The following is a 72,089-nucleotide window of genomic DNA, read 5'->3' as shown; positions in this document are numbered from 1 at the left end:
CTCCCAACACCCCCTTCCCCAACACACAAACATGACAGATTTTTAAAACGGGATTGAAAAACATTATAACAAGAAAACTTTAATATATTCTTGTTATACATGTTCACAGATTTTTCTGTTAGGAGAGTCTCATCTCCTTAGGAATTTTTGTCACTTTAAATAAAAATATCTCCAGGATCTTTTATGACAAGATTTTTCTACATGAATGCATCCAGCCAAATGCTTCATTAATTTGTTTACCAAGACACATTGTATAACTTTCAGGTTTCCAGTTTCACAATCCAATTATTTTATGGTATTGATTCACCTAATTAAGCAACTCAAATATTTTTCTTTTCCTGAAAATACAGTGCAGTCCCTATATCCTGCAGCACATATGAAGGAAAAGAGAGATACTTTTTCTTATCAGTTCCTTTTTTAAAAAAAATGAGGAAGATTGAAGAAAAAGAAGAAAGCTATAATCTCAGAAATATACGGCTTTAAAATACAAAGAAAAATTTAAAATATCAGGACCCCCAGAAGCCATGGCTCTCCTACCATTTAAAAGACTCAGTGCTATACCTCTATGTAGCAATAACTTCCCTTAATATCACATAGAGGTCAAAGACTTTCAATATTCTTTTCTTTTCCTTTGGTCTGCATAAGATCCCGTTGCAATTTTGTATAATAGTAATTGAAGTCATTTCTTACCAGGTGCAATGAAGCCATGTATCAGTTAAGGGAAATTGTAAAGTGATATTGTAATGCAGACCTCCTAAAACATATTAATGCAGACCTCCTAAAAGATAAAAATAAAATTTTTGATAATTAAAATAATAAAATTCTGTAAATTAGGGTTCTCCAAACAAGGCTAAGTATCAAAACATCCAAAGAATATCCTTCACAAATTGGGATGTTTACTGAGTGCCTTATTTTTTCAAGTGTAAAGTTATTGTGTTTCAACAAGGCACTCAATGCTTAGCGGCTTCCAAGAGAGGAGTTTGCTGTATCAGAAAAGGGCAAGAAGAGACCAGTGATTTATGTGCATGAAATTCACTCCAGGTTGGGCTACATATTCCCTTTATGTGCCTACAATATCGTATATTGAGCTTTATCACTGATATAACCACAATGCTTGCTAATGCTTATTATTTGTTCATCTTCTGAGTAGACTATGAATTCCTTGTTAATCATATAATGGGCATCTTTGTATCCTAATGCCCAGTAAAATATTCAGTACTCAATGAAAGTTTTCTCAATTACTTAACTATGGAGCTTAACTACCATCACCATCTCTACTAAAACAAAAGAAGCGGCACACTTTTTCTCTTTTCTTTTATCTTCTAGGACTTATCCTGATTGTTCATTACAATCTGATTTAAGATCATGGAGTTTAACAGGATTTTGATAGAAGGAATATTTATTGAGAAGTGGTCATTTCTTTTTATGTGTTATCCCCTTGAATCCTTCCACAATGTAATTAAACAACGTAAAGATCATTTTATAGATGATGAAAGAAGTCCAAGACAAGTTTGAGTAAGTAACTCTAGCAGAGTAGGGATTTGAACCAAATCTGTTGAACTCTAAAGGCTGGGTTTTCCCCAGTATTCTGTGCTGTATCTTTTAAGGAAAAAAATCTCTCATTTTACAGACAAAAGAATTGAATATTAAAAATACTTATGAATTGTCTAACTCCAGATGACTGAATAATGTTTTTCGTTACTAAAATTTTAATTTCTGTACTAAAAATTCAATGGAATTTCTACTGAAAATAACGTAAGAATAATGTTTCCCATAGTCTCAACATGCTCTGTCTCACATCCTATCATGGGCCTAGACTAGATTTTTCAGAGTGATAGTCTGGTATTTGTTTGTGGCAGAGGAGGTGGTGATGGTCATAGTGATGATGCTGGTAATGTGAGGGTAGATAGTGGAAAATACTCATTCTTCCTGGTTCATTTCAATGTACCCTTCTTTCCTAGGATTTAAGGTTTGCTCTGAAGGCAAAAGAATGACACAATGAACCTTGGGGACTTGGGGACAGGGTGGGGTGGGGGGTGGTGAGGGATAAAAGACTACAAATTGGGAATGGTGTATACTGCTCAGGTGATGGGTGCATCAAAATCTCTGAAATCACCACTAAAGAACTTACCATCAGACCTTTGACAAACCTGACAAAAACAAGCAATGGGAAAGGATTCCCTATTTAATAAATGGTGTTGGGAAAACTGGCTAGCCGTATGCTGAAATTGGATCCCTTCCTTATACCTTATACGAAAATTAACTCCAGACGGATTAAAGATTTAAACATAAAACCTAACACCATAAATATCCTAGGAGAAAACCTAGGAAATACCACTGAGGACATAGGCATAGGCAAGGACTTAATGACTAAAACACTAAAAGCAATGGCAACAAAAGCCAAAATAGACAAATGGGAACAAATTAAACTTAAGAGCTTCTGCACAGCAAAAGAAAATATCATTAGATCTAACCAGCAAGCAACAGAATGGGGAAAAAAATTTGCAATCTACCCATCTGACAAAGGGCCAATAACCAGAATCTACGGAGAACTCAAATAAATTTACAAGAAAAAAGCAATGCCATCAAAAAGTGGGCAAAGAATAGCAACAAACACTTCTCTAAAGAAGACATCTACGCAGCCAACAAACAGCTGAAAAACAGCTCATCATCACTGGTCATTAGAAAAATGCAAATCAAAATGACATTGAGATACTATCTCATGCCACTTTGAATGGTGATCATTAAAAAGTCAGGAGACAACAGATGCTGGAGAGGATGTGGAGAAATAGAAACGCTTTTACACTGTTGGTGGGAGTGTAAATTGGTTCAACCATTGTGGAAGACAGTGTAGTGATTCCTCAAGGATCTAGAAATAGAAATACCATTTGACCCAGCAATCCCATTACTTGGTATATACCCAAAGAATTATAAATCATTCTATTATAAAGACACATGCACATGTATGTTTATCGCAGCACTGTTTACAATAGCAAAGATTTGGAACCAATCCAAATGCCCATCAAGGATAGACTGGATAAAGAAAGTGTGGCATATACACACCATGGAATACTATGCAGCCATAAAAAAAGATGAGTTCACGTCCTTTGCAGGGACATGGATGAAGCTGGAAACCATCATTCTCAGCAAACTGACACAAGAACAGAAAACCAAATACCACATGTTCTCACTCATAAGTGGGTGTAGGACAGTGAGAACGTATGGACACAGGGAGGGGAACATTACACAACAGGGCCTGTTGGGGAGTGGGGGGACTATGGAAGGGATAGCAGGGGATGGGGGGATTGAGGAGGGATAACATTAGGAAAAATACCTAATGTAGATGATGGGGGCATGGATGCAGCAAACCACCATGGCACGTGTATACCTATGTAACAAACCTACACATTCTGCACATGTGTCCCAGAACTTAAACTATAATAATAATACAAAATGAAATTAGTCATGTAACCAAACACCACCTGTTCCCCCAAAACCTATGGAAATTAAAAAATAAAAGTGAAAAAATAAGATTTGCTCTGATCCTCATCTTAGTCAACAGAGTTCCAAATAGAACTTTGATATCGGTGGTCATTTTCAAGATGCATTGCTTGAGTCTTTTATCTGTTTGTGAATGTATATGTGTTCTATGAATGTAAGTAAAAATAAGGAAAATCCTGAAAATAAGAAAGAGTTTTGGGGCAAAGAGAGGGAGATAATAAAAAGGGGAAAAAGCATAAGCATGGGAATCACTATTCTAAGTTACATTGTTCTACAACAAAATTCTTTCTGGTAAGTCAAGGTGTATAAAGTTAAATTCAGCTAAATCCTGTCATGTAAAGTTTCATGCTTTGCAGTGTTTCATTAAACAAAAATCACCAGATGAAAAGACTTTTGTTAAATCTATTATCTGAAATGCTAATGATTTTGATTTTCTCCATTCAAAGGGACATCCTTAATCAACAGAGAAAATTAGTTCTGTTTCTATAGATAGGAGAAGACTTATTTTTAGTCCCTTTTATCATACAAAGATAAATTGAATTTATTCTTTTAAAATGGAGAGGACTGCTCTTTCTCTAGAGCCTCAGTTTTCTAACAGTAAAATAAAGGAGTGAAGTTAGTAATTTCACCCCTATGGTTCATTTTTGCTTTAAAAATTTCACAGCTATTAGTACAATATTTAAAATATGTGAGGAGTATAGCAATAGAGGTTAACATTGTAGCTCTGGCATCAGACAAACTTGGATTCAAGTTCCAGGTTCACTGTCTCCTAGCTGAGGGAATTTGACAAGTTATAAAATCTATGTAAGTCTCCTGTTAGGGGTTCCATAACTGCAATAGCATTTAGGCAATTGCTCAAAGTAGGAAACCGGTTCTTAACATATCTTTCTTAAACCCACCTCTCTTCAACACCCAATCCAATCCAAAACCCAAGCAGTTCTACATTTCAAATACGTCTTGAATCTACCGTGTGTTAGTTTTTTAAGGGTGTCATAACAAACTGCCTGAGTGAATGACTTAAGAAACAGAAAGGTATCCTCACAGTTTTGGAGGCTAGAAGTCTGAAGTCAAGGTGTTGGCAGGCTTGGTTTCATTCTGCTGTCTCTCTGTATGGCTCGCAGATAGACACATTTTCCCCTTTGTCTTCATGTGGTCTTTCTGCTGTGCCTCTGCTTCCTAAACTCCTCTTAAAAGTAGACCAGTTATATTGAATTAAGGCCCACTCATGTGACTTCATTTTACCTTAATTACCTCTTGAAAGACTTTATCCCAATTATAACCACATTCTAAGAAGCTGGGGGTTAGAACTTCAATGTACGAATTTTGGCCAAGTTTTTCACATCACTGTTTAATTGACTGACTCCTTGCTTCTTATCTCGGTTTAAATTTTACAAAAATACTGGGCCAGGTGTTGTGGCTTATGCCTATAATTCCAATACTTTGGGAGACTAAGGTGGTTGGATTGCTTGAGCACAGGAGTTTGAGAGCAGCCTGGGCAACATAGTGAACCCATCTCTACACACACACACACACACACACACACACAGAGACACACACACACACACACACACACACTGCCAGGTGTCATGATGCACACCTGCAGACCCACCTACCTGTAAGGATGAGGCAGCAGGATAAAGCAGAAGGATTGCTTGAGCCTAGGAGGTCAAGTGTGCAATGAGCTTTGATTGTGTCACTGCATTCCAGCCTGGGCAACAGAGCAAGACCCTGCCTCAAAAGAAAATTAATGCTAACCATCATCATGTTTTCAGACTCAGGTACACCCAAGATCCTGATTCTGATTGTTCACCTGGGTCATGACTGGAAATTGTCCTCCCACTTGGACCTTGTGTTTGGCTGGTCCCGCCGTTAAGTTCCGCTCCTAGGTTCCCACATTCCTTCCACCCCCAGCCCAGCTACCAACTTAGACAAAGTGGTGACATCTCCAGTCTGCTTGTGACTTCAACATGAGTACTACTATGCTGTTTTTAATGATATAGCCACTGTAAAACTGACTCGCCAGTTTTCTTCACTTCCAAAAGGTAAGAAAATCAATCAAACAAATAATAAAACAAATCTCATGATCAAATGATTTCAGTTTTGCCTCAGTTCTAAATTAACCCTTCAAGGCATCAGAGACTTTTAAATTTAGTAATTTTTATCTGTAATAAAAATATTTGGGGATGTAAATAGCAATTCTTTTATTTATAATACCTTATAATATTTGATAAAAATACCCCAATATTTATTCTAAAATAATTTGAGATACAAAAAGTATCTTTTTAGTTTGTATAACTTTAAGAGGTACAAGTGCAATTTTGTTACATGGGTATATCACATAGTCGTGAAGTCATGGCTTTTAGTGTGTATATCACCCCAGTAATAATGTAATTTGTACCCATTAAGTAATTTCTCATTACCTCCTTTCCCTACTTTAATGAAGAATTAGGGCTTTAAAGAAATGAGCACATTCATTTTTAGTGTCAGTGAACATTTATACAATGCACTTCGCTATGAAAGCAGTTAATAATCTAATTCCAAGAAAAACTAAAGAAAATTATGCGCTATTACCTCACTCATCTTCTTTTTTTCCTGTTTTTATCTATTCTCTTTCTGCTTTTATTGATAAGTGGCTTCCAAATCTCCCTTGCTGTTCTCCTATATTTCCAGAGCTCCAACTTAAAGCTTATAGTTTATTTATAGCTTCTCTCACATTACTGTCTTTCTTCTTCTTCTTACCATAGTCCTCCTACTTCAAGTGTTTTTAGTCTTATTCATGGTTAAAGCAATCCTCATCCAATCTTGTTCTATCCCAATTTTTTCAGGTTGACACCTATGCCACAGTCATATATAGCCCTTTTTTTTTTTGCAGGGAGGGGGTGTCTTAAATCCTTTGACAAAATAAAATCATAGTAAAAGAAATAAATAAATAATGGAAAAATACAGGGCAGAACCACACACACTTGACTGCTGTAAGGGGTGTTAGTTCTTGAGCAGTTTCAAAGTTTACTTAGGTTTTCCTTAAGAATGGGGCCAAATCATACAACTGATTGTTCTCTTTAGGTTAGGTTTTTTTCAATATGTAGGCAGTGTTTTGCACATAATAGTTGTGTTGAGGGGAAGATATTAATCTGTTAGCATCCATAGGCTTTTGCTGCTATGCACTCCCGAAAGAGGATCTGTGTTGGCTACTAGGTTTTAATGAAAGTTTTAAGTAAGAGAAATGAAGAGCCTACTGAGGCTATTGGCATTCATCTGGCAAGAGGTGAATGTTACCATTTCTTTAGTACTCATTAAACAAAGAGACAAAAATGAGTTGAGGAAGATAAAGAACATTTGTGAACTGTGATTGAGACAATTTTCAGAAACTTGAAGTAGAGAAAGAATCTTTAGCTTTCGATGAAATGCCTATGAGACATTGGGGATGGAATGCAAGGAGGGGTGAAAAAGAGAAATTCAAGAACTTTAGTTATATGTCATGAATATAACCACTGTGACTTTTTAAGAGGAAGCAATACAGATATGAAATTGATTTCAATTATTTTTTGATGCTGGATTGATATTTCTTTGAATGTGATGTGAGGACAAGCTTGGACATCAAATAGTCCTGGCATCATTTAGGTTTCACAATGATGACAATGTTCAAAAGCAGTTTGATTGCTATAGCAATAGTTAACACTCAGAAGTATGATTCCCAGCCTTTCCACGACTTTTATGAAATTTAAATGCACTCTCTTTTCAGTTTTATTTCCTAAAACACTATCATAGTCTCAAATATATAATAATAAGAATAATATATGATTTGCTTTTTGTAGGTAACAAAAACAGTGTGCATTCATAAGTTTATTCATCCTTAAAATAATCAGGTAAAATACTTAGGGTAGATGTCATCTTCACTTTACAAATTAGAAAACACAAACTCATAAAGGTGAATTACTTTGCTCAAGTTTATGAAAATATATAGGTAGAAATTGACAAAGTGAAAACTAAAATTATGTCTTCAGATTCTTATTTAAGAGTTCCTTAATAAATGATAGACTGTAATTCTTGTGCAAATAGAGAGAAGTACAGAGTTTCTGTGGGTGTGTGTGTGTGTGTGTGTGTGTGTGTGTGTGTGTGTGTGTGTAGCTTATGCTTTTTCTTTTTCTCTCATTTCTTAAAGTTTTCTAATTTGATAGAGGACTTGGTAGGCTGTAGGCACTAACAAGCCACAAGACTTGAAAGATAATTCCTATTGGCAACCTCCTGTTGCCCACATTCTGAAATGAAGCTGCTTTTTAAAAAAAAATTTTTTTTGCTTAGCTGAATCACAGCTTTGTCACTTGTAAGTTGTGTGGTCTTGGGCAAGTCATGTTTGGTACTACTAAAAGTACTCTCTTGCTGGATATTTGTAAGGATATAATGTAATAGTATAGGGTGTTAACTATCAATATCACCTTCACTTTCTTTCTTTTCTTTCTCCAGTCATCCCATCCCAACCTGTCAATACCTGTCCGTCCACCCTATTCTTTCATTTCAATTCCCAAAGGGCAAGCTACATTAAAACATCAGCTTTTCCCTTCTTTTTACTTTCTTCTAGTTAAACCAGCAAAATGTGGCTCATTTTAAATAACAGTCCAAATTTCATACATACAGAGCATTTATAAAAAACATCCCCTAAATATAGGAATTTCACTGACTTACCTGATTTTGTCAATAGTAACTCCTGTTCACCCAGAATAGGTAATTTGGAGTAAATCTTTGTATCTTCTCCTTTACTTGTAAAATACTGTAAATTCCTATATTTAGGGGCAAATATGGTTTTGACTTTAGACACACGAGTTTGAGGTATTTATGAAACATCTAAGTGGATATCTCTAGTAGGCCTCAGATTTCAGTAGGAGGATGATGGTCAGAACTGTGGAATTATTTGGAATTACAGAAGGGAAGACTACAGACACAAGAATGTGACCAAGAACAGAATCTTAATATATGCCTCCAGCTAGTGGTTGGAGGGTAATATTACCAATCTATATTTCAAACTGTCTATTAGAAATTTTAATTGGAAGCATCATTACCTCATACTAGATGCATTTAAAACAGAACTCATTATTCTGTATCCCCTGCTGCTCCCACTGTACTTCTCATTTCTGGTAGTATGAGCCGTGATTCTTCCAGCCACTCAGATGCCAAACTTGGGAGCCAACAGTGACTCCTCTTTCATTTTCACCCCTTTAGTTTGTCACAAAGGTCTGTAAGTTGTTCCACTCATTTCTTACTTTTATTCTCATTGTCATTCCTTTAATTTTTTTTAATGATCTCTAAAATGGGTATTTCAAATTCTGGGCTCTTCTCCACTTCAATCCTCTTGTTGCAAAACATTTATTTGCTTTTAGCTTCTGTTTACTGAACCAGGCACTGTACAAAGTGGTTACACAAATATGTCTTTTAATTCTCACAACATCTTATTAGGAAGTTGTGACTTAGGAGTTTAACTTTCTGATGGTCACATAGAGTTAGGATTCCAACCTAGATATATGAGAGTCTGAAGTCATCTAACTACTGTGTTTTCTTTCTTCACACGATCACCACATCTACAGTTCTAAAACTCTTTGACAATGTTACCTTTTCTACACCCCCTTTTCTCATGCAATAAAGTATGAAAGGCCTCTGGCTTATATGGAAAGCCCTCTATAACATGATTTCCATCCATTTCTTCAGACTGTTATCAGTCGTCTGGAAAAGCTGGTATGTCATTCTCTCCTTAATATAATGCACACCCTAGAGTCTCCATGCCTTATCACCATATCCTGGGTTGTTACTCCAACTCATCCCTTGTAGCTTAAAATGACTGTAGCATATCTCTGTAAACTGTGGTTACCTGAAACATTTGTGTTTGTGTGTGTGTGCGCACGCATGCACATGCATGTGTGCCTTTTGAAAAACTGCCATACAAATTTTATTTTCTTCCTAAAGAATGAAATTATTTTCATGGGACATCCCTTTAGTATTCTTTGCACACACAATATTATAAATTCTCAAATTCCCTTTTATACATCTTCGTTCTGTAGTTACGATTAAGACATGCTAACTTCTCAGTGATACCAATTCTCATTTTCACAATTGTGTCGTTAATGAAGACTGTAAAGGCCTTTGTCCCAGCCTAGCTGCTTTTCTAAGTTAGATATATGTACCATTTTTGGATATAAGAATTTTCCAACTGACTTCAAGTCACTCGACAGTAATTTTATTCACAAGAAAACTTCAATTCTAACTTTGTTTAAAAAATGTTAAATATACTAATGCCTTATATCTAGGGTCTCTCTTTAGTCACTTACTTTCCAACTCATTGAATACATTTGTCAAAATATATCTGGCTCTACATTTTCTTGGTAAAATTTTGTTGTTTATTGTTCATGATTTAATAATCTAAATATCTATGGGCCTGGTCTCCTAATAGTTGTTTCTTTATTTAAATTACATTACAAAATTTGACACACATTGTTAGAAAAGTACATTTTTATTACCTTATTTTTCTTTTCTACTTAATCATTAAGCCTCCTAGAGCCTGTAAGATTTTTTTTTAATCTGGTATTATTTCTTTAGAATTGTATTTATTTTTTCCACTGTCATAAAATCATAGAGTGGAAGGTCCTTTAGCAATCATCTGTTCCAATATTTCAGTTCATAAAAGAGAAATGAAGACCTAGAGTAGTGCTATGCTTAAAGTCAAATAACTTATTAGTGCAAGCACTGAGGGTTTCTAAATTTCTGTCTAATCCTTCTCCATTAAACACACTACTATCTTGTTTTTGTATTTATGTTTAATATGTTTCCTTAGAAATATACAGCCTAAAACAGTCAACAACCGTTTTAATACTGAGCCTTGATCATTCTCAGCTTAGAAGCAACTGATTTAACTACACAAACTCTTTCTCCTGCTGTTTATATCTCTAGCTCCAAACAAATATATTACTTTTTCATATTTTTCAATTCAGCTGCATTTCTGTAGAATGTTTCCTCACACTACATGCTCATTCCTCAAGTCCTTATCCTCCCAATATTTTTACATTGCAAATTTTGGTAATAATAATTTCCTGTCAAAATATAATGACTATATTTTGAAAGCTGGAATTTATAATTGCCTCATTTTTATTTGCTTAGTTTAGTACATATCTATTACTATTTCTTCCCTAAGAAGAATTTTTTGGTAGTCAAACAAATCAGGTCCATTCCCATTAAGGCCCATGTGCAATTCTAGGGTACATAATTTTCAAATAAAGTTTTTAGAATAGTTTTAATTTATAAAATAATTATGAAAATAGCATAGAGTTCCCATATACCCATACTCATTTTTTCCTATTTATAGTATGATACATTTGTCACAATTAATGAATCAATATTGATTCATTTGTTATTAAGCCCATACTTCATTCAGATTTCCTTTTTATATAATATTATTTTTATTTTCCAGAATCCCATCCAGAATACAATATTGCATTTAGTTTTTGTAACTCCTTAAACTACTTTTGGGTGTGACAATTTCATAGACATTTCTTGGTTCTGGTGAACTTAATAATTTTGAGAAATGTTGGGGAAATAATTTTAGAATGCCCCTGCTATGATCTGATGCTTGTCCCCTGCAATTCATATGTGGAGATCTGATCCTTAGTGGAATAATATTAAGAAGTGGAGTCTTCAGGAGGTAATTAGGTCATGAGGGCTCCACCTGATAAATGGGATCGGTGCCCTTGTAAAAGAGGCCTGAGGAAGCATGTTTGTCCCTTTGCCATGTAAAGGTTAAGCAAGAAGGCTCCATCTGTGAAGCTGAGCAAGCCCCAACCACAGATCAGATCTACTGCTGCCTTGATCTTGGACTTCTTAGCTTCCAAAATTGTCAGAAATAAATTTCTGTTACATATAAACCATCAAATCTAAGGTATTTTGTGATAGCAGCCTGAATGGACTAAAACAGTCCTTCATATGGGATTTGATATTTTTCTCATGATTAGATTGGAGTTATGGATTTTGGGGAGGACAACCACAGAAGTAAAATTCTCATTACAGCATAACAAGAATACCTATCGGCCGGGTGCGGTGGCTCAAGCCTGTAATCCTAGCACTTTGGGAGGCTGAGGTGGGTGGATCACCTGAGGTCAGGAGTTTAAGACCAGCCTGGCCATCATGGTGAAACCCCATCTTAAAAAAAAAAAAAAAAAAAGAATACCTATCATCAACATGATGAATCACTGTTGGTGATTACCTTGATCACTTAGCTGAGCTAGTGTTTGTCAGGTTTCTCCACTCTAAGTTTATTCTAGCTTCCCCCCACCTCCTTTTTTTTTGAAAAAGGAGCTAATATTGTTCAGCCCACAGTTAAGAGATTGAGAGTTATCATTCACTTCCTTGAGTGTAGATACCTACATAAATTGTTTGGAATTCTTCTGGACATGAGATTTATCTATTCTTCTCCATGTATGTATATATTCAGTCATTTATGTCATTATAGACTCATGGATATTTACATTACACTTATGTTTGTACTTTAATATTACTTTATTTTGTTGTTCCAATGATTCTAGCTTTGGTCACTGGGAACTCTTTCTGTTGGCTCCTATGACTCTGACACAGAGGCACAATGTCCATCACTGTAAGATTTTTTTCTTTTACTATTTTCTTACTTTCTGACACTAGTAGATGCTCCAAGGACAGTTTGTATATTTTTCATCCTAGTCTTAAGATCAGCCATTTCTCTAATGAGTCTTTGTTTCCTCATTGGAGAATGGCATTAGAAATCAAGATCTGGGCATTGGGCATGACTGTAGCTTCTGCAGCATCATTGCTTCCAGGCTATCTCAGCTTGAAAGGAAATTTGTTCATACTAATCTATTTATGCAAGTTACATTTTATATGTCACATGTGTTTACATTAAGCTAAGCATGAATTCATATTGATATCTTCAATATATTTCCAAGTCGAATTCTTTATGACATGTATTATTCTAGCTTCCTTTCTTTGCTTATTTGCAACCTTCCATACCAAGAGTGAGAAACATTGCTCCCAATTAAGTAAATACATCCCCTGTGTATTTACTTAATTTCTGAATTCCAGTATACATATTTATTGGTTTCAGAATTGTTAACCTATAACTCTGTGAGAAATAACCTTATCTACTAGAGTATAATGCTTATGTTTTGTCTTTAGTCCTACAGACCATATTCATTTTCAAATTCAGAACTATTTACCCCCACTGTAGTGATACAGTTAGAGTCCTTTGTTGCATTATACAGTTCCATTCTAAGATTTCTTGGCCACCTAAATGACTTTTAAACATTTTCATACAATAGGGTTGACTCTTTGTACTGTAAAACCTATGGGTTTTGACAAATGTATAGTGTTAGGTAGTCACCATTACAGTATCATGCAGAATCGTTTTCAACACCCTCAAAACAATCCCTATGTTTCACTATTCAACTATCCTTCTTCCAAACCCTTGGCAATGACTGATTGGTTTTTCAAGTCCAAATTTTGCCTGTTTTAAAATGTAACATAATTAGCAACATATAGCACATAGCCTTTTCAGACTGGCTTTTTTCCATTTGGCAGCAGGCATTTAAGATGCATTTGTATCCGTTTATACTTTGATAGCTCAATCCTTTTTTATTGCTGAATAGCATTATATTATATGAACGTCCTTGAATTTGTCTACCTATGAAAAGACATCTTGGTTGTTTTCAGTTTGAGGCCATTATGAATAAAGCTGCTACAAACATTTGTATCTAGGTTTTATATGAACATAAGTTTTCAAAGCACTTGGGTAAATATCTAGGAGTGCAGTTGCTGTATTACATGGCAAGACTATGTTTAGCTTTGCAAGAAACCACCAGTCTTCCAAAATAGCTCCACCATTTTTTATTCCCATCAGCAATTAATGAGAGTTTGAGTTTCTCTGTATACTTGCCATCATTTGGTATTGTCAGATTTCTTTGTATGCGAAACAGTCTAATAGGTATATAGTGGTATCTCACTGTTTTAATTTGCACTGTCCTACTGACACTGGATGTTGAATATCTATTTGCATGCTTACATCCTGTCTGCATATCATCTTTGATGACATGTTTGTTCGGAACTTTTGCTCAGTTTTTAATTGGGGTTTTTTTCTTGTTGCTGAGTTTTAAAAGATTTTTTTCTGGTATACTTTGGATATAAGTCCTTTATCATATATGTGTGTTGTATATATTTTTCTCCTAGTATATGAATTGTGTTATTGTTTTAACAGTGCCTTTTGCAGAGTAGAAATTTTTAATTTTAATACAGTTTATTAGTTTTTTATTTCATGGATCATGAAATAAAAAGCTAATAAACTGTATTAAAATTATCTAAAAATCTCATCACAAACCCAAGGTCAATTAGATTTTCTCCCATGTTTCATCACCCAGAAAATTTATTTTGGCATTTTAAATTTAGGTCTCTGTCTTAGTCCATTTGCACTGCTATAGCAAAATACTTGAGACAGGGTAGTTTCTAAAGAAGACAAATTTATTTTTCATAGTTCTGGAGGTGAAGTTCAAGGCAATCAAGGCACCAGCAGGATTGATGTCTAGTAAAGGCTCCATCTTGGCTTCCAAAAAGGTGTCTTTTTGCTGCATCCTGTGGAGGGGTGAAATGCTGTGTCCTCAATGGGTGGCGTGAATGGCAGGGCATGAAAGGAGCAAACTCTCTGTCAGGCCCTTTTTTAAGGGCACATTATGCCATTTATGAGGGCAGAGACTTCATGACTCAATTACCTCTTTCAAGGCCACACTTCTTTCTACCCTTGCATTGGGAATTAAGTTTCAACATAAATTTTGACAAAAGCATTCAAACTGTAGCAGACTCTGATCCATTTTACATTAGTTTTTGTGAAAGGCCTGTAGATATCTGTTGCAGGAGTGTTTGCTTGTGTGGTTGGCGCATGTGACAACATTGAGTCCTTCTCAATCTCTTTAAGCAGTGAAAAAGTTCAGATGTAGAGTTCTACTCTCTGTAATTTAAAATTTAGTTAGCACAAAACATTTTCTTGAGTATAACTCGCTGATGATACTTTCTGTGCACATGTCTGTGCTAAAATTTGGAGGTGCTGGACACTTAAAAAGTTTCTCTCTAACTTTACAGAAAATTTCTGGTTTTCCCAAACTAAGAATAGGTGTCTTGCAGAAAATGAAACAGAAATTTGAAATATTCTCTATCTTATTTAGAAACATTTTCCTGAGCCATGCAAAATTACAAACGAATGTCTATAATTATTTGAAGTTTAATAAAAAGTTTTATTGATCACAATTATTTTATAGTTAGTATTCTTAATGATAAAATTTAATCATTCTGGAGTTATTTAAGATTCTATTTTCATTTTTTTTAAAAAAAGCGTTTCGAATTCCAGTTAACTTACACAATTTTTTATGTAGAAGAAAAGTTTTACTGAATACAGTGAAGGTAGTTGGAAGCCAGAGTCATAATTTCCTCCCCAACTTAGAAAATAAAAAGAGAGATATTGAGGATATATTTAAGAGAGAGCCAGGGAAAAAAGTCTCTCACTTCTACCATAGCTTTTTCAAGTAAGAAATCATACAGAAAATTGCTATAATATTGGCAACATGGAATGAGATTATCAGTGAGGGAGGAAAACAGTATGTTTTTTCATCAACCAAGAGGAAGTCCCAAATGTTCCCAAGTAACGCTTTTCATCATTCTCCTTTTATTAGCCAGAGGATATATGTTTTAGTGCTGTGGTACCATCTCAGCCCTTTAGTAACTGTGGAACCTATGAATGTCACATAAGGAGGGCTGTCAGAATGGAATTAGAATCCTTTGAAAATACTCACCTTTGCAGTGGTGTCATTCTAACGCTGCGGAATGCTTTTAACATTTTAGCATGTCTCTAAATATTAAGCATGCCAAGCTCTGAATTCTATGATACAAAATCTCGATTGATTCATATCTTATTGGATTAGACCTTGACCTGGATATAATGCTTTCCCGTTTACTAAAACTGAATTTAAACATAAAAGTTTTTTTTTCCTCTTTCACTATGGAATAGGAAACTTGGCTTAGTGTCTAATATCAGCTACAACTTTAAGAAACATTTTCTTGCCAGGATTTTGACAGCCTTTATTAGTGTCTGCCCACTGGTAGAGAATATATATGAGGGAGAAATGCTCAGAAGATTCTAGCTTGTGGCAAATCTGATAGGAAACAAGTCAAATATAAATCATAGCATTGACTAGGAAGACAACTAATTAGCATTTCTATTTATGCTTAATTTTTCAGCATGTTAAGACAGGGAACATGAAGATGAAACTGTAACTGCTTCGTGGCAAAAAAAAAATCTGTTTTTCTGGCAATTTTTGAAAGCATCAACTAAAATAAGAAATTATTAAATGTAGACATAAGTTATTTTATATCATACTTATATAAGTACCAAATGTTGATTAAACTCCTGAATATTTCTTTTAGCTCCGCTGCTACATGGCTATTTGATTTTAGGCAAAGTGGTCACTTCATCTCTTGGATTCAATTTCTCCATCTGTTACATGGGGGTCACAGCATCTGAGATCTTTTCCATCTTTCAGTTTCTCTGAATACATAAGAAGAAATAACATAGGTGAAAACATTTTGAAAAATATAAAACTTTACACAAGAGCAAGGTGTTACTGTGATTGGTGAAGTTTCTTACCTAAAGACAGCAGGGGCATATTTCACAGCTGTTACTGGCAAGTGGGGAGATTCTGCAAGTGGAGCATGCAGGCATGCTGCTTCAGGCTGAGCCTTGCAGGGGTGAGGAACTTCACACTCAAATAACTGCTAAGAGGAACAGTGCCAGTGATGGCCTTGCTGCCTGGGAGTCTTTATAGCAATGTACACAGGACTAGGAGACCAATGTTGTAAAACCTCATAATCTTGTAGCCCCTTCTTAAAGCAGAAATATAATAGGACAATTTCCATAGCAGAATTTTACTTCTTTTAGCCTCCAAAAAGATCAAAGAACTCCTAGGCATCCCTACAGCTTGGCCTTTTTCAACTGGCCTTTCCAGCCCTTTAAGTATCAGCATTCTTGGCCAGGAGTGGTGGCTCACACCTGTAATCCCAGCACTTTGGGAGGCCAAGGCAGGCAGATCACCTGAGGTTGAGAGTTCGAGACCAGCCTGACCAACATGGAGAAATTCTATCTCTACTAATTTTGTAAAATTATAAAATTAGCTGGGCATGGTAGTGCATGCTTGTAATCCCAGCTACTCAGGACGCTGAGACAGGAGAATCGCTTGAACCCGGGAAGCACAGGTTGCAGTGAGCTGAGATCACACCATTGCACTCCATCCTGGGCAACAAGAGCAAAACGCCCTCTCAAAAATAAATAAATAAATAAAAATAAAAGAAGAATCAGCATTCTCATGAACTTAGGTTTCTTTATTCCTTAAGAAAAAAGATGAACAAAATGTGATTAGTTATTATTTACTAATGTTTACATATATACACTTCATCTGAGAATTCTCAGCTCCAAATGCAGTTGATGAAGGCTGGAAAAGTGACAAAATGAACACTTGTTTCACTTCAAGTTTCCCTAGGCTCTTCTTCCCTGCTGTCCCTGCCCCCTTGTCCCCCACATCTTTTTAAAATATGCCATTTTTATTTATTTATGCACTCATTAAATAGGTAATAATTTACATGATCATCAAAATGTATAAAAAATCTTCTATTACAAAGTTGGCCCTGTCTATCCAATTTATGTCCTGCCTTTTGCAGTCAGCTTTTTTAGTTGCTTCTGTATCTATTCAGTGTTTCTTTATGTATATCAACACAATTGTTTGCATGTCTTCTTATTTTTCTGCTTTATCACACAAAACAAAGTTGCGTGCCAAATACATTTTTGTGCTCCTTGTTCCCAAACTTTTCTACTATAGCCTGCCATTTGTGCACTTTGTAATGTAATGGTCACATGGTTCCATTTATAGTAAGCAGAAAAAGCCAAGTCTGATTCATTGAAAGGTTATTGCCCTTCTGAGGAGGAAATTAAAACTATGTAACAATTTTAATTTTAAAGTAAATTGTGGTGCTGTGGCATAGCTGTGACCCTAAGCAACAATCTCATCTCGATGTCTTAGAACATTCTGCTGGCATTTGATGTCCTTAATACCCCAAAGAAACCACATAAAAGTGCTTTAAAAAAGACTTGTTGAGTTCAATTAAATTTAGAAGAAACTTGACTGTTTTGCTTTTGTTTCACTTTTCTTTAGTTTAAAAACTGTGAGGATGAGGAAAATGGCTTAGATTTCAAAACTTAAGTAATAAACAGATGGGGGGAAGACAGAAGTGTGAAAAACTGTCAGTCTTTCCATCCATTCATGCATGCAGCCAGCATTACTGAGCTCCTGCTATACTCCAGAAATGATTCCACACCTTGGGGATGCAGTAAAAATGCCAAGCTCATAACAGCTTCATGCCTATATTCTAGGCTTTAGCATATTTTCTTACCCCATACAAAGGCCTATTATCTGCCATCCTAATTATTGCTCTGCTTCGTATCTCGTCTCCTTGTTTTTATCCACCCACTCTTGGTCTGCACTCATAATAGCAGCCAGACTCATTCTGTTAAAAACACAGGCCAGTTGATGGCATTCCTACTCAAAATCCCCCAATAGTTTTTCATCCCCTTTGAGTAAAAGCCAACGTTCTTATAAGGCCTAGGAGATCTAACTCTTACTGATTAGTGAAACTACATAGTAATACATTTAGATATAAAACATTATAAACACTATGAAAAACTTAGAGTAATATATAGCAGCATTTCTTTTTCCACTGAGCAATATGAGGTATTTAGGGTGTACAGATTACTGATGCTACCTCATTAGATTCCAGGTATGAGAACAGTTATGACTGAGCACTAAGAACAGGCTTTGACATAAGCAACCAAAGATTCCCTTTCATAAAAGCATTGACATAGTTAATGGAAATGGTAGATCTAGTAAAATGAAAATAGTAGATCTAGGCAAGGCTGAACTGAAGATCTTTAATTCTTTCCCTTGCATTTCTCAGAGTTCAAAGACAGTCTCACTAATAAAACATTCAATGCCTTATAAATCAAAGCCGTGTATAATATTGCTTTATTTTGCAAATGAATGAAAGATCCCAACTTTATGTTTCCTAAAACACTGAAAAGAGAATTTAAAAGATGGTTGGCTACATTTCTTTCCAGAGTCAGATAGTAAATGTTACAGATAATTTCCAGCCAACTGACAGGAAGACTTTAAAACTTTAATAGTTTTATGTCCTTCCATGTAACTTTTGGCAAAGCAGATTATACTGCTAGGATTTCCAGACATTATACTAAAAACAAAACCACTCTCAATTCCTTGAAAGAAAACAGTTCATACTATTTACCATGGCTGCATTCTGAACCTTAAATGCAAATAGTATGGTTATACCATAGACATTCAAAAATATCTATTGAATGAATTAATAAACAAATAGATACATGTAAAAGACTTTCTTGCATATTTATTAGTAGAAAGAAAACAAAGAACTAGGACCATCTAGGAGATTTACTTATATTTGGGATAGGAACCTCTCTTCCTCTGGAATTCCTTGCAGTTATCTGCATTTAAGTTGTGTTTTACATCCCATGAAGCAGCACGCAGTGGCAGAAAAGGAAGGCTGGTGGTAGACAGAGACTCCTGAGCTCATATCACGGCACCCTGTTTGCTAGCTGACTAAGTGATCTTACAAGTGTTAGTTCTGTGGTTCCGTTTCGCCATCTATAAAATTAGCCTAACAGGCCAGGCGTGGTGGCTCACGCCTGTAATCCCAGTACTTTGAGAGGCTGAGGAAGGTGGATCATAAGTTCAGGTTTTCGAGACCAGCCTGGCCAATATAGGGAAACCCCATCTCCACTAAAAATACAAAAAATTTGCCAGGCATGGTGGTAGGCACCTGTAATTCCAGTTACACAGGAGGTTGAAGCAGGAGAATCACTTAAACCTAGGAGGCGGAGGTTGCAGTGAGCTGAGATTTTGAGATTTTGCCATTGCACTTCAGCCCAAGTGACAGTGTGAGACTCCATCTCAAAAAAAAAAAAAAAAAAAATTAGCCTAACACTACCTGCCTTACAGAAACATAGTAAGTATTAAAGGAAGCAATGTCTGTACAGATCTCATGGTCTTTGCATTTAAGATCTCTCTTATTGAAATATTCTTTTCTCAACACATTGTTTAGCTGTTTCCTTCTTTTCTAAATTGTTCCATAGGTTATTGGGATACAGGTGGTATTTGGTTACATGAGTAAGTTCTTTAGTGGTGATTTGTGAGATTTTAGTGCACCCATCATCCCAAGCAGTATACACTGCATCCTATTTATAGTCTTTTATTCCTTGCCCCTCCCACCCTTCCCCTCAAGTCTCCAAAGTCCATTGTATCTTTCTTATGCCTTTGTGTGCTCATAGCTTAGCTCCAACATATCAGTGAGAACATGCAATGTTTGGTTTCCCCCTGAGTTACATCACTTAGAATAATAGTCTCCAATCTCACCTAGTAAATCTACTTATCAATCAACAATTAGATTGATAGACTTTTTTATCTACTTATCAATCAACAAGTAGATACTTTATCTACTTATCAATCAACAAGTAAAGAAACTGTTGTGCATATATATATATATAAAACTGTTGTATACATACAGATAAACTGTTGTATATATATATATGTTGTGTGTACACACACACACACACACACACACACACCCCAGTTTCTTTATCTACGTGTTGATTGATGGGCATTTGGGTTGGTTCCATGATTTTGCAATTGCAAATTGTACTGCTATAAACATGCATGTGAAAGTATCTTTTTTGTATAATGATTTCATATTCTCTGGGTAGATATACAGTAGTGCGATTGCTGAATCAAATGGTAATTCTAATTTTAGTTCTTTAAGGAATCTCCACACTGTTTTCCATAGTGGCTATACTAGTTTACATTCTAGCCAGCAGAGTAGAAGTGTTCCCTGATCACCCCATCCACACCAACAGTCTCTGTTTTTTGATTTTTTGGTTGTGTCCATTCTTTCAGGAGTCAGAAGGTATTGCAATGTGGTTTTGATTTGCATTTCTCTGATCATTAGTGATGTGGAGCAGTTTTTCATGTTTGTTGACCATTAGTATATCTTCTTTTGAAAATTGTCTATTCATGTCTTTAGCCCACTTTTTAATGGGATTGTTTGTGTTTTTCTTACTGATTTGAGTTCATTGTAAATTACTGATATACAATGAACTCAAACAAATAGAACTCAAACAAATGAACTCAGACAAATAGTGCTTTGTCAGATGTATAGATTGTGAATATTTTATCCCACTCTGTGGCTTGTCTGTTTACTCTGCTGACTGTTTCTTTTGCTGAGCAAAAGATTCTTTAGTTTAATTAAGTCCCAGCTGTTTATCTTTGTTTTTATTGCATGTGCTTTGGGGTTCTTGGTTATGAAATCCTTGTCTAAGCTAGTGTCCAGAAGGATTTTTTCAATGTTATCTTCTAGAATTTTTATAGTTTCAGGTCTTTGATTTAAGCCCTTAATCGATCTTAAGCTGCTTTTTGTATAGATGAGAGACAAGGGACCAGTTTCATTCTCCTAAATGTGGCTAGCCAATTATCCCAGCACCATTTGTTGAAAAGGGTGTCCTTTCCCCATTTAATTATTTGGTTTGATTTGTCAAAGATCAGTTGGCTGTATTGGGGTTTATTTCTGGGTTTGCTATTCTGTTCCATTGCTCTATGTGCCTATTTTTGTGCCAGTACTATGCTGTTTTGGTGACTATAGCTTTATAGTATAGTTAGAAATCAGGCAGTGTGATGCCTCCATTTTTTCTCTTTTTGCTTAGTCTTGCTTTGGCTATGTGGGATCTTTTTGGTTCCATATGAATTTTAGAATATTTTTCTTCTAATTCTGTGAAGAAGAAGAATGATGGTATTTTGGTGGGGATTGTGTTCAATTTATAGACCACTTTTGGCAGTATGGTCATTTTCACAATATTGATTCTACCCATCCATAGGCATAAGGTGTTTTTCATTTGTTTGGGTCATCTGTGATTTCTTTCAACAGTGTTTTGTGGTTTTCTTGTAGAGTTCTTTCAACTCCTTGGTTAGGTATATTTCTGAGTATTTTTATTTTTTTCACAGCTATTTTAAAAGGAGTTGAGTTCTTGATTTGATTCTTTGCTTGGTCGCTGTTGGTATAGAAGGGCTACTGATTTGTGTATAATAATCTTGTATCCAGAAACTTTGCTGAATTATTTTATCAGTTCTAGAAGCTTTCTGGAGGGGTCTGTAGGGTTTTCGAGGTAAACAATCATATCATCAGCAGTGACAGTTTGACTTTGTCTTCACTGATTTGAATGCTGTTGATTTCTATTTCTTGTCTGATTGCTCTGGCTAGGAGTTTTAGTACTATGCTGAAGAGGAGTGGTGACACTGGGTATCCATGTCTTGTTTCAGTCCTTAGAGGGAATGCTTTCAACTTTTCCCCGTTCAGTATTATGTTGGCTGTGGGTTTGTCATAGATGGCTTTTATTACATTGAGGTATGTCCCTTGTATGATGATTTTGCTGAGAGTTTTAATCATAAAGGGATGCTGCATTTGTCAAAAGCTTTTTCTGCATCTATTGACATGATCATGATTTTTGTTTCTAATTCTGTGTATGTGTTGTATAACATTTATTGACTTGCCTATGTTAAACCATCCCTGTATTTCTGGTGTGAAACCCACTTAATCATGGTGGATTATATTTTGGATATGTTGCTGGATTCAGTTAGCCAGTATTTTGTTAAGGATTTTAGCACCTATATTCATCAGGGATATTGGTCCATTGTTTTCTTTTTTGGTTAATGTCCTTTCCTGGTTTTGGTATTAGGGTGATGTTGGCTTCATAGAATGAATTAGGGAAGCTTTGCTCCTTCTCTCTCTTGTGGAATGATGTCAAAAGGATTGGTACCACTTCTTCTTTGAATGTCTGGTAGGATTCTGCTATGAATCCATCTGGTCCTGGACTTATTTGTTGGTGATTTTTAAATTTTCATTTCACACTGGCTGCTTGTTATTGGTCTGTTCAGGGTATCTAATTCTTCGTGACTTAAGCTAGAAAAGTTGTTTCTCCAGGAGTTTATTCATCTCTTCTAGATTTTCTAGTTTATATGCATAAAGGTGTTCATAGTAGTCTTGAATAATCTTTTGTATTCCAGTGCTATTAGTTGGAATCATTGTTTCATTTCTCAATGAGGTTATTTGGATTTTCTCTCTTCTTTTCTTGGTTAATCTTGCTAATGGTCTATCAATTTTATTTATCTTTTCAAAGAAATAGCTTTTTGTTTCGTTTATCTTTTTTTTATGTTTCAGTTTCATTTAGTTCTGCTCTGCCCTTGGTTATTCCATTCATCATGCTATTTGTTGCCTGTGTATCTTGGGGGTTTCTTTGTTTGTTTTTGCTTTTTAACTTATATTTTTGTTTTACGGGTTCTGTGTGATCTATGCTTTAAAGAGATTCTATTTTGATAGTTTTCAGGATTTGTTTGAAGATTTAGAGCTCCTTTTCACAGTTCTTGCAGTGGTGGCTTGGTAGTGGTGAATTCTCTAAGCATTTGTTTGTCTGGAAATGACTGTAACTTGCCTTCTATATATGATGCTAAGTTTTGCTGGCTTATAAAAACTGGAAATGACTGTAACTTGCCTTCTATATATGATGCTAAGTTTTGCTGGCTTATAAAAACAAATTTCCTGGCTGACAATTGTTTTGTTTGAAAAGGCTGAAGATAGGGCCAATCCCTTCTAGCTTGTAGTGTTTCTGCTGAAAAATCTGCTGTTAATCTGATAGGTTTTCTTTTGTAGGTTACCTAGTGCTTCTGTCTCACAGCTCTTAAGATTCTTTCCTTCATCTTAACTTTAGATAACCTGATGACAATGTGCCTAGGCAAAGATCTTTTCAAGATGAACTTTCCAGGTCTTCTTTGTGTTTCTTGTATTTGTGTGTGTAGGTCTCTAGGAAGGCTGGGGAAGTTTTCCTCAATTACTACCCTAAATATGTTTTCCAAGCTTTTAGATTTCTCTTCTTGCTCAGGAACACCAATTATTCTTAGGTCTGGTCATTTAACATAATCCCAGAGTTCTTGGAGGCTTTGTTCATATTTTCTTATCATTTTCTCTTTGTATTTGTTTTATTGGGTTAATTTGAAGGCCTTGTATTTGAGCTCTGAATTTCTTTCTTCTACTTCATTTCCATTCCTGATACTTTCCAGATCATTTTGTGTTTATATAAATGTCTCCAATGTTTCCTGAAGTTTTGATTGGGTTTTTTTTGTGCTATTTCCTTCAATTTTGAAAATAATATTCTTCTCTTCAATTCTTCTATTGTTTTTTGTATTTCCTTGCATTAGGCTTTGTGTTTCTCTGGTGCCTCCCTGATTAGTTTCATAATTAACCTCCTGAATTCTTTTCAGGTATTTCAGGGATTTCTTCTTGGTTTGATCCATTGCTGGTGAGCTAGTATGATTTTCTGGGGGTGTTAAAGAGCCTTGTTTTGTCACATTACCAGAGCTGGTTTTCTGGTTCCTTCTCATTTGGGTAGGCTCTGTTGGGGGGAAGGCATAGAGCTGAAGGCTGTTCAGATTATTTTGTCCCAGAGTTTTTCCTCGATGTAGTGCTCTCCCCCTTTTCCAATGGATGTGGCTTCCTAAAAGCCAACCTACAATGATTGTTATCTCTTTTCTGGATCTAGCCACCCAGCAAGTCTACCAGGATCCGGGCTGGTATTAGGGGTTGTCTGCACAAAGTCCTGTCATGTCAACCATCTATCTAAGGAGCTCTCAGCCGTTAATACCAGCACCTGTTTTGGTGCAAGTGGCAGGGGTGTGAAATGGACTTTGTGAGGGTTCTTAGCTTTGGTGGATTAATGATTTATTTTTGTGTTGATTGGCCTCCTGGCAGGAGGTGGCGCCTTCCAGAAAGCATCAACTGTGGTAGTATGCAGAGGAACCAGTGGTGGGTGGGACCCTAGAACTCCCAAAAGTATTTGCTTTTTGTCTTCAGCTAATATGGAGGGTAGGGAAGGTCCTTCAGGTAGGGACTGGGCTAAGCATGTCTGAGCTCAGACTCTCCTTGGGCGGGTCTTGCTGTGGCTGCTGTAGGCGATGAGGGTGAGGTTCTCAGGTCAATGCAGTTGTGTACATAGGAGGATTATGACTTCCTCTGTTGCAGGTTATCAGGGAAGTGGGGGAAAGCTGGCAGTCACAGGCCTCATCCAGCTCCCATGCAATTGGAAGGGCTGGTCTCACTCCCACTGTGCCTCCACCTAACAGCACAGAGACTGTTTCCAGGCAGTGGGCAAGCAGGGCTTGAGAACTTACCCCAGGCTACCCACCCCCCAACTGTGAAAGAAAAGGGCTTTGGTTTGTCCCCTGCTTGTGGAATCTGTATGCCAGATTCGTGCCCTCCCTGGAGTTCTAACCAGGAGGCTTCTCACCTGGTTCAAATTGTTACAAAGTTCAGCTGGAGATTTGCTTCTTCCTGTGGCATTTTCCCTGCATCTCTGGCTGCCTTCCTGAAGAATCCCTAGGGTGCCAGGCAGGAATGGCCTGCTTGGGGACCCAGAGAGCTCCCAGGGCCTTTCTTGCTGCTTCCTCTATCCCTGTATTTTGCTCAGCTTTCTAAATTGACTTAGCTCCAGGTAAGTTCAGAAACTTCTCCTGCAAACTAGACCTTCAGTTTCTCCAATGGGGGTGTATGTTTGGGAGTGGACGATCTCCCTTTTCCGCTTCTGCAGTTTGGGCATTCACAGTATTTGTGGTGTCTCCCAGGTCCTGCAGGAACAGTCTGCTTCCTTTAGAGGGTCTGGGAGTCCTCTTAAGATTCCTGGTTTGTTCTTGCAGTTATTCCAGAGCTAAAATTCATAATACGAGCCTCTGCACACTGCTCCGTCTATCATCTATCCAAGTCAGAGCTGCAGTGTAGTCCTGCCTCCTGTCCTCCATAATGATCTTTGGTCAAACAGCTGTTTCCTTCAGGTTTTAACACAGATATTTCCTCCTAAGAGATACATGTACCTGTCTCTCAGAGTCCCCCTCTTGACTTCTCTCTATCACATCACCCTTTCAACATTTTCTTCATAGCACTTACTGTTACCTGAAATTACAGTCAGGTGCCATATAATGACGATGCAGTCATCAGTGGGCTGCATGTATGATAGTGGTCCCATAAGATTATAATACAGTATTTTTACTGTACCTTTTCCATGTTTAAATACATAAATATTTACCATTGTGTTATAGTTGCCTACAATATTTGGTACAGTAACATGCTGTAAGGTTTGTAGCCTAGGAGCCATAGGTTGTATCATATAGGTATATAGGTAGGATATACCCTCTAGGTTTATGTAAGTACACTATGATGTTCAGAAAAAGATGAAATCACCTAACAATGCATTTCACACAATGTATCCCTGTTGTTAAGTAACATATGACTGAATGCTGTTTCCTTGATTATGATCTGTCTCTTTTACTAGAATGTAACCTATCTGAAACCAGGAACATTGTTTACCTAGTTCACTGCTTCATCCCCAGCCTTGAAAAGTGAATATGCTGAATGAATGAATAATAATTTCTATCTCACAGATGCCATTCAATAACTGTCAGTTTACCCTCTTTTCCTAGGGCATGGCCAATATTTAAAATAGTTCAGAGCATATAGCAAGTGATCAATATTTATTGATAGTGATCATTGATTGTTGATATTTATTGATACAAAAAACACAGGAAAAATGTCTGTACTGTACAAATTTCTAGATTCATTCCTGAAAACATGTCGTTTAGTATATTTACTTTGATTTGCACAAACCTATACATGTGACTATTTTTGCTTCCAAAATATGTTTTCATCTGAATGTGAACCCATATGGCACTTCCAACCACCAACTCTATATAAAATTGGGTGATAAAGTCTCTGGAAACTAGAGAAAAGTAATGTGTTCAACTAAAAACTCACCTCAGAATGGTTAGTTTTCTTCCTTGTCTTTGTTTATCATGTCTTAAGAGTGATGACTAGTTTCAGAAAGACTTTCATTTTACTTTTTGTGAAGGGCAGTAGTTAGAAAAAAGGGAATTGATCCTGGACTTGAAGAAATAGCCCCAGAGGTGAGAGAGACAGTTGTTAACCTGCACAGCCTCTTTCCAGCCTCTTCACAGATAACAAGAGCTTTCAGAACAAGAAACTTGTATGTTCTTTGCAGCTCAAATAAAATTAAGAAGCTGAGTGTCAGTTGACAAAGAATCAAAAATAATTGGTTGGGAGTTGATAGGAAAATAAACTCTCATTTATTAAAATTTAGCTTATTCTACAACACCAGATTTCAAAAGATACCAAATCCTGTTGCTCCACAATTCAATTTGTCCTACAGTAAGAAGTTTAATTTATAAATTACTATAAGTCATTTCACTGCATACAAGTGTTTTGTTTACAACCAATAGTACAAAAAACTTGTGGTATTTCTTTTAAAAATTACAGTAAATATTCTTTATAAAGTAGATAACTAATGTCCACATAAAGAACAAGAAATAATGGAAAGCTCAAACATGGCTAATCATAATGAAGGTGGAATTAATCCAATATAAAAGTTTTTGGACAGGTCTTTGCTTTACATGATCATTTACTCTCCAGCCAAAATTACAGTTAGTCCTTTAATTTTTTCATCTATCCAAATAAACCTGAGGTTAGTTGTTTTCCAACTCTATGAGTCCTGAATTGTACAGTGTCAAAAATTTACCCATAAATGTATTTCAAATATACTGTCTTTTCAAAGAGGATTAGTTTTTAGTTGCATAAAACTTTTTTAGAACATGAATTGCCATTTCCTGGGAGGGGCCTGTGTAGAAACCTAGGAAACCATCAAACCATGGCAGGTTCACAAGCGCATCGCCCCTGGGTAATTTCCTTATATTGAATCCTGGTTCTGCCATTTACTAGCTGTGTGACCGGAAAAGTTATTTCATTATTTAGTTCTTCAATATTTTCATCTGTAAAACAGGTATAATATGGAATTATAGCAACTTTACATGATCATCTGTAATAGTCGTTGTGAGGATTAAATTACTTAATCATGGAAACCTCATAGAAGAGTATCTGCCATGTAGTAAAATTCAGTAGCATTTTACTTGTATTTAATGATAACAAAGGCATTTTTGGCTCTGGAACCAGAGTAATAAAAGGTAATGAAAGAAAGAAACTCAGTCCTAATCCTTCTTTCTTCAATGATTGCTAAGCTGATATAACATGAGCATAGAGATCCTGTTGGTCATTATTCCTGACTGGATGGAAAAATCTGCCTATAGTAGGAGAGAAAAAGCCAACAAGCAAAGAGAAATAAAGACAAGGAAAAACATTCTGAGGGCCAATTCTAACCCTAAGGCTCTAGGAAGGGCTTAGAATTTTATAGCTGTTTTTCTGATTCCCCAATAAATTCCTTTTCATTTTATTTTGTTTGTATTTAAGTTGGGTTTTTTTCTGTTACTTAGAAGTTAACAGGTCGTCCCTGGAACATGGGACTGAGTTAGTGACACGTGGATGAAAAAGGCAGAAAGATCACACACTTACTTAAGACTTTCAGGCTCTTGGCCCTCTGTCTAACTCCAGAGTCCATTTCACCAGGCCCTTTCCTGAGGACCTTTGACATTGGGAGGGACTGAAAGATGACATAAGATGAACTCAGAAAAGTGAAGTGGGAAGGAAAGAAACCATAGAAAAAGAAACAGATTGTATATGGCTCTGGGATGAATAATTGGGGACTTCAGAATTCTAAAAATAATTCCAAATAGGAGACTCCACAATATTTAGAACACAGAAAAATCATTTAAATAAAGGTAGACCCACACAGGGACTATTTTGGATTCTTACGTATATATAAAACCAACTATTTACTAAGAAGGATGGCATATGAATCATTTTAAATGCTCTGAGAGGAAAATTTAAGATTCTGGTGACAGTTGCAATCTACTCTTTTATAACAAAGTTCAAGACTTATGGCTGAGATTATTCTTTTATTCTTGCAGGACTTGAATCACATAATTTAATGATATATATCACCATCTGAGGCCAATGCCTAAAAATATCAGAGTTCTCAACTGATAAACAAACAAGCAAAAAATGTACATGAACTAATAAGGAAAAGTTGAGAATGAGTAAGTTTGCATATTATAAAGTATATAACATCTTGAAGGTGAGCAAAATGTCCAGTTCTCACAATGTGGCAGCAAAAGAGAGCAGAAATGCCTGCTGTCTAAGCTACCAACTGGTATCTAATCTCAAATTCTAATTACAATAAATGAATACTTTAAAAAGATAGCAAAGTAGGAATCCATGAATCAGTTTCCCCAAAATCTATCACTCACTCACTTAAAAAGCAACTACGTATTCTTCCCTCTTCATCCAAGCTCTTTGGTGGTACCCTTCTATGGTGACTGGACTTGGCTATGTGATTTACTTTGTTCAATGAAACAGTGGCAAACATAAAACAAGCAGCAACTTGAAAACTGCTTGTATATTGTGTCTTTCTTAATCCTCTTGGGACACCTGACAAGGCCACCATGTTAAAATTTCCAGGCTAGCAAGGTGGACACATATAGTCCAGACATCCTAACAACCCCAGTCAATAGCTGGTCACACTCCTTTGTTCTGACATGCAAACTTGCTTAGCTGAACTTATAGGTATAACTGAGACCAGCAGAATATCACACAGTTCAGCCTATCCAAATTTCTGACCAACACAGATGTGAGCTAAATAAATAGTTGTTTTATTTATTTATTTATATAATACAATATTTGTATAAATATTGTACCATTTATAGTTGCTTTAACTATAACGATTATTAATATTCAGTTTGTAATTATAAATTTGTTGACATTCTCTTTATGTTATGATCTTTAAGAGTAAAAACAAGATGCTAATTATAAATGTAAAATTATATAGAAGTGCTTAGTAAGGATAATAAACTACTATACCAAATCATGTATGAGTAAATCAGTGCAAATTAAATCATGTTTTTGAGAAGCAGAAGAACTATTTAATTAAGTATAAGATTTTTCTATTTTTAATTGGCAAGGTGGATAACATAAATGAAAAAAATATACACCCACAGATAAGTGAGCTGACTGTATTTGCTTTCAGGGTCAGACAGTACTTTTGTTAGGTGGCATCCAATAATGGTCTTGCTTATTATGTGGATAAAAAAGCATCCCTTCCTTGACATCAGCCAAAAAAAAGGAAAAAAAATCACAATCATATCAAGCAATATAACATAATTATGAAAACAAATGAGAACAAAATAAATGCTAGCATTTAGTATTTTTTGATATGCCTAGATTTGGAAAGATCTAGGTAAAACTTTAGGTTTGATGGTCCAGAATTTAAAAAGCATCAATATAACATCGAACATTAAATTCAAAGTAAACCTCAGTGACTCAGAGCTCCAACATATCTTCAGAGAGCAGCTGTGGAACTGACTGCCTGAAGAATTTATCAATATAATTGCAAAACAAAGGATTCTGTTTTGAACAGGATAAATGGCAAAAGAGAAATGAGCCACAGCTGCAACTGCTGATGTTGCAATGAGTAATTCTTTTTACCTTTAGCCTCGATTTCTTTTCATGTCTTAATTTTTCTATACATATTAATATGTGATACTTTAATTTTAAATAGCATCAGAAAGACATTCACTGATGACGTTTGTCAAAAGTTTTATATCACTGCAAATTACCACCACTATAATTCAAATTATCGAAAATACAAAGTGGAGAATTTTCTTTTTACAGCTGCCATACACACACACACACACATGCACACATGGGCATGCACATAAAAATATATTTCTACAAAATGTTTATTTAGAACATTACATTGTTTATTTAGGACATTACTTGTTTTTAAATGTTAACTGTTTCTAAATAATAAATATATATAAATTTCTAAATAAATATTCCAACATATTTATATAAAAGGAATATGTACTATATTACATATTAAAACATTAATAATACAAATATAAGTATATTAATAATACAAATAATTTCAAAAAGCATAAATAACAAAAAGCACTAATAATATAAATATTGTAAAAATTGAATAAATTGACATGGTTTGGTCATGTTAGTGACCAAACATGGTCACTTGGATTCATGAAGTTTATAATCTAGTAAGAAATACAGCTATAGAAAGTCTACACATTGGTTGATCTAAATCTTAACTCTCTTCTAATCCATAGCCTCCCACCTCTTTTTCTTTTAGGAAGGCATTCTAGTGGAAAAATATGTTGGCCTTTGAGCATTAAGGTAGTTGAATCTATAAGGAATAGAAAATAAGTATTCCATAGAGTGTCACTAGACTAAAATTTAGCAGACTTAAATTTGATTAGAGTTTTGTATTTAAATAACATAAAATTATTCTAGTTTGGTCCCCCTGGACACAATTATTCATATTCATTCATTCAGTCAGTCAAAAGCTCTCTCTTGAACATTTTCTGTTTATATGCTGGGTATTTGTGAATATGACAGCCACAGTCCTTGGATTCATGAAGCTTATAGTATCTAGTAAGAAATCCAGATAAGTAAGTTAGTAACTTGAATGGTGTTATGATAGCTATAAGTACAGAAAAAATTCAGTTATGAGAAGGAGAGCAATGTCATGAACAGCTTCCTGACATTATATATCCCTTTATATCTTATCTTTTCATTGTATATTAAGTTATGCATACTGCTACAGCAAACTGCTACAAGCAAATGAAGAGCTTCAGGTACTTGGCACATAACCATTGATCGGTGGTACAGTTATTATATTTGTATGGGAGCCATAAGAGAAAATAGAGAAAATAAAACCACACATACATACTTGTAAATATTACATTAAAATGTTTCTGGTTATAAAAATGGCATGCTGCTATATTGGATGTGTCAATAGATATTGCTCTTGTTCATACCTCCTTATCATAAGAGCAGCTAGAATAGTTTCTAAATGAAGTTGAAACAACATGAGAATTACATTCTTAATGTAACCTATTCTGCTATATTGGCCATACCTACTTGGACCACGGCATCTGAGTCACAGGAAAATATTTATGGGTTATATTGAGTGAGCCCTAGTATGGCTCAGATAGAAGCCTATTGTGTGTGTTGTGAGTGGGAACAGGAGTAGACCAATTAGAACCTCTGTGGCTTTGAGTGTGGGGAAGGAAACAGAAGACCAAAAAGAAGAGATATTTTGAATTCAAGTTTTATCCCAAGTCTCACTTCTTCATAAGGCTTTGCTATACATTCTAATGCTATAAGTTCTGAGATCCACCAGGGAGAGACTATATAGATGGAAGCAAAATATCCTCTCCTAACTTACGTTTCTCTATTCTCAACAACTTCCCTTATTTATTCCTTGCATTGTTAAAATGCCCAACTAATGTAATTCTAAATAATGCACCATATGTAACATTTATTTTAGAACATCAAATGGAAACATCACTGTTTTGGGAAGACAACAAAGTCATTAACTGTAATAATTAGCAAGTATACAAAAAAGTAACCAAAACCCATGTCTTCTCAAGTTAAAGAAGGAACTTACATTTTAAATAATGTAAAAAGCCATTTTAAAACATTCCTGCAGATGGCGACAATAAACGATTTGATTATCTAACCCTATTTAACATCATACAAAAATTATGATACAAGTTAATAAAACTATTTGGCATATCACCTCAGACATATTAAATAAATCAGGCATAACCCTTGCACTGTGTGCAATTAACAGCCATCAGATAATTTTCATATTTATTTTCTTTTCTCATTTGATCTAACAGATTCATCTTAGTAGGTTTACACAGCATGTTAATGGTAGAGTCAGGACTTGAATCCAGGTATTCTGACTCTAGCTCAAGTGTTCTGTATTTATATTTGTCTTAATATTTTAGACAAAGACTATCAACATTTAGAGTGTAGAGAAAGTTGTTTTTATTCAATGTATTTCTCCTTTATTTATTAGAGAAAAGTTGTTTCAATAAATAAAAAATAGTTATCAATTACAACATTTTAAAGGTTTTAATCTTGGTTAATTTACCCTTATCAAACATTAAGCCAAAATTACAAAACCCTTAAAAAATATGAAGGCCAAATTTGATTAGAACTTTCTTCTTAGATGCCTGCTAATCATTTCTCATAATAAGCTAGCTTTCCTCCAAAAACTCCACCATTATTTCAATTTGATGAGAATTCGATCCCTATGGAAGAAAATTGCGCTAGGAAAATAAGAAAATTAAATTAATCCTCTGACATTGGAATGATAACATTTAACTCACAATTTATTTAAAAAAATAGCAGAGTATATCTAGAGATTCAGATTACATGTGAACAAATTTACAATCTTCCAAGTTGCATTGTATTTTGAGACTGAGAAAAATCTCACTCGATAATCAATAATTCACAGAATTTTTCACATGTTAATAAAGGGGAAAAATTAACACAAGGAAAGATCCAGTATAATACCAAACATTATAAAACAGAAAAGATCCATAGTGACTTTCTAGCTACAGAGAATTCAAACAAAAGCTAGGTGTCAAGTTGCATTATACATAACTAAAAAAACTATTTGGTGATTTGGAAAAACTTCCAAATTGAATTCCTTTCAGAAAGCTAAAATCTATAACCTATTTAAAAAAATTTAGCTTCTATGTCACTCACATTACATAACAAATATAATCACTTTGCTTTCCTTCCTTATCAAGTAACCTGCTCCGTAGCAGAGCTGTCAGAGAATGGCAGGCCGTATATCATATATACAGACAACTATCATATATACATATATGTACACATATATAACATATATACACACATATATAACATATATACATATATATATATATAACAAATTCCACATTTTAAAAACTATAAATGCCAGGTTTGACTGGTATTCCAATTGAAAAGAAAAAGAAAATATATGAAGGTTTCTACATATTCTTAATAACAGGGATTGGAATGCAGCTATGATTATCTGCTTGAAGCTTCTATGAACCACGTTTTCAAAATGCTCAATGACAAAAATGAGCAAATATATTTGCTTAAAGCTAAAAATGTTCAAAGAATGCATGTTTTAAAAACAATGAAAAAATCACTAGCGTCTGTGACATGCTGAAGATAAAATGTACAAAGTTCCTGACAGACTAATAACTGGAAAAGATGTCCAAGCCTGCCACCTTGAGGGAAAATTGAGGACAATTCATTTTGAAAACAAAATTGGCATAAAGCCCTTGAACGTTGCCCATCACGATTACCCCAACTAAATAACATCACTTTAAAATTTTATGGTACAAGCGAGGAGATAAGCATGGCCTTTCAACTGGTATCTTATTATATTCTTCTGTCTTTTCTTCACAGTATTCCACATGTATTTCATTCCAATGTGCCTCCTGACTAAGGTATTATTTTAATGGAGAAAGATAGTCTTAGAGTCATTGGTATCTGAAGAAAGGATTCCTTTCTTTTCTATCTTTTCTAGTGGTTTCTTTCTCTCTCTTCAGTCTTCCTGCTTACTCTCTTCCTTCTTTTCCTAGCAATACCCTGAAAGTTCTCATGCACATCGTCCCCAGAAATATTTGTGCTTATGTGAGGACAGGCAGTATGTGGGTATGGTGGGGGATATGGTTGGAGGGTTGGAGGGAATAGAATATGACATTCTCATATGCTATTAAAATATTAATGACCGCTTAGCTTTAATGTGTTACTTTTCCCTGCATTTCAAAGAACAAAATTTATTACCAAGACATAGATTTCTAGATGTAGCTAAAAACTAGTGACTTAGATAATCTCCTCCCATGGCTCTCCACAGCCCAGGGCCTGTTTATGCCTCTGAAACCTTACAATGTATTTGGCCCAAAGACCCAACGTATACATTACACACACACACACACACACACACACAGACTCTCTCTCTCTCTCTCTCTCTCTCTCCTCTCTCACACACACACACACACTTAGAGTGAAGATTCTAAGTCAGGCTAGGTTTCTTCATCTAAATTTGATGCCTTCACTAGACCTTATAGAGTAATAGAGTTGCAAAGAAAATCTAAAAATTACCATAGAATGGTACTTACTGAGAAAGACTGATATGGTACATGTTACAGCACATAAGACTGCATCTTTCCTCCTGGCTTCAAAATCTTTCAGACCAAATATTTTAGGGAGGTCCCCCAAACTCTTTGTTTCTGATGGAGAGCACGCTTCTCTCTGGCTTCTGCATCACTTACCACAGGATCTACAGGAGGGTGGAGGGCCTGTGTCACAGAGCCATTCTTCTGGTTTTAACTGAAACATGGATATCGTCTCTCAAATCACTATTTGTCTCTCCACACCCACTTATCTGTGGGTCTGTGTGTGGGATATGTGCTTTCCTTGCTCCTCAATGTATACAGAAGTGTTCTTACTTCCTTCCTAAAAATAGCCTCAGTTCTTTTCATGCACAGGCCATCAGGTGATACAAGTTTAGCAGGAATCAGTATAGTGCCCTGGTTAAGAGGGGGTCACATTTCCTGTTTGTAAACTGTTTCAATTCCCTATGCCTTATTTTCCCCATCAGTAAAAATGGGTATCATAATAGCATTTGCCTTAAGGCATCTCTATGAGGCTTAAATAAATTCATGTTCAATATTTAGACTGGTACCTGTCACATAGCACTTCATAAATATTGGCCACTGTCACCACCTATTTCTCAAGCATATGGTAAAATTTACTGTGTAATTTGTTTGCATTCTATTATTCTGCCTGAAATGCTTTCTGCAGTGTCTCCACGGTCTCCATAGGCATAATCTCCAATGTGAATTTCTCCATGAAGTATGCCTTTGTCCCTTCAGCCAGATGTGATTTCTATTCCCATGTAAATACCCTAGCTCTATATTCCTCCTCAGTGATAATTATATTGTACTTAGCATTAGTTAGCTCCCTATTTGGTGAGTTCTTGTCTGGAGTAAGGTCACTTTTGTGTTTCTTGATACCATTTTTTTCACACAAGGTACCCTCAAGTAGTCATTGCATGTCATTACAAATACTATGGCAGACTTTGTTAAGGACCATATTAGAAGTTGATATGGTTTGGCTGTGTCCCCACCCAAATCTCATCTTGAATTGTAGCTCCCATTATTCCCAAGTGTTGTGGAAAGGACCCAATGGGAGGTAATTGAATCATGGGGGCAGGTCTTTCCCATACTGTTCTCCTGGTAGTAAGTCTCAAAAGAGCTGATTGTTTTGTAAGTGGGAGTTATCCTGGGTAAGCTCTTTGCCTGTCACCATGTAAAATGTGACTCTGCTCCTCCTTCACCTTCTGCCATGATTGTGAGGCCTCCCCAGCCATGTGGAACTATGAGTCAATTGAACCCCTTTCCTTTATAAATTACCCAGCCTTGGGTATGTCTTTATTAGCAGCATGAGAATGGACTAATACAGAAGTCTATATTCCAAAAATTTACTCTTCCCACAAAACTATTGGCAGGAACTCTCCCTTTTAGTTTCTCAAAACCGAAAGTAACACCCACAACTTCCTTATCTAATAAATAGAAAAGCTACACATAATACAGGCTAACTACAATCAAGACAAGGTTCCTAGGTAGGACATGGCAGAGGCGTTATTATATTAGCTTTCCAGTAGATTGACTCATTTAAAAAGGGAAAAACATCCTTTTGGAAACACTGAAAAGTAAACAAAGGCAGGCAGAGACTGGATGGACTCAGTGGAAAGATCTCATTGGGTGAGATCCATGTTTTTTTCTAACTAGAGGGCACACCCTAGTTAGAAACATGCAATATGATTGATTTGAGGTGTGAGACAACAAAATTTAGGACTGCTGGAGTGGCTATAAGTTAGAAGAAATCTCAGAAAAGAGGGAGGGAGTCACAGAAGAAGGGAATTCCAAAATCTGTGTACAAGTCCTGGGCTGACCTCTCAGCTGCATATGATGAAAGAAACTCTAAGATGCCCAGTGGACAGTAAGAGCTGGAAGTCTGCAAACACAGAGTAGGGATCACTTTCTTTTTTCACCACAAGACCCAAACTCTGGGGTTTGAAACCTGACAAGTTAGATGTGTTTGGTAAATACTCTTGAGTTTTCCGCGGACCTAGCCTAACCAAGAAACTCAAGCCTTCATAAGTTAAAAATGATCAGCCAGTAATTTAACTGCTTTCTATTATTATTAGAATAAAAGGAAAATTATACAGACACTCAGGCTAGTTATGAGTACACATCACGGGTATTTAAAAAGATTCGGTTTGGGCAGTCGTGGTGGCTCAAGCCTATAATCCCAGCACTTTGGCAGGCCAAGGCAGGTGGATCATGAGGTCAAGAGATCCAGACCATACTGGTCAACAAGGTGAAACCCCGTCTCTACTAAAAATACAAAAGTTAGCTGAGCATGGTGGCGTGTGTCTGTAGTTCCAGCAACTTGGGAGGCTGAGGCAGGAGAATTGCTTGAACCCAGGAGGTGGAGGTTGCGGTGAGCCGAGATGGCGCCATTACACTCCAGCCTGGGTAACGAGCAAAACTTCGTCTCAGAAAAAAAAAAAAAAAAAAAAAAAAGATTCAGTTCTATTTTAAAATGACGAATAAAGCTTAGGATTAGGTAGGTGGTAGACAGGGGAAAATGGCTAGCAGGATAGTGTGAGAGAAATAAAAATCTTCTAACACTCAGTTTAAGATAAGAAAATGTGTTAAGTAGACACAATACATTATAAAATATTATCAAACATGAATTTATTTACAAACGCAATAAAAGCATGCTATTTGAACAAACTTTTTTTATAAAGAATAAGTTGACTGAAAAAGCAGTTTTAAATGACATAAACTCACAAATGAGTTTTAGAAGTCCAAGATTTCCATTTTAGAGAATGGTATCTTCTAATAAAATACATAACTTAAAATTATATAAAACATATATTTATATTCTTAAAAATAAGAGATTGTTATTCCACCCAGAATTTTTCAATAATTGAAAGTATGCCATGTTTAACCAAAATTTGCTTCCAAATAGGAGTGTCTTTTGAGAAACTAAATATTAATTTTCAAACAACTATTTCTCCATTTGGTAACTGGAGTCATTCTTATTAAAACAAAGGTCTTTATTTCAATGTATATTAACACAGCTGAAGGCTCCAGACCTATTTTGTTTTTTACTTCCTTAAATTCATATTTACAACACATATCAATTTGAGGTATGATGACAAAAACAGAAATGAAAGACACAATGGAAGATAAGAGTCTATCTCCCTGTGGAAGAGGCAAAATAAATGTAGACTTCATTTTTCTGACCTATAAAACAAGGAAGTATAATCACATTATTTGTGACAATTTTTCTTTCTAAAATGCCATGAATTTCAAGGTAGACTTCATGCCTTTCTCCACCATATCAAGAGAGTTAAGAATATGGATTTTGGAGTCAGACTGCCTGGTTATGAATTCCAGCTCAGCCAGTTATTTTGTAATCTTGGGAAAAATACTTCATGTCTCTTTACTAAGTTTCCCCATGTGTACAGTACTGATCTCATAGAGCTGTTATGAGAATAACATGGGTAAATCACTTTGAAACAGAGGCTGATACAATGTTACATGAATTTTCAAATGAGACATCATCACTCATTATTTGTGGGAAAAGATTCTGACTATGTCATATGAATGAAGTATGGCATATGAAAAGATCCTGACTATATTCTATGGGAAGACATATTAGGTTAAATCACCTAATATATGATTACAAAACACAAAAATGAGGGTTTTTTTTTCATTTACCTTAGCTTCATACAATCCAGGAAGCATTTGAATAACATTATGATAAACAGATATAAATGATTACAAATGTTTGTGGTTAAAAACAATAAAACACTATAAGAGAGTTTAATTCAGACTAATAGTAGTTTAATTACAACACTTGAAAATGTAGCACAGTTATCTCCATCTAGTGGACACATTAAAAATTTTTACAGATAGTGCTCAGCCTTTTTTATCACTGGGGGAAAAGTTTTCAAATGGAAGTACATTACTTTCCCTAATACAGAGGGATAAAAATATAAAATAAGTTAAAGGCTATATTGCCAGTGCTCCAAAATATCATAGCTAAAATATCTTTTACTAACTTGTATATCTCAAATGTGTTTCTAAAACAAGGTAATAGAGTTAAATAGTAGTTTTGGTTTAGAAACTTAAAACATACCAAAGATAGCATGCAAGTCACCAGAAATACTTGACCACGACTCAGAAATTAATTTTAAAAAATTAGCTGTAACAAAATTAAGAATTTAAAAATCACAGAGCTTTAAAGATGTCAGACCTTTAAAAGGCATTTTACCTACTTTTTATCCAACTCTTCTTAAGCATCTTTGATAAACAGAAATCTTATATACAATGAATAAGACTCTTACTTTTTTCTGCATTTGTTTCTCTAAAAAGACTAAACAATTAGAAAATGTATGCTTTTCATGATTTGAAATCTAATTGTTGACCTCTGATTTACACTTCAGGCAATACAAAATTAAGTCCAATCTTTCAAATAATTATTCCTTAGGAGAGCTTATCAAGTTTTAGAATCTCTGCTCATCCAAATTAAACATCCCACATAATTTTAGCCATTTATCTTACAACAAAATTATAAGCAGTTATCATGTTGTTCATGCTCCTTTTAACAGTTTGTAGCATTTTAAAAAATGACTATATCCAGTACAAAAATAACATGTCATGAATGGTCTGGATAATGCAGATAGCCAACATAGATTATCACCTCTCTCTCCATATTCTACTTCAATTAAAAAATAATAAAAAGTTTTAAAAAACTTTTCATATATGAGGCAGAATATGATAGAAACTCACAGGCTTGGGAGTCATATCAATCTATGTTCATTTGGTGACAGTGTAGAATTTGGGCAAGTCACCTGATCTGCCTGACAATTAGTTTCTTCAGTGGTGAAATAGAAATCAACATCTACCTTATAAAAATATAAATGTAGCATCAAATGAGACAGTATTTGCAAATGAGCCAGTATAATACCTAAAGCATTATAAGTGTTCAATGCATGAGAGCAGCCTATCATTATTATTACTTTTCCTCCCTTTCTTTTTCATCTTATATGTGCCATATACACACATATATGGTTCAACAAAAGTGAACTGATCAAGTTTCACTGCGAAAAAAAACCACATTTAATATTTTTCTTGTTGGAAGCTGGGCACAGTGGCTCATGCCTGTAAATCCCAGCACTCTGGGAGGCCAAGGTGGGAGGATCACTTGAGGCCAGGAGTTTGAGACCAGCCCATACAACATAGTGAGACCCTGTCTTTATTCTTACAAAAAAAAAAAGAAGAAGAAGAAATTATATATATATATTTGTACACATATTACATATACACAAATTTTTATATATGAATACATATACAGGTATTTTCTTTTACTTGTTGGAAAAATACTATTCTTTTGGTTTGATAGTGATAGACTGAGCTAAAATTTAATTAATATTAAATTCATCAAAAATTTCTCTCTTATAAAAAGCACAATATACAGATATTATATTGTGGCAAAATGTCTTACCCTAGAAATAATTTTCAAATCTCAAATGATTTAGTGTTGGCTCATGGATATATGTCAAAAATATATCCTCATCTATCTATTTTTATTATAATTTTCTCAGTTATGCAAGTTTTTGTGTATTGGAAATGTTTGTTGTCAACATTAAACACATAAAAATAACCTATATAAAAGATAACTAACAGCTATTCCTAGAGTAGTAAAATGTAGCCCAACTAAATAAAACAAAGTATTTGTAATTAGTTGAAATTTCTTTTTAAAGTCTTTAACCTGTTATCGGTTGAAGGTTACTGATTTTTCTTATTTTAAATAAAAAGCAATTATTTTGAAATTATACCATATTAAAGAAACTTAACGTTTAAAGTCTTATAATCTGTTACTGGTTGAAGGTTATTTTTCTTCATTTAAATAAACATTAATTATGGTGAAAACATACCCTATCAAAGAAATACCATATTTACAAGTAAATAAATGTATAAGCATTAAATGCTAGCTGGGATGCCTCATCTTTTGGCTTCCCTGAGCCACATTAGAAGAACTGTCTTGGGCCACATATAAAATACACTAACGATAGCTGATGAGCAAAAAAACAAACAAACAAAAATCACAAAAAAAACTCATTATAGAAAGTTTACAAATTTGTGTTGGGGTGCATTCAAAGCTGTCCTGGGCCACATACGGCCTGTGGGTTGAACAAGCTTGCACTAAAGCAAAAAGAAAAATTTAACACTGGGTCAGAAAATTACACAGAAAAATGTTTAGGATGACTCTATGAAACATGATTTACTTTCTAAAATTAGCTATGGTTATATAGGATATTTTTTCTATTCACTTCGCTCTATATGAAAACTTAATTCAGTGTATATTTACTCAATATTTATCACATGACATATAAATATTATGAACATATGGCAGGGATGAATCATTTTTAAAATAAGGTTATACACATAACAACCAGATGCTGACTAGGGTTAGGACAAATACTATTCTCATTTGAAATAAAGACTAAAGACTAAACCATTTGCCTTATTGATCCCAGAGCCACAACCAAGTATGAAAATCTTAACCCCCATGTTAAATGTTTTTTCTAAAATCCCATGGTTCCTAAGTCATACTAAAATTTCCATTAAAAAAATTTTCATACTTGTATCACAATTCTTACTTGCTTCACTTTTTAATGAAATTCCAATTACTTCAAAGATCATAAATTATGGCTAAACTAATAAACACAAAATTTATTTCTTCATATGAATAAATATTTTATTTAAAAGTGAGTCCAAAATAACAGTCCACTATTTAGGTGGTACGAATAAAAACTGTAGATCCCTTCTCCTCTCCTCTCTTCCAACAATTCTAAGGAAAATAATATCAAGCCAATTGGCAATTAAGTTCAAACTAGAAATACATTTCATTAAGCTATTTATTTATTAGAAATAAATTACATTAGGCTATTTACACTAAGGTATTTTATGACTGGCTATGCACATTTCAGAAATAACTCTAAGAAGACAAAGAAAAGGTCAGTTAAAATAATTATCTTGCCAAAATGAGATGCTATATTTAAACTGAGAGATATTGTATTTCCAAACATTTAAATACATAGTCAGATGCAGTTCAAGATTTCTGACTAGCCACTAACGGAAAACATAAATGTAACAAAATACACAGCATACCTGAATCTTACTAATGCTACCTAAAGATAATATATGTTTAGAATTTCATAGAAATACACCAAAATAATAAAGACAAAATTCAAAAAGTAACACAAAATAATCCTATCCTAGCAGTTCTTCCCTCATCTACAAAATAAGGTCAGACCAAATGAATTCTCAACTTTCTTTCAATTCTAACTTTTTTTTTTCTGATACTAGAATCAAACACTAGTCCCCTTTAGCTTTATATTACCTCAAAAGTCATTTATTTTTTAACCTCTCAGTAAAGATACTGAGAGTTATTTAAAAGATATCAGCTAAGATATCTCCTGATCCAACAGTCCCACTTCTGGGCATTTATCCAGAATATTTGAAATCCATATGTCAAAGAGAAGTCTGCACTCCATGTTCATTGCAGACAAGTCACAATAACCAAGTTATTCAGTCAATGTAAGTGTCCATCATGGATGAATGGATAAAGAAAATATGGCATGTATATACACAGATACAAAATAAAATACTCAGCCTTTAAAAAGGTAGAATTGTGTAATTTGTAACAATATGGATGAACTTGGAGGACATTACGGTAAGTGAAATAAGCCAAGCACAAAAACGGCAACCACATGATCTCACTTATTTGTGTAATCTAAAGCAATTAAACTCATAGAATGAGAGAGAGGAATGATGGTTACTAGAGGCCAGGGAAGTGGGAATGGGGAGATGATAATCAAAAGACACAAAGCTTCAATTAGATAGAAGAAATATGTTTGATTTTTTTTAGAAGTATTACAAAACACGGTGAATACAGCTAATAATTAAGCACTGTACATTTCAATACTGCTGAGAGTAAATTTCAAAAGTTTTCATCACAAAATATGTCAAATATTTTAGGTGATGGATAGGTTAATTAGCTTTATTTAACTATCCCACATTATATTCAGAAATGGTAACACCACTTTGTACCTCATAAGCATATACAACTATAATTCGTTGATATATAATTTAAAAATGTAAAAAGATAGTCTCCTATCCATTCATCCTAACAATTATACGAGGATTATCCTAAAATGTCTTTTAAAAGTATCCCATGAAAAGACATGGATTCATAGAACCTGTGAATATGAACTTACTTGGAACATGGGTCTTTATACACATAATTAAGGATCTCCACACAATCATCCTAGATTAAGGTGGGCCCTCAATTCAAAGACAGCCTTTAAAAGGTAATAAAGAAAAGACAGGGAGAAAGGCCATGTGAACACAGAGGCAGAGACTGGAGTGAAGACTGTGGTCTGCAATCCTTGGACAAGATTTGTCCATAAGCCAAGTAACTCCAAGAATTGCAGACAGCCACAAGATATTAGGAGAGAGACATGAAATGGATTATTCCTTAGAGCCTCCAGAAGAAACCAACGCTGCTGACACTTTGATTTCAGACTTCTGGCCTCCAGACTGTGAGGAAAATTGTTGTAAGCAACCAAGTTTGAGGTCATTTATTATGGGAGCCATGGGAAACTAATACAATATGTATTTCAGAAAGAAAATCTCCCTTTTAAGGGTATTATCAACACAATTTGTCTTTGGCCATCATACCCTCCATAGTAGGAATTAATGAAAGAGCTTCATCATTTATAGATTTTAAACAATAACCAACAATTTGATGCCTAGATAGACATATATGAGTTTCTATTATTTACTATCTATGCATGTCTATTTTGACCTAGATTTCAAATTATATTTACTGAAATGTTAAGCAACTTTTCAATCAAGATAATCACCTGATAATTTTTGTTAAATATCTGCTAATACTTTGTTATTAGGTTGGTGCAAAAGTAATTGTGGTTTTGCCATTACTTTCAATGGCAAAAACCACAATTATTTTTGCACCAACCTAATATTTCTCTCTGGAGAGAATAAATTAGTTCCAGTAATATGAAGCATACCCAGTTTTAATAAACTTGAACATACAAAACATTCCCAAGCTTTTTGAGGGGCCAACATTATTAGAGAGATATGAGATAACTGAAAACAATTTTATTTTCCCATTATTCAGGCTTTTCAAGCAGGTCTTAAGCTCTCTCAGTGCTCTGCCACTTAATTTCTTATATATGTTTAAAACAGATATAAAAATATCTAATGTAATCACCGTTGTACCAGAAAGAAAGTTTATAATTTCTATCTATTCAGTTGTTCATTGCAGAAAGGGTCTAATTATTAAGTCCACTTTTACAGTTCAAAATATCACTGATATTACCACATAAACCTTTGAATGTCCTGACTATTTGGCCACTGAAAAGTCTTGTTCAGAAAGATGTAAAAAGTTATGAAATTAACAACTGCATAGCAACTCAGTTCACAAAGGAGTCTGGATGTGGGAGGCAGAGGTACATTAAGCCTATAAATGACATAAGGTAAAATAAAGTAGCGAAATTCCAGCAGTTTCTGAGGAACTATAACAATGAACAAACATATGAAAAACATTAAATTCCAAAAAATTGACTTTGATTTCAATGAGTCAGCTATACTCCAACCAGCAAATATATAGGCTGGAACTAACAAATATTTCACAATTTCGTATCTTTGAAAAACTCTTTTCCACACATAGAATGTATAATGTCTATTGTCTGCTAGCAAGTATTTATGAGCATAAGTGAATTTCCAAACTAAAAACACAGAGACTAAGGTAACCACAAAAAACAGAATTCTACGTTTCCAAACTAAGGAAAGAAAAGTCTTAATTTTGCTAAGAGACAGGAGATGAGGAAAGGAAAAAAAGAGAGTAAATGAAAAAAAGTAGAACAGTTGAGGAAAATGAAGACAGGCTTCATGACTACTCCGATCGCCAATAACAATTCCACCATTAAGTACTACAAAAGCACAAAACAGAAATCCCAGAAGGATGTATGGCCAAGTCAGACGGAAAAGCATACTCAAGTTTTTGAAGGACATAGAATAAGCCACAAGAAACTGAAGAATTTTTCGGAATTCTGCAAATGGTCCTTTAATAGGTGGAAGTCTGTTTTCTTTCTTTTGTAGCTCAGTTTTCCAAGCCTCAGTTAACTTTTGTGCAATGACATTTCCTGCACAGAAGACAGCCCAGATGATATTTGTTTGCCGAAACATGAAGCCACAAAATCCAAGCAAGGCTGAAGTTTTATGATTTCCATAAAGACACATCAAATACGCAAAAAGAGTGAAAAACATAGATCCCACTTCTGTATAATAAAGGAAGTTAAAAAAATAAAGTGTTGGAAATACTGCTAGCGTTAATGTTGACAAGACTCTCTGGATACTTGAGGCAGCCTTGGAGGAAGAAAAAACACAGATAAAATTATTTTCATGATTTAAAAAATGCTATTTCTGCTTACCTAATGAAAAGACTTATTTAAAAACTACTCGAACCTCATTTAAATAAAATTAATCAATATTAATCTTATCTCTGGCTCTACAAAAACACAACATACATTTATAAGAACACTTCCTGGTACTTTTTATTTATACCTATCAGTTTGGAGATCATGTGTATGCCAAAGCTTACATAGGTTAACACAATTTGAATCAGGCAATGATTAGTTAAGAACTTATTGAGCGCAAGACACTAAGTTCTATGGAGACTACGGAAATAAACAGGACACAATGCTGATGGCTCCATTTCCCTGAGCTTACGTTTTAGTGCCTTCAATAAGGATTCACTTGGCCATAATCACTGTATTCCTTTAAGTATATCCTTCATAACTGTACACAAGGGAGAATGTAAACATGCATATGGTATTTATACTATCATACCCAACTTAAATTTTTCATGATGAAATTTTTATGTTGAAATAACAGGTATTTTTCTGAAAATAGTGAGCCAGTCTAAAGTTATATATCTTCTTTTGGCCTTTCTGACATACTTTTATTTCAGAATTTCAAAGTGTTCTTATCTTCTTGCATTGTATCCTTCACTTAATCTAAATCACCAAATCAGAACACGCCAGTTCCTTGATTAAAATTAAGGTCTCTCCATTACACGCTGAAGTTCAAAGTCCTCTCTGTGACATATAAGAGCATTCATGACCTACTCCTCTAGACTTACATCCCTCTAATTTCTAATCTTGCAATTCCAAAGACCAACTCCCTGCACTTTGTTGTCCAATGCCTTTCTTCTTTTGCTTGTGCTGTTTGTCTCACCAAGATTAATTCCCCACCCTACAGCCCTATCTATTCATCAAGACTCCACTCTGGTACCAACTTCTCTGTGAAGACTTACAATGCCACCTACTCCCCTCTCCCCAAGAAAAGCAGTAAGTGTTTCCCTGCTCCTTCTCTGTATCCTCATAGCATCTTATATCTATCACTCTATCATAATTGATACTACTGAAATCATCTCTTAAGATTAAAAATAATTATTAGAGTTAATATTTACTGAGTCCTTACTATATATCCAGCACTCTTCTAAGAATCTTCCATTTATTAAGCTTCTTTATTCCTCTGTAACAGTTCTATATGGCAGATTCTATTATTATTCTTATTTAATAGATGAAGACATGGAACCACTAAGGGGTAACCTGCCCAAGGTAACAAAACTGGTAAGTGGCAGGGAGAGAATTCTAACCCAGGCAATCTACCTCCAGGGCCTGCACTGTTATAACATCAAAATTCCTCAGGTAAAGTCTGTTTTCCCTAAGTTTTACAAGAAAAAAGCTGTCTCATTTATCTCTGTAGCCCCAGTTCCTAGCACATGTAATAAACTCAGCAGGTATTTATTGAACTGGCTTGATTCGCCTAACAAATATTTACTTTAGATTTTACAAATTAAGTTATTCAAGTATTTAAATACAAATTTATTCTAACATGGAGATGGAGGATTTAAATTTACCTTTACAAAATATACAAAAATACAGTGTTACACCAAATCTCCTAAAATAAATTCATCGTAATTGTGGACCTGACTATGCATAAACTTGTAATTAACTATTTTGAAACATACCTTGTTTCTGGGTTGTACCTTGCGGAAAAGCAAATATAGTAAATAGAAGTTGCCAACGCTGAAGAGAAGATTAACAAATCTGAGCATACCAATGGAGCAGACAACATGTTCAGACCATCCAAAGATCCAACTGGCAGGTTTGACCACTCCAACTGACACCAGGTATAAGCCAGGTAATGTAGTAATCATGGGATCCCACTTTAAAATGAAAGAAAATACAGTCGAAGCAAGAGGTAACATGAACAAGGCAGACACAAACATGTCAAGCCCAAGTCTCATCTCCAGCCACAATCAGAAATTTCGAGAAGTTATTCTATAACAAGATTAAATCGGTCCTTAGCAGAACAGGATTAGTTTTTCTTATTTTTTACCCTTGGACCTGCTTAGTGATTGTTCAGGTGGCAGCAACCAATAAATAACAACTTAAAATCAATTTCTATTTTCCAAGAAATTTTTTTGAGAAAGCCTTTATTTTGGTAACTAAACTGCAAACGCTCCAGTTTTAAAAAGCATGAAAACATTCGTTAGGGCTCTAAGTTTAGGAAAACATTTGGGCTACAGGCTCCATAATGACAGCTAATAGGAACTGAGCCAGAAATTGTGCAAAACCCTCTGTATTAACCTTACAACATGCTCTGTAGTAGAGATTATTATTGTCATTTTGCAGATGAGTAACCCGAATTTCTGAAACTCAGAACACGTCCAAGATCACAAAACTAGTAAATCACAGCACCATGATTTACGATCAGGTCTTTCTTTAAAACAGACTTCATATTTCCAGCCAGTACCCTACATTGTGTCACCAGAAAAGGAGGGGGTGTTTATTTTGATGTTTATTATGTATATACTTGCACAGTCAAATATATACTGAAAAATGATATGACTTGAGTGGGTTGCCAGTTTATCCAGTTAACAGATAGTTCACTAAAAATACCCAGGGAAGGAATTTGTGATTGTAAATTGTTACTTTTTGGTAGCTGAAGATCCCTCCAGTCCACCCTATCCCATCCCTAAAATGCATAGTGAGGTGTTTGACAGGTAAGTTAAAGGGAAGTTTTCTGATATTTCCAAGGAGCACCCTAAAGCCTTTAATCCTGAGACAAGGAAAGACAAAGTGGGATAGATATCGTCAGCTGCCAACAGGGGCGCTCAGTTCCCCATTAAGTATTCTACCAGATCATTCCTTCCTGGGAGACAGATCTGCTGTTTATTCATTAATTTAACAAATATTTCACAAATCTCAGAGACAGGAACAAAACACAGTTTCTTTCATGTTTTGAGGCTGGAAGGGTGGAACGGGGCGAGTTAAGTCTAAGACTGGGAGAAGGACCCGGGGACGCTGGGCCCTCTCAGGCCGGTCCTAGGGTGGGGACAGGTTGGGAACCCCACCTGGGAAAGGGAGAAATGGCCCTCACAGTAGCGCTGCGCCTGAGGCAGGTGGAAGATCTCGTCCATGTAGGGCTCTCGCAGCGCCCGGCTGAAGGCGGAGAAAAGGAGGCAAGACACTAAAAAGGTACAGCTTAACGCAGCCGAGAAATAGTAACCCTCTAGCTGCGCCATTACTGCTCCCAGAGCCACTGGCCAAAGACCCACTCCTGGAAAATTCTGAGCAAGGAAACCCGAGCTGGAAACTTCGGCTCGAAATGGGCGCGCTAGGCGGGACTAGCCGGACGGGTACACATACCGGAAGGCAAAGGATGCTGGGAGAGCGCGGATCCGGAAAGATCGGGTCTCTGTTTCCTGGGTGACGGGTTTGATAACGGACCGGATGATTACACTGTCAATCACATTGCCCGGGGCGCACTGAGCGTCAGAACTTCCGGAAAGGGCGGGTCTCGGAATTCGCCGCGCGGGAAGTACGCGGCTTGCTGCTTTAAAAAAAAGCGGCTTCTTAGGTTGGATCTGTTTTTCTCCTGCTCATATCCATTTTTTACCAGAAGATGGCGAGGTATCCCCACGTTTCCAATAATTCCAAGCCCCAAAGTTTACACCTTTTCCCCCAGTTATTTCTGTTATTTTTCTCCGAATTAAACCCTCAATTTCAAGACATTTTATTCCCTCAGCTTTGGAGGGTATGAAGGGGGCGTTGGTTGTGATAGCAAAGATTGTGACTTGCAGATGAAAACTTTAAGAACCAGAGACCCTTCAGTACCAAATGAAGTTCATGAGAGGTGAGAGGAGGTTTTTGTTTATTTGTTTGTTTTGAGGTAAATAGAGAACTCTTCATTCCTAGTGCACTCTGGTAGCCATATCTCAGTACCCTGTAGGATTTGGGGAAAAAAAAAAAAAAAAAACTTTAGAATTTTGGGATGTTTTAGGTAAGGAAGAATTCTCTGTGCCTGTAAATTTGGTTGTTAATGTCTGTATGGCAGCGTTCTATTTTTCCTACTAAATCGTAGGCGTGAACATCTTAATGGGTGGCACTATACATCCTTTATGTTTGTAGTCCCCCAGATAGCTCTAACACAGGCACTTAAATTTGTAGACTTTTATAGGCTGTGTAGACATCATAAAATTCCTGTATTCTGGGATTAGGGTTTGGGGGCAGGAGATGAGGTAAATTATTTGAAGAATGCTGGAGTTAAATTATGTGTTATGATTTTGTCTTGAGCATGGCTGGCCATATTTTGTAGAAAAATGATCTCTCAGGTAACCTCAGTCAGGTCGCCTTTGGCAAAAATATATCAGAAAGGAGTGAGGATTTAAGGTCGCAAATCACGAAGTTATCAATTGAGCTCTTTTTCTGGGTCAAAACTAATTCAGTCTTTCTGAACTTAAGAACATTTCTTAAATTAAGCTGACTGCCTTTCTATTCTGTCTCTGCCATTTCCTTAATTATAAGAGGAGGTAGTGGTGAATGAGGGCTGGGATGGGAACATTTACATTTCTGGAATAAAATCATGTGAGGATCTTACTCTGATGTGATGCTTAGTTTTGTTTTAACTATGATCTCCTATTTTATTATTGAGTCCATGCTGAACTTATCTGTTTAAGTTACTTGTAACACATCTCCAGATGATTCAGTCTTCAGGAGGTTGATACCTACAAGTAATTAGCCCCTGACCGGTTGACTTGTTAAATCGTGTTGTATATACTCTGCAGCTTCCCGACCTACCCTAGAAATAGTGGGTAGTTTCTAAAGGGAGTAGAACAAGACTAGACATTTATGCTATCCATTTTTCTTTATAATAATTGCCACCAAGAGTTTACGTTAAACATTTGACTCCTATGCATGCTGCACACATCCCTTTGCATGAAATGGAGTTTCAAGGAAATAGGGGGTTTTAGAATTGCTAGGGATCTTTATTAATAATCTACTTGACTTCAATTTATAGAAGTTGAAGTTTAAAAATGAACGATTTACCTAAAATTACAGCAAAAATCAGTGTTGGAACCAAGTGTAGGAATTAGAACATTAGACCAAGAGCAATAAAATAACTTCATAGCCTTATAGTTTAAAATAATCTACAATGTATACTGAACTGAATGTTCCTCTAGCCCCAATAAGTTTACATTTACATTGCATTCTCCTCTGTTTCCATAAACAAAGTTGAAATACAAGTTTCACCTTTTGTTTTGTTTTGAGTCAGAGTCTCGCTCTGTAGCCCAGGCTGGAGTGCAGTGGCACGATCTTGGCTCACTGTAACCTCTGCTTCCCGGGTCCCGGTTCAAGCAATTCTCCTGCCTCAGCCTCCTGAGTAGCTGCAATTACAGGCATACGCCACCATGCCCAGGTATTTTTTGTATTTTTAGTAGAGACGGGGTTTCACCATGTTGGCCAGGCTGGTCTTGAACTTCTGACCTCATGATCTGCCCGCCTCAGCCTCCCAAAGTGCTGGGATTACAGGTGTGAGCCACCATGGAGGTTTCCTCTTTTTAAAAATGTTCATTTTACAGACTTATTACATCAAAATCTGTTGGTGGATCGTTGTGAAAAACTAGATTCTAGAGTGCCATCTCAAATCACTGAATAATAGTCTTATGTTTGGAAATCATCAATGTGAAACATATTCCCTAAGAATGCTAAGAAGTTCCATGGGCCCAGTAGAATTCTTTATAGAATACTTCACTCATTTGTTAGTGAATTACTTTTAGTATCTGCAAATCGGTGAAGCTATTATCATGTTTCTAATCTTAGATTATTACATCTTTGATAATCTTGAAATGCTTTCCAAAGTTCTGAGCTCTGCTTCTAAATCAAGACCTATTAAAATAGCTACCTCTGGGATTTTAATGAAATAAATTACATTTTATTAGACCTATCATTTAAAACTAGATCACTTTTAATATTCAACTTATATTCTCCTTTAAGAATTCCAACTCCCATTTTCCATGGATGTTTATTTTGTGAAAAAGAATTATTAGGATCTGCAATCCTATTATCATTGCACAGCAATTATTTATTTGTGCTACTTGAATTATGATAAAGAAGTTATGAGAGAAAAATGGGCAATTTTTGTTGGGGTCTAAGGATAGGTTGTTTGAGCAAGAAATAAATCTTTTCTGGTTTTTAAGCCATTACGATTTTGAATTTATTACTGCTATATAATCTAGCTTACTTTGATCAATTCAGACATTCCTTATTTGATGAAGTCACATAACATTGCCATGTATGAACAGTGAATTTTCCCAAAGGCTGTAACTATAATAACTTTGAAGTATTAGTCCAAGAAATACCCTGCCTCTTATTGCACCCCTTTTCACTTGTTGCTGAATGAAAACACAGGCCACTTGGTAATCATAGTGATGGTTTACTCATTTCTGGGTGACAATTCGTTCTAGCTACAGCAGAGTACTGCACCCTGGGCCAAGATCCCAGACAATAACCTCTAAAATGCAACTCAACCCTTGAAGTCAATCTTAACATATCGATTTAAAACCTAAACTTTAAAGTTAATGAATCAATTAAAAACACACACACATTTTAGTACAAAAGCATTAGCAAGTATTTTAGCTCTACTGAAAATGTCTTGAAGACATTGTATAGGGGACTGGTTAAACCTAAGTTAACACACACACACACACAGAGAGAGAGAGACTCTTATAAAAGACAATAGTATTTATTTGGGATTGAGCATTACAGTAAGGATACAATGAACATAGGGAGGTAAAAGAAGACAAAGAATTTTAAAGGAAAAATGAAGAGAGTTACATGAATTGCTTTGAGACAATTATCCTTGGTTACAGGGACTGGTAACAAGGGCGGCACCAGTTTGAGGTTGGACAGGCAGTTGCAGAGCAAATGTCCTTGCAGAAGTAATTTTTTGTGAGATTGTGGTGGCTTTTGTGCAAAGTTGTGGTTTGTGCAGTCTTTTGTTGTAGTTCCTGTTGTCTGGCATACATGCATGTAAACCCTTCCTTTCTGGTCTTCCCTAGTTTGATTTTTCAGGGTTTTTATGCAAGTGACCCCATTTTGATTCTGCTAACTTTCATAGAACAAATATTCCTGGTTTGTGGCAGACTTTCCAGTTTTAGCCTTGAAAGTCTCAGGCCAGGTAAATTCTGTAGTCTTAAAGTGAGATGGTTGGTGATATGGTTTGGCTGTGTCCCCACCCATAGTCTCCATAATCCCCATGTGTCAACAGAGAGGCCAGATGGAGGTAATTGATCATGGGAGCAGTTTCTCCCATGCTGTTCCCATGTTAATGAGTGAGTTTTCATCTGATGGTTTTATAAGTGTTTGGCAGTTCTTCCTGCATTCATTCTCCTTCCTGTTGTCTTGTGAAGAAGGTGCCTTGCTTCTCCCATCCCCTTCCCCCATGATTGTAAGTTTCCTAGGGCCTCCCCAGCCATGCTGCTCTGTGAGTCAATTAAACCTCTTTCTTTTATAAATTACCCAGTCTGCAGCAGTTCTTTATAGCAGTGTAAAAACGGACTAATACAGTTGGTCATTTAGAAAGATATATCATACAACCCAAAGCAAAACTTCCTAAATATTTTTTAATAACAGTTGTTCTTAAAGTGTGTTCCCTGTACCACAACATTAGCATCACCAGGGAACCTATTAGACATGCAAATTATCAAGTCATGCCTTAGACCTACTGAACACAAATTCTGAAAGCAGAGCCCAGTAATACATATTTTAACATTCATTTTGTAATCAATTATAATTCCCTTAGATTCCCAGGTGGACCTGATGCCCATGAAAGTTAGAGAATACTGCTGTCCTTTACATTTCCCTTGCTTTTTTGATCACTCATGCTGCTTTGTCCCTAGCTTCTCCAATTCTTCGTCTCCAGGCTTCATCCTACCAAGAAACAAAGTTCATTGCCAATGAACATATAGACTAGTTCCTCCTTAGCAGCTGAAGAAGAGGAACTTAAATACTTACAATTTAATAGTTTTTAATAATATATATTTATATTCAGACAGATGTCTTTTCTTTCAAAAAAAACTATGTAAAGGGAAACTGCTTTTTGCTAAAATAGGTAGCTCAAACACCCTAGTCCTACAGCTATTGCTGCCAGTTAGATAAGAAACATTCCTGGAAAAAAAAAAAAAAGACTTCATGAATTCCTTTTCTTTTAAACTGCATAAAATTTAAGAGAATCATAAATTGATTATTAAATGAATTGGGCCATTATACTAATGAAATTATAGTACTATTAAATTAACCAAGGTAAAAAGTTAAAGGAGAAGACATTGAATTAATTCTAATTTTTAAATAATTTTACAGTTTAAGAGACACAGCAATAGATCTTACTAATTTTAAATTTTCTGATACAATTGTTATTACTGAAAAGAGAGTTTATGTGAAATATTGACGATGGTTTCTGGTTAATACCAGTTTGGTTTTAGAAGCAGTGTAAAACAAGTGGGCATCTTTAGGCTGAGCATTAGATACCCTGCACTGGCTAAAAGTTTGGCATACATTCAAAATACTACTCTTTAAATATATGTATATTCTCAATTTAGTGAGAATGGAAATCACCTGACTTTTCATTAATTAAATTGAAATACAGGCACCCTCATATAGATTTTATTTTCACCAGACTAAACAGAAATATTGAATGGGTGTTTTCTGATCTCCTGTGGTTCCTGTTCTCCTTTCTAGGTTTCCTTTCATTTTTGCTTCGTTTTGGGTTGGTTTTCTGAATGAGGCAACACACTGTATTAAATGATTTACATTTATTTACTATAATAAAATGAAACACTACACTGTTTTTTACTGCCTCCAAATGTTAGTTTCTGTAACTGCCAAATTTCAATGACTGAAAAATGCCTGAGAAAGTTCTCTGCATTTGAAAACGTGCTTTTTAAAAAAACTTATTTCCACTAGAGGGTGCTGACAACTTCAACAGAATCAGGACTAGTTCATTACTTTTGCCACCAGTTATGTTTAATTTGTTTACTGATTCCAGTTATGTTTTCGTTTATGTTTACTGATTGCAGCCATCTTTACTCGTCAGCACTCAAATATCTGCCCAATAAAACTGCCATTCAGGGTGACTATGTAATTTTTTAAGTTCATTATTTATAATACTGATAATTCATTACTATTTTTTGGTATTGAAAATGTCTTGCAATAGTCATGTCATCATGCAAAAAAATATTGGGAGCAGGTGAAAAATCAGATGCTGATGAAGATACAGGCACACATGGGGTGACTGGCTTCCTCTGGGGAATGAACAACACACTGCACACTGTGATCATGTGAAGAAAAAGCCGGCCGGGTGTGGTGGCTCACACCTGTAATACCAGCACTTTGGGAGGCTGAGGCGGGCGGATCACGAGGTCAAGAGATCGAGACCATCCTAGCCAACATGGTGAAACCCCATCTCTACTAAAAATACAAAAAAATTAGCTGGGCGTGGTGGCGTGCACCTGTGGTCCCAGCTACTCAGGAGGCTGAGGCAGGAGAATTGCTTGAACACAGGAGGCGGAGGTTGCAGTGAGCCAAGGTCACACCACTGCACTCCAGCCTGGCATCTGGTGATGGAGTGAGACTCTGTCTCAAAAAAAAAAAAAAAAAGCCTTAATTCTCTGAGGAAGGTGAGATACTTCCAGCCCAGGAAGCAGCCAAAGATCCTGGGGGAGGGAGAGAAGTAAAAATGTTTTTCCCTCAATAAAGTGGCAGGAAGGTCTTCAGGTCTCCATCCTTCAGTAATTCAAAGCAAAGTTAGGGTGCTCCTAGTGGAGAGGCAGTGAACACTATCTGGCTCTAAAACTGCCGCACATGCAAGGCACAGTTTGGCTACTATAGTGGGGAAGAGCAGGAACAACTTAAAAGCCCCTATTCTTCCACTCAGATAGGGCCTCAAATAGAATGTGTCTACCACTGAAGATGGGCCAGGAGCACTGAACCTACCTCCTCACCTCCCACTATGAACCTGGCTGACAATGAGTGACGAGAAGTTGACTGCTGTGTTGGGGAATGGCACAAAACATGGAGAGAAAAGATCCCTCTGAGGTTCAGGCTTGCATAGAGTGTTGAAAGTTGAGGATGGAGTAGGAATACTGAGAGGAAGACTTTTGGCATTCAGGGCTCAGCGTTTAGCACAAGATAAAAACAGATCTCCACTAGAATTTGAAGTGTGTGTGTGTGTGTGTGTGTGTGTGTGTGTGTGTGTGTGTGTGTCTTGATTATGTTACCTAAGCACACATTTTGTAGAGTATATACCTAGGATTGTACTGACTGTCTTATAAATCTGTGCATTTTCTAGGTTAAATATTAAAAACGGATCTTCCAAAGTATAAATCTTCCAATTTATACTTCTTCAAGAGGTATGTGAGCATCTTTCTTCTTTCATGTATTTGTCAACACCTAGTATTGTTAGTTTTTTATGTTACACATTCTGGTGCATATGTTATAGCATCTCATTGGAGTTTTAATTTGTATTTATCTAATGACTAATGAAGATAAGCATGTCTATATATGCTTATTGGTCATTTAAATATTCTCATTTATAAAGGTTTTATTCAAATTAGTTGTCCAGGTGTCCAGTTTATATTTTATTTCTTGATTTATAAAAGTTGTTATGTTCCTGATATTAGCATTTTGTTGTTTAGATATTTTGAAAATGTCTTTTCTTACTACTCTCTGTGACTTTTTTGTTTTTTTAAAAACTACTAAGCTTATATATTCAGATTTATCACCCTTTTCCTTTATGTTAGGTTCTACTTATGAAGTTTCTATACTTCATAGAAATTTCCTGAAGTTGGGAAAATACTATCCATAGTATTTTATAGATTTCTATTGCTTGCTTTTTACGTTTAGATCTACAATTCACTGCCATGGGATTCTAGTGTATTGTGTGAGGTATGATCTAATTATTTTTTTCGTAAATAATCATCTTAGCAATATCTATTAAAGATCATTTTATTACCACTGCTCTGAAGTGCTCCTTACACCAAATCAAGAAATCAAGGGTTGATATTTATGTGGGTCCTTTCCTAAACTTTCTATTTTATTTCTTTGCTATATTTGCCTGTTATAATTATGATATTGAACTACTTTACTGTATATTTAAAATAAAGCATGATAACTGGTAAAAGCCTGTCTTTTCACTATCTTATTCTTCTTTAAGAGTATCCTGGATATTCTTGGTCTATTGCATATCCATTTATATTTTATTAATTCCCACAAAAATGCTAGTTATAATATTAGTTAGCACTCTTTTGAATATGTAGAAGAATTTGAAAGGAGAATTGAAATCTTTACCATAAAATCTATTACAGTTCCCCTTTGTGTTTTGGCTATTGATTATTTGTCATTCAACTTTTCTTAGTTCAGCATATCAGTCAGGGTATTGTATTTAAATAATTAATATACATTTTTAAAAATTTTGATAACTTTCACTGGGAGGACCTGAGAGAATATTATATATGAGTGGGGATGCAATTACATTATATCCTTATATTTCATAGTATGAAGTCATTTGAAACCAAAACTATAAAAACTCTGAAAGGCAATGTAGGCAGTACAATCCTGGACATAGGAATGGACCAAGATTTCATGACAAAGACACCAAAAGCAGTTGCAACAAAAGCAAAAATTGACAAGTGAAATCAAACTTAGGAGCTTCTTCACAGGAAAAGAAACTGTCAACAGAGTAAAAATACAATCTACAGAATGGGAGAAAATGTTTACAAACTATGCATCTGACAAAGGTCTAATATCCAAGATCTATGAGGAACTTAAACAAATTTACAAGAGAAAAACAACCCCATTAAAAAGTGAACAAAGGATATGACCAGGCACTTTTCAAAAGAAGACATACATGTTGCCAAGAATCATATGAAAAAAAGCTCAACATCACTGATCATTAGAGAAATATGAATCAAAACCACAATGAGATACCATATCACACTAGTCAGAATGGCTATTGTTAAAAAGTCAAGAAATAACAAATGCTGGTGTGGTTGCAGAAAAAAAAAATGGAACACTTACAAGCTGTTGGCGAGAGTGAAACTTAGTTCAACCATTGTGGAAAGCAGCATGGTGATTCCTCAGAGATCTAAAAGCTGAGCTACCGTTTGACCCAGTAATCCATTACTGGGGTATATATCATGGGAACACTAATTATTCTGCCATAAAGACACATGTACATGTATATTTATTGCAGCACTATTCACAGTAGCAAAGACATGGAATCAACCTAAAGGCTCATCAATGACAGATTGGATGAAGAAAATGTGGTACATATATGCCATGGAATACTATGCAGCCATAAAATAACAAGAACATATCTTTCCTGGGTACATGGGTGAAGCTTGAGGCCATTGTCTTTAGTAAACTAATGCAGGAAGAGAAAACCAAATACTGCATGTTATCACTTAGAAGTGGGAGCCAAATTATAAGAACTTATGAACACAAGGAAACAACAGACACTTGGGTCTTCTTGGATGTAGGAGGATTGGAAGAGGGAGAGGAGCAAAAAAGACGACTATTGGATACTGTGCTTAATACCTGAGCGATGAAATAATAACTACAATGACATCTTATTGTAGTTTCAATTTGTATTTATCTAATGACTAATAAAGATAAGCATGTTTTCATATGTTTATTGGTCATTTGAATATTCTCATTTATAAAACTTTAATTCAATTGTCCAGTTTTTAATCAAGAAATCCCCATGACATGTGTTTACTTATGTAACAAACCTTCACATGCACTCCCAAAACTAAAATAAAAGTTAAAATAATAAATAAAAATAAGAAAAAGTCAACAAATGGCAACACAGGCTTGTTGTTTCAGTTTGCAAAGGTAACCGCCAAACATCCTTGAAGATAGTTAAATCTTGGAAAAATAAATTGAAGTTTGGCAAAGATAGTGAACCTTATTTAGAACAATTATAAGCTTATTGCACTTATTTTACCTTTGGAATAAACGCAGATGTTCATTAAAAAGCGAGTTTTGTGGACTGGTGCCTGTTCAGATCCCTGTATTACTATTTTTGAACATATAAGTACAGAAATTAAGAATAAGCTTTTAGAAATGTTTATAGCAGTTTGGCAGAGTAATTTTAGTTTTGTAGAATTAATATTAAAATTGAACTTATATTTTATATGTCTGCTTTTTCATTCACTTTTCTAACAATTCATTTTTGTTATATTTCTTAGAGTTATTAATCCATGATAGGTTAGAAATTTAGAATAAATCTAGTTCTTTACTCTGTGTAGTTTGAGAAATATTCTGTTACTTTGTGACAAATGATAATTTAACTTAAAGAATAAAATTAAAAAAAAATAAGTCTGTACTATGTCCAGAAGATGTGTAACGTGATATTTTTGACCTGGTAACTTACAAATTTGATATAATAAATATTTAGCATAGTGTTTTTATTTGGCTAACGTCATTTAGTGTAATGCTCAACACTCAACCTAAACTTAGCCCTTTCTTTCATTTTTGGGAATTCAGCGTTCTTTAAGTATCAAGACTGTTATTTATCAAGCCAGCATAAACAATTTGGCTTTTTGCTAAGTGCCAGAACTTTTAATTATTTTCATGAGTATGTTATTCTGCATTGGTAGAGCACTCTAGTTTTCCACCTCTGTGAACACATTATTAGATAGCTCCTTGCAGTGAAAGCAAATATTAGCCAAATTCCTCAGAAAATGGACATCAATTAGTTATAATGAGAAAGAAGCAGCCAATAAATAAGTTTGCAGTTTGAGTTCCTTCTCTCTGCTCTCTGGTATCCTGGGAAACACTTTTATGTATGTCTCAGTTCTAAGCAGATGTGATGATAATGGCAAGTCTTGTAATCAGCTCTTGAACTGAGATTTTTTAATTCTCTGTCTCTCTCTTTTTTTTCCTTTCGAAGTTGAGAGAAATTGAATCAATACTTTTGACTTTCTATTGCCACGAATCCTCTTATACCATTCCCAACTATTTTCTTAACTTAAACAGCAGTAATACTGGCAATCAAAAAGTTGTTTCATAAAACTTATATTAATTACTACAACTTAAAATGTCTATGCAAATACAGGTCCTTCTTCTGAAAATTATTTTTATTGAGATATAATCTATGCACAGTAAAATCAACATAAAGTGTAATCAACATAGAGAAGCCCCATCTCTACTAAAAATACAAAAAAAGTTAGCTGGGTGTGGTGCATGCCTGTAATCCCAGCTACTCGGGAGGCTGATGCAGGAGAATCACCTGAACCTGGAAGGGGGAGGCTGCGGTGAGCTGAGATCGCACCACTGCACTCCAGCCTGATCAACAAGAGCAAAAAAATTCTGTCTCAGAACAACAACAACAAAAACACAAAAAAAAACCTAACAAACAATGTATGAGAATGTTTATTTATTCTTGTCACTATTGGCTATTTTAGCTTTTTAATTTCTGCCAAACTGAGTTTAAAAATGAGATCAGTTTATTTTACTTTTCATTCCTGTGGTGAGGTTCAGCCTTCAGATACACATCTCTGTAAACTGCCTAATTATAACCTGTATACATTTTTCTATTGGATTGTTTCATTTTTCAAATTCATGGAAAGTTTTTAACTCTTATCTGGTGTTGGGGAGAAGCAGCCATGGAGGAAGGGTTTACAGTGTGCCTACATAAACTGGTTATAAGTAATGTATAAAAGGAATTAAAATAGTAAATAAAATAACTTGTCAGTCCAAACTATACCAATTATAATTAGTGTAAGAATACTCTGTGACTGCATTTGGTCCTTTATATGGTCTCCTGAGTTTTATATTGACCTGCTAGTGAAGAATATTCTGAAACATTGCAATATTGACTTACTACAAATAAAATACTACAAATATAAAAGACCAAACTTTGTTTACTTTATTGCTACAGGAAGTCAATTTATAGTATTTCATTAAAGAAAAAAAACTGTGAATCTTTGTCATTGACACATAGTCATTCAATAAAATAGGTGATTGACATATTATCTATAGAAGATTTAAACATTTAAAATTGAAAAATTTATCTGATGAATTTTTGGGAAAGTTGATATACCTGAAAAAATACTCATAAGCCAGATGCTTTATACCTAGTGTTAGAGAAAGCGTCACAAAGATGCTCAGGTTTAAATTTAAAAATAATATAATTTAGTTAGATGTCAGAAAAAGGAGGTGTGGGTAGGAGGGGGGTGCATTCCATTTAGAGATATCAGCTCATGGAAAAGTAAAGAGGTATGATTATGTGAAAGATTTGAAGAAGTTCATTCAAATTTATTTTCAGAAGAATATTAAAAGGTAGAGAAACAACGATCTTGCTTTCCTATAATCCGGCAGTGTCCGTGGGTCAGAACAATCTTGAATCATGAAGCTACTAACCAGAGCTGGGTCCTTCTTGAGATTTTATTCTCTCAAAGTTGCCCCCAAAGTTAAAGCCACAGCTGTGCCTGCAGGAGCACCGCCACAACCTCAGGACCTTGAGTTTACCAAGTTACCAAATGGTTTGGTGATTGCTTCTTTGGAAAACTACACTCCTGTATCAAGAATTGGTTTGTTCATTAAAGCAGGCAGTAGACAGGCGGACTTCAGCAATTTAGGAACCACTCATTTGCTGCGTCTTGCGTCCGGTCTGACGACAAAAGGAGCTTCATCTTTCAAGACCACCTGTGGAATTGAAGCAGTTGGTGGCTTATTAAGTGCGACTGCAACAAGGGAAAACATGGCTTACACTGTGGAATGCCTGCGGGGCGATGTTGATATTCTTTTTTTTTAATTTTATTTTTTATTTTTTTCCCCATTTATTTATTTTATTGCATTTTAGGTTTTGGGGTACATGTGAAGAACATGCAAAATTGTTGCACAGGTACACACGTGGCAGTGTGATTTGCTGCCTTCCTCCCCATCACCTACATCTGGCATTTCTCCCCTTGCTATCTCTCCCCAGCTTCCCACCCCCCACCGTCCCTCCCCTATTTCCCCCCAACTGACCCCAGTGTGTAGTGCTCCCCTCCCTGTGTCCATGTGTTCTCATTGTTCAACACCCGCCTATGAGTGAGAACATGCGGTGTTTGATCTTCTGCTCTTCTGGCAGTTTGCTGAGAATGATGGTTTCCAGGTTCATCCATGTCCCTACAAAGGACCCAAACTCATCGTTTTTGATGGCTGCATAATATTCCATGGTGTGTATGTGCCACATATTCCCTATCCAGTCTATCGTCGATGGGCATTTGGGTTGGTTCCAGGTCTTTGCTATTGTAAACAGTGCTGCAATGAACATTCGTGTGCATGTGTCCTTATAGTAGAATGATTTGTAATCCTTTGGATATATACGCAGTAATGGGATTGCTGGGTCAAATGGAATTTCTATTTGTAGGTCCTTGAGGAATCGCCACACTGTCTTCCACAATGGTTGAAGTAATTTACACTCCCACCAACAGTGCAAAAGTGTTCCTGTTTCTCCACATCCTCTCCAGCTAATGGAGTTCCTGCTCAATGTCACCACATCACCAGAATTTCGTCACTGGGAAGTAGGTGACATTCAGCCTCAGCTAAAGATTGACAAGGCTGTGGCCTTTCAGAATCCACAGACTCATGTCATTGAAAATTTGCATGCAGCAGCTTACGGGAATGCCTTGGCTAATCCCTTGTATTGTCCTGACTATAGGATTGGAAAAGTGACACCAGAGGAGTTACATTACTTTGTTCAGAACCATTTCACAAGTGCAAGAATGGCTTTGATTGGACTTGGTGTGAGTCATCCTGTTCTAAAGCAAGTTGCTGAACAGTTTCTCAACATGAGAGGTAGACTTGGTTTATCTGGTACAAAGGCCAAATACAGTGGAGGTGAAATCCGAGAACAGAATGGAGACAGTCTTGTCCATGCCGCTCTTGTAGCAGAAAGTGCTGCTGCAGGAAGTGCAGAGGCAAATGCATTTAGTGTTCTTCAGCATGTCCTCAGTCTTGGGCCACATATCAAGAGGGGCAGCAACACCACCAGTCATCTGCACCAGGCTCTTGCCAAGGCAGCTCACCAGCCATTTGATGTTTCTGCATTTAATTCCAGTTACTCAGATTCTGGACTCTTTGAGATTTATACTATCTCCCAGGCCGCAGCTGCTGGAGGTGTTATCAACGCTGCCTATAATCAAGTAAAAACAATCGCTCAAGGAAACCTTACCAACACCGATGTCCAAACTGCCAAGAACAAGCTGAAGCTGGATACCTAATGTCAGTGGAGTCTTCTGAGGGTTTCCTGGAAGAAGTCGGGTCCCAGGCTCTAATTGTTGGTTCTTACGTGCCACCATCCACAGTCCTTCAGCAGATTGATTCAGTGGCTAATGCTGATATCATAAATGCCGCAAAGAAGTTTGTTTCTGGCCAAAAGTCGATGGCAGCTAGTGGAAATTTCGGGCATACACCTTTTGTTGATGAGTTGTAATACTGAAGCACACATTACAGGAGAGAGCTGAACATTCTCTGCCCAGAGCAGCAAATACATGAAAGTCAGAAGTCTCTAATATAACATTTGTCTTTTTTCCAGTGAAGTAAAATAAGGCATAAATGCAGATAATTATTGCCAGCTGACCTAAAGTCAATAAAACATTCTACTTAAGTGTTTATCTTATGTTTTTCTCAATGAATTAATCAACAAGTATTTATTATGTGCTGATATCTTTGTTTTAGATGCTTTAAAGGAGACAGGAATATAATGAGTATAGAAGCATCAGAAACTATTAAAATTAAGGCTAAGTCGCTATCAGGGTAAATAGTTCCAGATTACTCTTGGTGGCTTTTAAGATAAAAGCATGTTGAAAATTTGTCATTTTGGGTATCAACAGCTAAGTGGTGTGGTTTTTACCCCTGTTTTGCCTTTTTTGCAATAAAATTATTTCTGAAAAAAAAATAGAGAAACAATTTTTAAATCATTGGTTATTTAAATCCTCATAGCAGCCAGTCATCTACTGTAAATATATCACTTTGTTCAAGGACATCAGTATTACTCCAGGTTCTGAGATAAGTGAAAGGCATGCTAGGTCTTTCAGAATCAATTTTTCGAGAATATTTATATATTACATATTTTATAGTCCACAGTTATGCCCGATAATCCCCTGTTTCATGGTAATTCACATCAAACTGGGTAGCCAAAATGAATGTGGTTAGGTGAAACATGTTTACATATTCTTTTACAAGTACTTGTAGCCTGAGTAAGAAAAACTGAATCTTTCCAAAGATGAGGACTGAGACTATTTCTAAATCAACACTATTCTGGTTTTGAAAATAAAACTCTGCTAATGGAAAGCATTGTTTTACAGCATGAATTAAATTATTGTCATCTGTATTTCCTGCTGGAGAGAGTAGGTTCCTGGCAAAATTATGTTACATTTGCATTTTGATGGTGTACAGTTTTAGGCTGTTCCCTTCAAATTCAGAGAAATATAAATATATTATATATTAGAGTATTCTCAAGAGAAATATAAGTATTCCATTATATTTTGCCAGGCACATTCATGGGACTTCCAATAAAAACTATAATTTTCGTAAATCAAACAGTGAAGTAATGAAGTATTTTATTTTCCAGAAAGTAGGATACATGCATGTATTTCATCATTGGATAAGCTTATTTCACTTCTCTAGCATATAAATCAATAATCTCTTAGAGTTGTGTTTATTACAAGAGGATTTTTAAATACCAACATGTGAAGATTATATTAGATGAAGGTAAAATGTTTAGACTTTTATCAATATGGTCTTAATAATAAAAGGCTTAATAAAAAACCATGGTTTTACAACACAACAGCATGGGAATAATTTTTCAAATTACATAACAATTTCACTGTGTGAAAACAAAACAAGAAATATAACAAGAGTGAGGCGTCCTTTCCATAGCAAATGCCCTAGTTTAGTTAAAGAATAATTTGATTGTTAAAATTAGAATTTGTATATAAATTTGCAGAAACATATTTATTCTCTACAGTGAAGTTAGTAGATATGTAAAGACATTAATTAGTACCAATAACAACATGTATATTTTACCTTGGATGCTGTGTTAGTTTCCATGAAATCTGTTATTTTGGCAGTGTTCATTTAGTATGATTAATAAATCAAAATATTTTAACCTAATAATTGATGGTCATTATTCATAGAATAATGATAATTTAAATTTGATTTGTTTATTTATGATAAATATGGTGAAATAATTAGCTATATTTAAAGCATTTATTTTAAATAGGCTGATGTATCTTTTGATAAACAATAGAGCTACAAGTTTTATCTCTGTCCCTAGTATGTTTATTTCCATCACAGAACTTCTTAGTTTGAAAACATAATTTATATACACAGTTTGCCTTTTAAACTGGAAATTCAGTCTCTCAACAAGTGTTTATTAAGCACTAAGCACTAAGCACTAGGGAAAAAGTTAATGCAATAGAAATAATTTCTTTTCTCATGGCTAACCATCTACTATAGTGTTTCCTAAACAGCAGTTTTTTAAGTTGTTGTCTAAACGTACAGAATTCTCTATAAAAATTTTAAAACACAACTTTCCACAATAATTAAAATGTTGTATTTTATACTGTCTAATATGATAACCACAGCCACATGCAACTAAGATGGTTGAAGAACAGAAGCTGTAATTATATTTACTTAAATAGTCACTTTATTGGCTAGTACAAATGCAGTACTAGATTGTTCTTAGAGTTGATACTGCAATGTGAAGTAGGTGCTTGTGTCTGATTTTATGTTTATACCCAGGCTGGTGATGTGTGGAGCCCAAATGACATCATGGCTGACCATCCTACTCACAAAGGTTTCCCAATGCATAATTTGAATATTGAAAGATGGTGAAAGCCTTTTGGAATTAAAAAACAATAGCAAGTATGAACAGTGGCTTGGTGCAGTAGCTCACATCTGTAAACCCAGCACTCTACGAGGCTGAGGTGGGCAGATCACTTGGGCTCAAGAGTTTGAGACCAGCCTGAACAATATGGCAAAACCCCATATCTACCAAAAATACAAAAATAGCTGGGTATGGTGGTGTGCACCTTTGGCCCTAGCTACTCAGGAGACTGATGTGAGAGGATAGCTTGAGCCTGAGGGCAGAGATCAGGGGAATTTTTGTGGACTGTATCCTCAAATATATTTTCCAAGCTGCATATTCTTCTCTCTCAGAAATGCCAATTTGTTATAAATTTGCTCTTTTTATATAACCCCACATTTCATGGAGTTAAAAAAAAATTTTCTTAATTCTTTTTAAAAAATTTTTGTCTCACTGAGTTTATTCAAAGAACTGGTCTTGGGACTCTGAGTTTTTTTTCCTCAGCATGCTGTTAATACTTCCTACTACATTATAAAAATCTTGTAGTGAGTTTTTCAGCTCTAGAAGTTCAGTTAAGTACTTTCTTAAAATAGCTATTTGATCTTTCAGCTCTTAGATCATTTTACTGGGTTCTTTAGTTTCCTTGGATGAGGTTTCAACTTTCTCCTAAATCTCAATGAGCTTCCTTATCATCCAGATTCTTAATTCTGTGTTTGTCATTTCAGTCATTTCAGAATGGTTAAGAACTATTGCTGGGGAGCTACTATGCTTGTTTGGAGGTAAGGGGACTGATATGCTTTGACTGTATCCCCACCCAAATCTCATCTTTATCTCCCATAATTCCCATGTGTTGTGGGAGGAACCTGATGGGAGATAACTGAATCATGGGGGCAGTTTCTTCCATAATATTCTCATCATAGTGAATAAGTATCATGAGATCTGATACTTTTATAAGAAAGAATCTCTTTTTCTTGATTCTCATTTCTCTCTTTGCTTGCTGCCATGTAAAAGGTGCCTTTGTTCTTCTCTTCTGCCATGTTGGTGAAGCCTCTCCAGATACATGTAACAATGAGTCAATTAAATCTGCTTTTCTTTATAAATTACTCAGTGTTGGATATGTCTTTATCAGCAGCATGAGAACAGACTAATACAGTAAATTTGTGCCAGCAGTAGGGCACTGCTGTAAAGATACATACCCACAGATATGGAAGCAACTTTGGAACTGGGTAACAGGCAGATACTGGAACTCTTTGGAGGAACTTCTAGCTCAGAAGATAGAAAAATGTGAGAAAGTTTGGAACCTCTTAGAGACGTGGAGGGCTCAGAAAAATTTGGGAAAGTTTGGGACTTCTTAGAGACTTGTTGAATGGCTTTGACCAAAATGTTGATAATGATATGGACAGTGAAATCCAGGCTGAGATCATCTCAGATGGAGTTGAGAAACTTGTTGGGAACTGGAGTAAAGGTGACTCTTGCTACATTTTAGCAAAGAGATTGGCAGCATTTTTGCTGCCCAAGAGATCTTTGGAAATTTGAACTTAAGGAAGATGACTTAGGGTATCTGATGGAAGAAATTTCTAAGCAACAATACATTCAAGAGGTGATTTGGGTGTTACTAAAATGATTCAGTTTTAAAAGGAAACCAGAGCATAAAAGTTCAGAATATATGCAGCTCGATGATGGGATAGAAAAGAAAAACCCATTTTCTGAGGAGAAATTCAAGCCACCTGCAGAAATTTGCATAAGTAATGATGAGCCAAATATTAATCCCCAAAAATGTCTCCAGGGTATATCAGAGGTCTTTAGGGAAGCCCCACCCATCACAGGCTCAGAGTCCTAGGAGGAAAAACTGGTTTCATGGCCAGGCCCAGGGTCACTCTGCTCTCTGAAGCCTAGGAACTTGATGCCCTGCATCCCAGCTGCTCCAGCAATGGCTAAAAGGGGCCGAAAGTTAAGTCTTCACAGCTTTCACATGATATTGAGCCTGCAGGTGCATGGAAGTCAAGAATTGAGGCTTAGGAACATATGCCTAGATTTTAAAGGATGTATGGAAATGCCTGGTTGCCCAGGCAAAAGTTTGGTGCAGGGGCAGAGCCCTCATGAAGAACCTTTGCTGGGGCAGTGTGGAAGAGAAAGGTGGGGTCAGAGCCCCCACACAGAGTTCCTAATGGGACATCACCTAGTGGAGCTGTGGGAAGAGGGCCACTGTCTTCCAGACCCCAGAATGGTAGATCCACCTACCATTTGTACTGTGTACCTGGAAAAGCCACAGATACTCATTACCAGCCTATGAAATAATCCAGGAGCGGGGCTGTACCCTGCAAAGCCATAGGGTGGCTACCTAAGACCATGGGAACTCACCTCTTGCATCAGCATGACCTGGATGTGAGACATGGGGACAAAGGAAATCATTTTGGAGCTTTAAGATTTGACTGCCCTGCTGGATTTTGGACTTGCATGGGGATGGTAGCCCATTGGTTTTGGTCAATTTATCCCATTTAGAACAGCTCTATTTATTCAATGCCTATACCCCATTGTATCTAGGAAGCAACAAACTTGCTTTTGACGTTACAGGCTCATAGGTGGAAGGGACTTGCCTTGTCTCAGATGAGACTTTGGACTGTGAACTTTTGAGTTAATGATGAAATTAGTTAAGACTTTGGGGGACCATTGGAAAGTATGATTGGTTTTGAAATGTGAGGACATGAGATTTGGGAGAGGCCAGGGGTGGTATGATATGGTTTGGCTATGTCCCCAACCAAATCTCTTCTTGAATTGTAGCACCTATAATTCCCTGGGAGGGACCTGGTGGGAGATAACTGGATCAAGGGGCAGTTTCCTCCATACTGTTCTTGTGACAGTGAATAAGTCTCACAAGATCTGATGGTTTTATAAGGGAAAACCCCTTTTGCTTGGTTCTCATTTCTCTCTTTGCTTGCTGCCATGAAAGACATGCCTTTGTTCTTCCTTGATTGTGAAGCTTCCCCATCCACATGGAACTGTTGAGTCCATAAAACCTTCTTTTCCTTATAAATTACCCAGTCTTGGGTATGTCTGTATCAGCAGCATGAGAACAGACTAATACAGGGAATCTGGCTTTTTGGACTTCCAGAATTCTTGCGTTAATTCTTTCTTATTGGGGAGATTTGGTATTGTTTTAACTGTGGTCTAAATTGAGTATTATAGTCAGTTGACTTTACTTCTGGAGGCTTTCAGAGGGCCAGGACTCTTTATGGTATCTTTATGTGTGAATGAATTCGTGTGCTTGGTTTCACAGGTTTCTATATTATCTGGATAAATTTTTGTTGTTGTAATTTGAACTGTAATGCAATAGATGACACTTAGGAATAATGACCCATAGCTATGTTAATACCCAGCCTGGGGGATCTTTTGTACTTCCTTACATTAGCAAGGATCCTCTGCAGTGGGATAGGAGGAGGAGAGATAGCCCCCTCACTGGGTTTGCTCCTAGAACTTGGGGGAGCCCCTTCCAGATAGCTGGTACTGCTCTTGCATTTCTTTTGTCAGATGTTCTGAGCTATGGTGGCAGCGTGGGCAGAGACTGTGGCAGGGAGTTATGCCATACTGTCTTTGTATCAGCCCTATGGAGGGAGGCATGCACCCACCCACCCTACCCAGAAGCCCATGCATCTTGTTTCTCTCATTGCTCTGTGGGATAGGGCTTCTCCCCTGCTTTTGAGTATCAGCCATAGATCTTGGCTCTGTATTACTGAGTTGTGCACTACAGCCCGAGGGGCAGTGGGACATCTCGGGGTTCAGGTTCAAGTTCCAACTCTCCTGGGGGATCTTATATGCTCCTAGGTCACCAGAAAAGCACTCAGGTGCAGCAACATAATCAGGCTTGGCTGTAGGGGCTATACTGTGCACCCACTTCTGCCCACTCCTGCAGGATGACAAGGCATGGACCCTGGGAGGGACCAGAAGGCATGAAGTCTTGTAGAGCAGATGTGCCTCAGTTTAATAGGGAAGCTAGTCCCACTCTTTCCTGGCTTGGAGATCTGCTGGGGCTCCACCTCCTGAAGGATAATGGGGATCTCTGAGGAATTGGTGTCTATGGCCATTGTCTGCTGGACTTGCCTGGCACACGAAAGCTCCCAGGTCCCTTGCTGTCCAAAGGGCTGTCTCTGCCTGTTTCCCTGGGAGATGCCCTGCTAGCTCACCCATCCATGGGGATTGCAGGGTCCCCTGTAGCCAGGATCTTAGAGGTCTGCTGCAAGCGTAATACGTCACTCAGTTCCCTCACTCACCCCTTTCCCAGAGCCATTTGGGGCCAGGAACTAACCCTGGCACGTGGATACCCCCACAGGGTTCTCACCTTCCTCCATCTGCAGCCTGGTCTTCAGCATTGCCTCTCCATCCACTCTCAGTGTTTTATCTCCAAAGATCTGCCCAAATTATGATTGTTTACTCAATAATTTGGTCTCTCTTGGTGATAGTGGTGCTTCCTGACTGCATCCAGTTGGCTATCCTGTGCCCCATCCTCCTCTGTGAATGATTTTTTTTTCCTGTGTTACAAATTGGTAATAACAGAACATTTTAAGGGAGCACTGCTAAAGTTTCAGGAAAACCTTTGCAGCAGTGGACAAATGAAGGACATAAGGTGACTCTAGTAGAGATGTCTCCAGGCCAGCCAGTGAACAAGGAAGCCATTACAAACAAGGCAATGGGTGCCAGCTAGACTGACAAACACTACTGACCTAGAGGAATTGGAAAACAAAGTTTTGTTCCTGAGAAAGGTATACATTACAGCATAACACTCTTATTATAACATTAACAGAAGGTTGAGGAGCAAAACCAGTGTCCCAAAAAAGAATGTTCGAGACTCTTAGGGATGTGTCTCATTTTGATCCCTCTAAGTAGTGCACATGGATTCTTTTTTCTGTGCATTGCTTGAAAGTAAAGGCAACAATCACACGAAGTGGTAAAGCCGACAGTCACATGAAGTAAAGCATAAGTTGTTTGTTCTCTTATGTATTCTGAATTTATATATCAGTTTCTGGCACACAGTAGGCTCTCAATAAGTATTTGCTGAATGAATGTATCAGTAAATCACTGCATGTGAGCAGCCTTCAGTAATCACACACTTAGCAGTGGATTTAACACATAAATATAGCATCTACTTTTAGTACAAATGGGAAAGACTTCAGGAACAATTTGGTCTAACCTCCTCATTTTATAAATGAAAATGAGGTTCTAAGAAAATACATGGTTTAACCAAGGTTACACAGAAGCTGGAAATCTAGGCAAAAATAGAGAAAAGGATTACCAACTGCCAGTTCAGGGTTTGTCCTCCCCCCTTCCTTTTGTATCCATAATGTAACTAAGCAACATCTATAATTTGGTTAAAGGAGACATCTGGAAAAGAAGCAGCAATTGACTGTTGTATAAATATTTAAAACTTAAGCCAACCTTGGTTTGTCCATTTTTCTTCTAAAGCTTAGGCTCAATGACTGCTACTGTCCCTTCTGTCTCTGTGCTTCTTCATTTAAATGCCACATCTATGTATGGGGTTGGCCTTTGATTACATATGTATGTGCGTATCCTTCCCTCTTTGTAACAAAGTGGGATGATGTAGATGTCTTGATTTTTGAAACAAAGTTGGGATTTACAGAAGGTAAAGTGGATAATTTAAGTTTACACTTGAATAGTACAAGAGTTATTGCTAGAAACTGAAAGCTCACTTCTTTCTCTCAATGGTAGCCTGATGCTGTTGAACAGAGTTGTGGGCTGTACATATTCCTGTGTGGTATTTAACATGTTTGTCTGATATAATTTGTATAAAACTAGTGTGCTGAGTGGAAGGGGTGACTACTTCTCCTGAAGGTAGAATACTAATGAGTTTCTTTGTTATGTTACTCTATCTACATTCAGGCTGATTTGCAAGTTTTATTAGATCATATAGTTCTGGAGACTGTATCATACGGTAGTTAAAAAGGTGGGTTTTGGACTTACACAAGCCACGACTTGAACCATATCTTTCACATATCTTCACATACATGTGTAAAATGAAGAAAATAATATGAACAAGCAGAGGTGGTGGTACTTTTAAATAAAGTAATACCACCAAGTGCTTAGCACAATACCTCTTTCATATGCCATCTTTTTTTGAATTATTATTGTTCAACTTTTCTACTTTGTATGTGATAAAAATTGAAAAATCAGGGAGCCACCTCATGCACATGACTAGAGACTCTAGGACTCAGAACTAGTTTTCTGATTTCCATAGATTTCAGCCCGTTGTACCTTATTATTGTTCCAGGTTGGCTCAACTCAGGGTGGGTGAAGAACAGGTGGAAGTGTATTGTCAGAGTCTTTCCTTCCTTTTACTTCTGTGCACCTGGTTGTTTAGGGAAAGAGAAAACCTTGCTGACTCTGGCCCTTCAGTATCACCCATCCCTCCTGCCCTGCTTATGCTGAGTTAATGATGATGAGTGGGACATTACTGTGGACTACTACAATTGAAGAATTAGTATGTAGCCAATTTTTCTGTCATCCTATAATTGGTAGAATCAAAAAATCATACAGCATTGAGTAAGATGGGAAAATATTTTCCACAATGAATATATTCATGGGTTTATGAGTTTGGCCACTTTAAGTGAAAGGGAGGCATACTGTACAGTAGACTGTCCTGTGGCATTATTTATTCAAGATGAAACTAAAATTAATGTTACCACCTTCTTGTCACATGGAAAAAACACTGACATAAGGAAATTATGCATATTGCTTACATAAGAAAAGAGACTATAATAGCACCAAATCCATGAAAATGTGAGGCATGTCATCAGATTCATACAAGATAGTCCAGCATTTTTTTTACATGTGCAAAAAGTACTTGTGATCTGGGCACAGTGGTTCATGCCTGCAATCCCAACACTTTGAGAGTCTGAGTTGAGAGGATCACTTGAGGCCAGGATCTTGAGACTAGCCTGAACAACATAGGGAGACCCAATCTTTATAAGAAATAAAAATATTAGTCAGATGTGGCGGTGTGTGCCTGTAGCTCTGGCTACTCGGGAGGCTGAGGCAGAAAGATCACTTCAGCCCAGGAGTTAGAGGCTGCAGTGACCTATTATCATGCCACTGTACTCCAGCCTGTGCAGTAGAATGAGATCTTTTCTCTAAAACAAACAGAAAGAAAGAAAAACAACTTGT

At 36.0% G+C, this 72,089-nt stretch overlaps 1 protein-coding gene and 1 pseudogene across 4 annotated transcripts; one reads left to right on the top strand and one right to left on the bottom strand.

Annotated features, from left to right (window-relative positions):
* Positions 1-14,802: 14,802 nt before the first annotated feature.
* Positions 14,803-48,617, bottom strand: LOC116530282 (dol-P-Glc:Glc(2)Man(9)GlcNAc(2)-PP-Dol alpha-1,2-glucosyltransferase). Of its 3 annotated transcripts, none has more exons than XM_032248309.1 (3): positions 48,133-48,421; positions 46,833-46,941; positions 14,803-16,093 (listed from the first exon to the last, which is right to left on the bottom strand). In XM_032248309.1, exons 1-3 carry the CDS (start codon positions 48,301-48,303, stop codon positions 16,017-16,019), a joined length of 357 nt encoding a protein of 118 aa, XP_032104200.1. In that variant the 5' UTR covers positions 48,304-48,421; the 3' UTR covers positions 14,803-16,016. The 3 variants fall into 3 exon arrangements, with proteins under 3 accessions (XP_032104200.1, XP_032104198.1, XP_032104199.1); XM_032248307.1 differs by lacking the exon at positions 14,803-16,093 and adding an exon at positions 37,285-45,074 and having other exon boundaries at positions 46,744-46,941; positions 48,133-48,617; XM_032248308.1 differs by lacking the exons at positions 14,803-16,093; positions 48,133-48,421 and adding exons at positions 37,285-45,074; positions 48,428-48,507 and having other exon boundaries at positions 46,744-46,941.
* An 11,778-nt stretch (positions 48,618-60,395) lies between these two features.
* On the top strand, positions 60,396-63,000 carry LOC116530281 (annotated as a pseudogene). The gene is made up of 2 exons (XR_004259922.1): positions 60,396-60,863; positions 61,576-63,000. The product of XR_004259922.1 is annotated as a cytochrome b-c1 complex subunit 2, mitochondrial-like (transcript).
* Positions 63,001-72,089: the final 9,089 nt, after the last annotated feature.

Source organism: Sapajus apella, unplaced genomic scaffold, assembly GCF_009761245.1.
Source record: "Sapajus apella isolate SASKATOON/1434 unplaced genomic scaffold, GSC_monkey_1.0 scaffold66, whole genome shotgun sequence".
NCBI lineage: Eukaryota > Metazoa > Chordata > Mammalia > Primates > Cebidae > Sapajus > Sapajus apella.
Note: the sequence above shows the minus strand (reverse complement) of the source record. Positions and strands in the feature narration are given on the sequence as shown.

Excerpts from the sequence above, each read along its gene's own strand:
- LOC116530282 (XM_032248307.1), bottom strand. The coding sequence starts at position 48,303 with ATGGCGCAGCTAGAGGGTTACTATTTCTCGGCTGCGTTAAGCTGTACC. Across the intron at positions 46,942-48,132 it reads GCCATTTCTCCCTTTCCCAG|TGGGATCCCATGATTACTAC; the intron begins GTGGGGTTCCCA and ends TTCATTTTAAAG. Across the intron at positions 45,075-46,743 it reads AGGTACAACCCAGAAACAAG|GCTGCCTCAAGTATCCAGAG; the intron begins GTATGTTTCAAA and ends TCTTCCTCCAAG.